The following is a 72089-nucleotide window of genomic DNA, read 5'->3' as shown; positions in this document are numbered from 1 at the left end:
CCATTATTCCTCCACCAAACTTTACAATTGGCACTATGGATTCGGGCAGGTAGCGTTCTCCTGGCATCCACCAAACCTAGATTTGTCTGTCGGGCTGCCAGATGGTGAAGCGTGATTCATCACTCCAGAGAATGCGTTTTTACCATCTCAAAGTCCAATGGTGGTGAGCTTTACACGACTCCAGCCGACGGTTGGCATTGCACATGGTGATCCTAGGCTTGTGCGGCTGCTCGGCCACAGAAATCCATTTCATGAAGCGCCCGACGAACAGTTATTGTGCTGACATTGCTTCCAGAGGCATTGTTGCTCCTAGACGTTTCCACTTCACAATAACAGCACTTACAGTTGACCGGGGCAGCTCTAGCATGGCAGAAATTTGATGAACTGACTTGTTGGAAAGGTGACATCCTATGATGGTGCCACGCTGAAAGTCACTGAGCTCTCCAGTAAGGCCATTCTACTGCCAATGTTTGTCTATGGAGATTGCAATACTGTGTTCTCGATTTTATACTCCTGTCAGCAACAGGTGTGGCTGAAATAGCTGAATCCATTAATTTGAAGGGGTGTCCACATACTTTTGTATATATAGTGTATTTGTGTGGATGATGCCGCAATCTCAAACAGAAGTAGAAAACGGAATTTGGAATTTGCCCCAATCCCTCTCTTGTAAGTTCTGGGCATACCTAACTATGATATTGATATTTGTTTGTGAAAGTGTTGTGGTGTTTTCAATTAGTTTTAACCCCCTATATCGAATCGATAGACGACCTCGAAGATGAGAGAAGGATTGATTGTGAGGCACATTGCTCAGGCCCTTTGATGGTTATTGCCACCATTTTACCTTGTTTTTTTCCCCTCCAGTCTTCATAACTATGGTAACCTAAGCTGTCCCCAGCCTGAACGTTTAATGTGGCCATTCCTGTTCCTGATTGCACTCTGAGGTTGAGCAGGATCTCAAGCCACTGGAAGCAGTTAAAATAATAGGAGCTGACCACATGTTTGAGGTTATGAGAAGGGGAAGGATGCCCGGGCCCCCAACATGGAAGGACCAAACAAGTGCTATGGTAAATTTTACAGAAGCTCCCAATTTATGAGAATCAAGACAATATTAAAAACCATTCATTATGACAGAGTTTTGTTAATGAAACAGTTGTTATATCAATTGATCTGGTTTGTGATCACTCCTGTCAGAATTAAAAGAGATTGGGTGTGTATTTTTAAATCCCCAGCAAAAAGGTAAAAAAAAAAAAAAGAGGTTACAGGACAGGTAATTTTAGTAGGCCACCTCTGTCCATCAAGGTACAGTTAGATTTTGAGATATCTGCAAACTTGGCTTATGTTAACCCTATAGTCATTACTGATAGAGATTGTAGGTTATCTGCCACATCTACTCACCAGTAGTGACAAGGCAGGCATTGTGTGTGTGCATAGTTAGGTCAGTCTGTTACATCTGGTACTTCCTGTTTACCTTCCCCTGTGGGGCTACCCCTCAGATCCAGCACATAATAAAAATACATTTCATTTGTATAGCACTTTTCATTATAGTGTTATCTTTAAGGTCCACTGCTCTCGTTTATATGTCCAGGACACTAATTAATGTTTAATATTAGATGTTGATGTGTACTCTGTGTATTAGCTGAGCAGTGGAGAACACCTGTTTTCAGTATTTATGTTTTTGTACTCATAATTGCCTATACGTAACATCAATAAATATCTCTTGAAATATTTATACTACACATTCTGTGCCCTCTGAATATTTTTTTTTTCTCTATGTCTGCTCCCTTCCTCCCTGATGATGGCCAATGTTGTTTTTTTGTCACTGTTAAATCTCAAGGTTTGGGGACACAAAGACCCCATGGCAGTGCACTGGGCTGGCTGACCCTCCCTGCAGATGGCCAGAGGATCAGAGGCTGTCTGTCTGTCAGCATGCTTAAACGAGCGAAGAGTCAGGGTTCCTTCCCTGCGGGGGAGGAGGGCGTCTGAATAGGGGCATTTCCACCAGCTTCTATAGCCTCCCACAGAGCATTTGTAAAATGATTTGCAGCAAATTTGTTTAATCAATATGGATGCGGGGGTTGGATTCCTCTTTTCCCCTCTTTTTTTTTTATCTCCCTCTGAGTCATCGGTCACTGGTGTGTGTTTGCATAAGGAGAATACATAGGCTAAGCTAAGGTGAGGAGTCATTGACCACACATAGAAGTGGAGAAACAAGCTTGGCAATTATTACAACAAGTCACACCAGTTTGAAGTACTCAATTAAGATGAGGAGCAGAATAATCTTTTTTTTCTCAGGCATTGTGAACTTATTGTCAACTGGAAAGAAGTTTAGCCTACTGTACAAATCCTTCACTGTGATGTCATGTAAAACACTACATCAGCCAGTGTGAGAGCTTTACAGGGTGCGTCCCCTCTCCAAAAGCTTCAGTCCTTGCTCTGTCATGTAGGACAGCAACAGGAGTCCCTCTGTCATTGAATGTGTGATGTCTTGGTGTAGGCTACAGGCAGGTGGTTTCACTCCCATTCTATCTTTCGCCAAGGACAATTGACATCTGTGGTTTCTTTCTCTTTCACAACTTGTACTTTCTTTCAAGCTCTACAACCCCCCCCCCCCCCCCCCCCCCCCCCGAGCTAAGGCTGAGGGACAAAGCTCGGACACTGGCTGATTTAACCATGGCATTATGTTAACTGTTCTTCTCTTTCTTAGAGATTAATGATAATTTCATACAACCTGCGTGTTGATTTACAGGTTAATAGCCACAGGTAGATCACTTGTTTTCTACCTTGTTGTTCAACAGGGAAACAATTCAAACTGATTTATACATATCCAGATGTATTTTAGCACGTGACAGGTTTTGAGTGAATTCCAGGTCACTTTGAATGCCCGTAAAACATGATATGATATGGAAAGGCTATGATAACATGATATGATACAGCATCCTTACCCAGTTACATGGACTTTACAGTTGTAGACCTCTGAGGTAAAACCTCTAGAATACATTAAGAAGTTAACTCTTCACACTCTGCAGGCCTATTCTCTGAATGGAAGCGAACAGCTAACCAGGGGGTGGCTGCTAACACAATTGCTTAGCGCCATAAATGTTTTACACAGAGTCATTTGGAGTGAGGATCATTTAGGCCAAGGTGACGGTAGCCATAATCTACTGCTGCATGTCTCATGGTTGCTAAGCTCTGGTGTCATCTATATACCTTATATGGTAAGGGATGGTCTAGGTTGGGGAACCTTGTCTAGGAAATAACACCACCAAATATCAACACTGTATGTAATTTGCCATGTATAATTTAAATTTTTGAGCAAAAATTATCAAAAATCTAACTGCTAACCTATTTGCACTTCTTCACACAGATGGTGACAGAATTCCTAATTTCATTCAAATTTCTTCAGCCTGTAATTTTTCAAATGGGAAGCAGGATATAAAATAATCAGCAGAACATCCCATAGCTTTGAATGGAGAGCAGCAGATGTGGATGTGAATAACAAGAAAAGGACTATTAGACCTCCCCACGTCTAACCATTGTTCACCTCCGCCAAGGAGGCCATTTATAGGGTTGCTATGACAACAATAAGACACTTTTATCCATTTCCCCATGCAGTGCGCATGCAAATGTCAGATCAGAACATAGCTGGTATTGTTGACAGAGGACGGAAACCAAACACAAACAATGCCAATGTAAGCCTAGTAAAGACGTTTGCATATATCCTACTATGCAATGGCAGAATGGCTAGATATTTATAGATATTAACAATTTATCATAACTATTCTAACATTTCAGAGAATGTAGCCTTTGTACTATTGGATAAAGATTCCATGAAATATTAAACCTAAAAAATAATAATAATAATAAAATGGTTTACTAGCTTCAAAAGAGTGTGCTTTTATAAAATGACACCATGATAAAACAAAGGTTAAATGAATATGCCACACAATACAATTTTTTTTTAATTGTGTGGCAGTTGCCCACATTTGATTTCTATTGAATCCTTTCAGGAAGTTGTAGCCCTAAATCCGACTGTGATTGGGAGTCCCATAGAACGGCGCACAGTTGGCCCAGCGTCGTCCAGGTTTGGCCGGGGTAGGCGTTATTGTAAATAAGAATTTGATCTTAACTTAATTGCCTAGTTAAATAAAGGTTAAATAAATAAAAAGCGTGAGGGGTGTCTGTCTGCTTTTAGGACTGTTCTAAATACTCAGTGAATAGCCCAGAAAAACCCACAGCTCTACTACCAGCTCCTCCCACTCGAGCCCATCCACCAGGGATAGTTCCCCACCAGCTGTCCTGTCCAGACCACCCTACCCTTGCCAGCTCACCATCCCATCCTCTCTCCTGCTAGCCCATCCAGGTCTCTCCGTCACCAGTTTGCTACCACCACTAGTGTCTGAGGCTTTTGAACACAAGGATAATGGACACACATTGTCAAGTGCCTTATGTTGTGTTTTTGATTCAAGTCGCTTAAACTGCGAAGGCCACCTTGGAGTTTGTAGTCTTACGTCTGTGTGTAAGCTAATTTAAGTGTATTGGAATAAGTAACCGTTAGTTATGACTGAAATTTTATGACTGAAAGTTTATATATGTGTTGATCTTCCATGAATTGTAATTTGTGTTATTCTGGTTTGGCCAGTAACCGAAAGGTTCCTGGTTCAAATACCGGAGCCGACAAGGTGGCAAAATGTTGCTGTCGCTTAACTCTAATTGCTCCAGGGGCGCTGGACAATGGCGACCCTGGCCGTGAGACCACTCCCTGCGGGTGTCTCAGGGGGAGTTGGGATATGCACCAAAAAAGAAAATCTATAATAAGTTTAACAGGACAAATATAAACACCCTCCAAATTATTATTAGAAGTGAGAGGATGGAAACATCACTAAATACAACTACAGTGCCCTCTACTAATATTGGCACCCTTGGTAAATATGAGCAAAACGGTCTGTGAAAAAAAGTCTTTGCTGTTTATCCTCTTGGTCTTTCATTCAAAAGATTCACAAAAATCGAGCCTTTAAGTAAAATGATTGTGAAATGTAAACTCAGCAAAAAAAGATATGTCCTCTCACTGTCAACTGTGTTTATTTTCAGCAAACTTAACATGTGTAAACAACAACTCAACAACTGAGACAAACTGAAGAAGTTCCACAGACATGTGACTAACAGAAATGGAATAATGTGTCCCTGAACAAAGGGAGGGTCAAAATCAAAAGTAACAGTCAGTATCTGGTGTGTCCACCAGCTGCATTAAGTTTCTGCAATGCATCTCCTCCTCATAAACTGCACCAGATTTGCCAGTTCTTGCTGTGAGATGTTACCCCGCTCTTCCACCAAGGCACCTGCAAGTTCCCGGACATTTCTGGGGGGAATGGCCCTAGCCCTCACCCTCCGATCCAACAGGTCCCAGACATGCTCAATGGGATTGAGATCAGGGCTCTTCGCTGGCCATGGCAGAACACTGACATTCCTGTCTTGCAGGAAATCACGCACAGAGCAAGCAGTATGGCTGGTGGCATTGTCATGCTGGAAGGTCATGTCAGGATGAGCCTGCAGGAAGGGTACCACATGAGGGAGGATGATGTATTCCCTGTAACACACAGCGTTGAGATTGCCTGCAATGACAACAAGCTCAGTCCGATGATGCTGTGACACACCGCCACAGACCATGACGGACCCTCCACCTCCAAATCGATCCCGCTCCAGAGTACAGGCCTTGGTGTAACGCTCATTCCTTCGACGATAAACGCGAATCCGACCATCACCCCTGGTGAGACAAAACCGCGACTCGTCAGTGAAGAGCACTTTTTGCCAGTCCTTTCTGGTCCAGCGACGGTGGGTTTGTGCCCATAGGCGACGTTGTTGCCAGTGATGTCTGGTGGGGACCTGCCTTACAACAGGCCTACAAACCCTCTGTCCGCAATAGGCTGAGAGAGGCTGGACTGTCTGAGCACTGATGGAGGGATTGTGCGTTCCCAGTGTAACTCGGGCAGTTGTTGTTGCCATCCTGTGCCTGTCCCGCAGGTGTGATGTTTGGATGTACCGAGCCTGTGCAGGTGTTGTTACACGTGGTCTGCCACTGCGAGGACGATCAGCTGTCCGTCCTGTCTCCCTGTAGCGTTGTCTTAGGCGTCTCACAGTACGGACATGTCAATTTATTGCCCTGGCCACATCTGCAGTCCTCATGCCTCCTTCACGTTCACGCAGATGAGCAGGGACCCTGAGCTTCTTTCTTTTGGTGTTTTTCAGAGTCAGTAGAGAGGCCTCTTTAGTGTCCTAAGTTTTCAGAACTGTGACCTTAATTGCCTACCGTCTATAAGCTGTTAGTGTCTTAACGACCGTTCCACAGGTGCATGTTCATTAATTGTTTATGGTTCATTGAACAAGCATGGGAAACAGTGTTTAAACCCTTTACAATGAAGATCTGTGAAGTTATTTGGATATTTACGAATTATCTTTGAAAGACAGGGTCCTGAAAAAGGGACGTTTGTGAAATAAATATTTTTCTCTGAAACGTGTGCCACAATTATTGGCACCCCTAGAAATTATGAGTAAATTCTAACTGAAGTATATTCCCATCATATTTTACGTTAAGTTCACCTGAGTGATTAAGTGGTAAGCCATGACTTCTTGTTTGACTGGGGTATAAATAAGAGGTGACATACAGGCCAAGTTCCCATAGTCATCCATCACTATGGGAAAGACCTGATAATACAGTAATGATGTGCGACAAAAGGTTGTTGAGCTGCACAAATCAGGAAATATCTATAAGAAAATAGCTCAATAGTTGAAAATGCCCATTTCCACTATCAGGGCAATAATTAAGAAGTTTCAAGCAACTGGAGATGTTAACAATTGGCCTAAAAGAGGACGTGTGTCTATATTGACCCTATGCACAGTGGCCAAAATATCTCCAAGGTTCACAGCTGAAGAATTACAGACGATAGTTCGATCTTGGGGTCAGAAAGTCTCCAGCTATGACCAGACGCCACATACATAACCACAAGTTGTTTGGGAGGGTTGCCATAAAAAGCCTTCGCTGTCATCATACAACAAACTCAAGCGCCTACAGTTTGCCAAACATTACTGGAACGGGTTCTATGGTCGGATGAGACCAAAATAGATCAAATTAATAAAGTACAGTATTTCTCACATGTGGGTATTTTGAGTTTGGCTATAATTATATTGTTTATATTTTTTTAAGTATTGTTTGTGCATTGCCAGTCAGGGGTGCCTGTAATTTTGAAGCCCACTGTATGAGAGAAGCACAAGTGGATTTGGGGTTAGTCCCAATCAATTTGGGCAATGGACCATTCCTTTTCACAATGGAATTTGGTGCCTTTTGGTGCTGTAGCATAATGCTGTTAGAATGATTGGTTAGGAATTATAAATTATTATTGTTATAAAGGCCTATCAGTCTGATTCTGAAATTCGCTGGGATACAGTGCCTTCGGAAAAGTATTCAGACCCCTTGAATTTTACAACATTTTGTTATGTTGCAGCATAATTCTAAAATGCAATCTACACACAATGTCCCATAATGAAAAAGTGAAAACAGGTTTAGAAATGTGCTAATTTATTTACATAAGTATTCAGACCCTTTGCTATGAGACTCGAAATTGAGCTCCGGTGCATCCTGTTTCCATTGATCATCCTTGAGATGTTTCTACAACTTGATTGGAGTTCACCGGTGGTAAATTCAATTGATTGGACATGATTTGAAAAGGCACACACCTGTCTATATAAGGTCCCACAGTTGATAGTGCATGTCAGAGCAAAAACCAACCATGAGGTCGAAGGAATTGTCCGCAGAGCTCCGTGACAGGCACAGATCTTGGGACGGGTACCAAAAAAATTCTATAGCATTGAAGATTCCCAAGAAACCAGTGGCCTCCATCATTCTTAAATTAAAAATGTTTGGAACCACCAAGACTCTTCCTAGAGCTGGCCGCCCAGCCAAACTGAGCAAATCAGGGGAGAAGGGCCATGGTCAGGGAGGTGACCAAGAACCTGATGGTCACTCTGACAGAGCTCTAGAGTTCCTCTGTGGAGATGGGAGAACCTTCCAGAATGACAACCATCTCTGCAGCACTCCACCAATCAGGCCTTTATGGTAGAGTGGCCAGATGGAAGCCACTCCTCAGTAAAATGCACATGACAGCCCGCTTGAAGTGTGCCAAAAGGCACTTAAATTCTCAGACCATGAGCATCAAGATTCTCTGGTCTGATGAAACCAAGATTGAACTCCTTAGCCTGAATGCCAAGCGTCATATCTAGAGGAATCCTGGCACAATCCCTACGGTGAAGCATGGTGGTGGCAGCATCATGCTGTGGGGATGTTTTTCAGCGGCAGGGACTGGGAGACTAGTCAGGATCGAGGCAAAGATGAACGGTGCAAAGTACAGAGAGATCCTTGATGAAAACCTTCTCCAGAGCGCTCAGGACCTCAGACTGGGGTGGAGGTTCACCTTTCAACAGGACAATGACCCTAAGCACACAGCCAAAACAACGCAGGAGTGACTTCAGGACAAGTCTCTGAATGTCTTTGAGTGGCCCAGCCAGAGCCCGGACTTGAACCCGATCGAACATCTCTGGAGAGACCTGAAAATAGCTGTGCAGCAACGCTCCCCATCTAACCTGACAGAGCTTGAGAGGATCTGCAGAGAAGAATAGGGGAAACTCCCCAAATACAGGTGTACCAAGCTTGTAGCATCATACCCAAGAAGACTCGAGGCTGTAATCACTGCCAAACGTGCTTCAACAACGTACTGCGCAAAGGGTCTGAATACTTATTTAAATGTGATATTTCAATTTTGGTTTATAAATTAGCAAACATTTAGGCTTTGTCATTATGGGGTGTTGTGAGTTGATTGAGGGAAAAAAATAAATGTAATACATTTTGGAATAAGGCTGTCATGTTGTCTGAATACCTTCCAAAGGCACTATGTCTACTAACCTACTAAAATGGTAATTTCAAACCAAACAAGCATGATATTTCCCCTCTATCAGTAACCTTGCAACTGAAAGACACAAACGGAGTCACCGCATGTTGCGTGCTCAAAAGTGAAGTAAAATACATGGAGGTATAATGTAATAACCATATTTATTTACATACTCTATTTTAAAAATGAGAAATGTGCTGCATGGCTGGAAAACAGATGAGAGACGATAGTTTTGTAACTTGTAGCCTGTTTACCTCATAATAAATTTTTGCCACTAAAAAGGAATATTCCCAATTTGTTTGGAAGGACTCTACTGAATAATGTTGACAGGTTGATTGTATTTTTCGGGGATTGTGCATGTAAATCATTGAATCCTGCTATGAATGTGGTCCACAAGTAATCTAGTTCTTCTATGAACAGCTGACATTTAAATAACACTTTAAAAGTCCTATTTTTTATTTGCCTGATGTTAGGAAACCACCAAAGTTGACAGACACCATGTAAATAAGTATGTAAATTTCAGGGGTTGGTTCTGTAGCAACAGATGAAGGAGAGGTTTGCCTGTGCTGTAAACAATATCTGTGGTACCAAACAGTGCATCCATATTTCATCACCACACTTTCCAAAACATTGTGTGTGCGTGCCTTACAATCATTCAATGTTTAGTCAGCATAACACTTTACCAGAAACTAGTCACTTTACCATCTGGCTGCAATTTCTACATATTAGCTAATCAATCAATGTGAGTGCATATACCATGTGGGAGCACTTGTGCTCATATGATTCACCTCTTATGCACCTACCAGGAAAGGCATACAAATCCATCCTCTCTAAGAACTAACTAGGAGATGCTTGATATGCTACTTTACTGATAGACTATCATGGCCATCAGACCTGGGTTCAAGTAGTATTTGTTTTCTCTCAAATGCATTGAGCGTTAGATTGAGCCTACCTGGGAGTTACATATGGACGGGGTTTGCACGTTTGGGACTATTCCATTGTGGCAGGCAATCTCAATCTAGCACAGCTCAAGTATTTGAAAGAAAACCAATACTATTTGAACACCATAGGCTAACTAAAGAAGGGACTCATCTCCTGCAGCCCCTCTCCCTACCCAGCAGCACCTCCCACCCAGTAAACGTTTATAGCTCTCAGGCCCCAGATTGCATCTCAGATTTGAAGGATTGGCCCCCTGTTGACTCACAGCTTGATGGTGACTGCCTGGCCCTGTGTGTTTGCTGTGTCTCAATTTCTCTAGCACTTTTTTTTCTCTCAGTATCTGACACCACATCAACCAATGCCAAGGTAGCTACTTAGTGACACAGCAAAGGACACTGGCTGCATTTCAGTGATCACTATATCAGTGATACATTTCCAAGAGCAATTAATATGTACTCTATTCTGTTTTCAAGCCGAATTAAATCAGTATGCTGTTTTCAATTTCTGAATGGAAAAATGGAAAATGGATCCCATGCAGCCAGTCCATTCATGTTTTACTATTGGCTTGCAAATATAGACTCATAAATAATCTGGTCAATGATCGACTGGTGGTGAGAAGTGGGCACAGCAGGGTCCTTCCATACATACAGTGACTCCTTGTTCCTTCAACACTTTATTGTTTGTTGATAGAAGCAGTTGTCATAGTCGTGCAATAACAAAAGCCTGACTATTAGTGTGTTTACCTCTGGACAGGAACCCGGTGGGCAATTCTCCATTAAATTACAGCCATGTGTGGGATCCTGAGCTGATCAACCACTAAGAGAATGAATATGTATTGGGTCGTTCCACTAAAAGAGTGCCTTTTCTTCATTCAAATTTTAAAAGCCTGTTTTATTAAATGAATTGCCTTTTAATATAGACCACATGGAGAATTAAATAAATCTGATTTAAAAAAATATAAATAAAGACTTTATAATGTTCCTCCGTGCATTCCTTGTGGCTTCAAGGAATATTTTACCCCACTTAACCCAAAATTAAGTTAAGTTTTCACCATCATTGTAAAGCCCTAGTTATTTTGTTGCTTTGACAAAGTCATTTCTGAATATTATTATTTATTTCATGTGATTAGTGATTAAATTTACGTCTGTCCCTCATTTTAAGGTCAACTCTGTTACATGAACTGAACTCTCATTTTAATATGGTGAAACTAATTCCTTAAAAAAATAAAAATCTAAAAAGGAACATTGAAGATCTATTAGTGAAAACAGTGTAAAAGCAGGTGAGCTGGTTCTACTCTTTCGCCACTTTCTAGTGTTGTGTGGTGGAAAACTGAGCAGGTCAAGCCTAACACGTCAACCCTGTTAACCCTAGATAGACAGGCTAGAAATATTTAAACAAATGTTTTTGTGAAGCTGGCATTCAACTGCCACTCCCTATTGCACACAACAAGCTTCCATTCCCCATGTCACAAGGGGATTCATGGCTAATTTTAAATGAAATCATCAACCCTGTTATGGTCAACCCTGTTACTTTATTTGGCACTTAATAGGTACTTACTATATTCCTCTTTTTATTTAACCTCTTGAGATGGGAAAATGTGTTTTTATGAAGTGGCAGGCCCTTTGAAGTTGAACATGTGCTCTTTATGAAAGAATGTAAAAAATAGGTGAAATCGAAGTTACACTTCACAAAAGGCACTGAATTGGTGGAGTGACCCTACAGTCAATTATGTCATAAAATGTGTAGTTTTGCACTGTCCACACCTACTTACAATACTCAGACAGACGACTGAAAAGACAGAAGCCCAAGAGGTTACTGCTGAGTTGTTTGTGGAATTCCGTGGCACATAATTTCCTCCTGCAGCCCAACCCCCACCTCCCATTCAGTGGTGTGAGACAAATAAGAAGTAATCTTGTTATCTTTGAAGACTCACATCTCTATCTGAAGGCTTGTGTAAATTCCACTTCCTGTGTGGGACTCAGTTCACGTCATGTTTCACCCAGGTGTTACAACCATTTCTGCATCTATTAAGCACTTAGCTCTCTGAAACTATCCTTCCTGAGAGATGGAATGCACTTCATGTAAATGTAGAACTTATAGAGATTAGTCATCGATAGTTTGAAGAAAAATACTCTTCCACTGAGAAATATTGTGGTTCTATACAACAAATTCAAACTTGAAACAATTTGGAAATAATTGATGGTCACCATTGTGACAAAGCACTGGTTGTTCAAACAATACATCAACTCTGAGCTTCAACTTGTGAAACCCTCTCAAACGCCTTTACGCCTCAATGCTCTCAATCTCTATTCTAGTCCAACAAAAGAAGTTAATACATGTGTTCATGAAAAGGGAAATATTTCAAATGGTGTTTTCCGATCGATATTGAAAACCACCTAACACTATAGATCGGTCGATGAAAGCCTTTGGATTGGCTGGTTGGCACTGCGTGTATAGATGGTTGCACAATCATAGAGAACAAAAGCAAATAACCAAACGGAAATTAAAGCTATGGTGCTTTAGAAAATAACAACGTTGATGTTATAGCCTCCACTACTCAAAGTTCCACACTTCCTGTCATGGTAAAACCTTCATCTGACCACTGTATATAAAATAAAACATAATTTAGAAGACTATCATAAAAGAAGTGCCACCAAACTGTTTTCTTTTTTGCTCTCATTCATTCTTCAACATTGCTCATTTATTTATATTTTTATTTAACCTTTATTTAACTAGGCAAGTCAGTTAAGAACAAATTCTTATTTAAAATGACGGCCAAGGAACAGTGGGTTAACTGCCTTGTTCAGGGGCAGAAAGACCGATTTTTACCTTGTCAGCTCGGGGATTTGATCTAGCAACTTTTCGGTTACTGGCCCAATGCTCTAACCACTAGGCTACCTCATCAGTTTTATTGGAAATCAATTATTGCATGTAAACTGTTGCTCTCCTTTGTGTGGACTTAATGGTGTTATTTATGGTTTCTAGTGGGGATGAAGCATTTCAGAGACAGCCAAAGAAAAGACAAAAAGAGAGGAGAAAATAATACAAATTAGATCTGGGGACACACAGAAAATCTGAAGTCGGTGATTGAGTACCTGAGTAACCGTTAAAAGCTCCCAAGGAAGACTGCCTGTGTAGTTTCCGGCTCAGCTCAAGGAATAAAATAACTCTTGTGAAATGGTCAGAGGACCCTGGTAACTATGGATGTCTTAGTATTTCACACAAGGTCAGTCCTCAAGAGGATGCCCTTTTCTTCATGTTTCTGCACAATAATATGTTGCCATTTGGCTGGTGACTTTCTGCAATCAATCACTCATCAAAGTATGTGATTGGAGTGCAGGAACTATGGACACAAAGAGACAACTCATTTAAAGCAACTCATAAAGCAGGCTCCTAGATGGACATTTTGATTATAAAGTGGGATTTCTGAAATACCACAGATACCACCATTCTTGTTAGAATTCCATGTCGTTTAAAAAGTATGGGCATAAGTATTGTGCTTCAAGTAAACACGTTTCATTGCAAAACAAAATGAAGATAAATTCCAAGCCATGCATTGTTTCTTAACATAAGGGAACTTAAGAGGACACATTATTTGCTTGGTTCACTTCTTAATGAAACAGTCATCCTCAATCATCTAGATATGATTCCTCTAGATCAAATATTGAGCTAAAGAGATCATTACTTTTCTCTTATGCTGTTGATTCTTCTGGTGCCTACAGTTGATTGATAAACAATTCAACACTATCATTAGAGAGAAATGTAAATGTCATTCCTCAGTGATGCATTGATATTGACAAGCTCATGCTGGCACAGATAAAATGTTAGATTTATTTTTTCCCTGCAGCATATGTATTCTTTCCGCTTGGCACATTAACCAGGGTTCAACAAAGCTTTTTACACCTACAGTATGATTACCACTAGGCTTTGAATAAAAAAATCCACCATAACAAAAATATATACATTAAAATGTAAAGTTATGCATCCTGTCTTTCCTTACTTTTCCTATAGGTCTACCCATATGGGAAGCTTGCATTCAATTGCTAACCATCTACCATCTGTTTTAACCAGAACAGCTTTCATCTGTTTTCCTCTTCATGTCTCTTCATCAGTCTATATGAGAGTTTAAGGTTGCCTTCATTAAAATGAAAGCCTACCCATCATCCTGGTTGTGGGAGTATCATGCTGATGTGAAATATCTCAACCGTTCCAGACTGCTCCACCGCCTTTCTTGTTTTACTGAGTCCTAAAAAAGTAATGTTCAATTTACAATTCCTTTCCAAGTGTTAGACTGTTATTGTTTGTCCACTATGAGCCAGTATAGCTGTTGCCATTGTCAATGGTTGCTTAGTTGCTGAATGCCTGGTTGAAAGTACAAGGATATTTTAGAAACCTCACAAATATCTCTCCATCGCTCACATGTAAGCAGAGTAGCATTCAAAGCTTTTGACTAATGTATGATAAAAATAAAAAAACATTTAGATAATGCTACCTGAAGTCAGTGTTATATGTTTTATATGACCCTTAGCAACATGTTTAAATATTAAAATGATCAGGATTTAGAAATGTGATGGAATGGCTACTTTTGCCACTTCACAGATGTTATACAGTGCCAACTCTTGACACTGTCTTTCAGAGTTGCCCTATGTCCAAACATGTACAATTGATAGATATTTGACCAGGTTAAGGTTTTCTATGCCACTGTCATCATGCTACCTTCTACACATTCTTTTAAGAAATAACACTGCTGACATTGGACAATTCAAATTTAACAATACAACAGCAAGCAACAATCTTCTTCTCGCAAAATGCAGGAAACGGCCAAGGGCTAATTTGTTCATGCAATACTGCCTTTTTAACACATGCCAAACCTAGATGTACTTTCTTTTCATTAACATATTGTGTGATAGCTCTTCATAAGGGATACGTTTTGCATTCAGTTAAAAGCTTGTGCGAATAGGCGTATATTGTAATATTCTAACGTAATTATTATATTCAGTTTCCTACTGTTCAGTCGTGTGGTCAGGTGCCACAAAGAGGGACTTGGGAAAATTGCAGTTGGCTCAGAACAGGGCAGCATGTCTGGCCCTTAAAAGTACACGGAGAGCTAACGTTAATGACATGCATGTCAATCTCTCATGGCTCAAAGTGGAAGAGAGATTTACAAAAACAAGTCATGAGGAAGTCAGAGGTGTTGATAAGCTGAAGGTACCGAGCTGTTTGTTTAAAATAGTAGCACACAGCTCAGACACCCATGTATACCCCACAAGACATGCCACCAGAGATCTCTTCACAGTCCCCAAGTCCAGAACAGACTATTCCACATCAGGTAACTGATGCAAGCAGTAGAATCAGATTTAAAAAGCAGGTAAGAAAACACCTTATGGGACAGCGGGGACTGTGAAGTAACACAAACGTAGACACGTGCATACACACACACACATGATAACATTCACACTATACACACACATACACATGGATTTTGCGTTGTAGATATGTGGCAGTGGAGTATGGGCCTGAGGGCACACAGTGTGTTGTGAATTCTGTAATTAACGTATTGTAATGCTTTTAAAAGGTATAACCACCTTAATTTTGCCAGACCCCAGGAAGAGTAGCCGCTGCCATGGCAGCAGGTAATGGGGATCCTTAATATATACAAATACAACATTTAATGGTGGAAATTGATAATTACGCTTGAAACGTTTGTCCCAGTTTCATGTACTTTCTAGGGTGTACAGTAGACTATAAAGCGATTTCAATGCTACCATTTGAGTCACCTCATACTAGTCATGACATCTGTCCATTTTCCAAAAGAAGGGACATCCTTTTGGTTCCCACCATTTCAGATTTATGACACACCAGCCTGCAGTTCGAATTGTTAGTTTGAACACAGCAGAAACACTGTGTTCAATTATAGTTTCTTATTGGGGCTATAAAGCGTCTAGACAACCCTCCCCTCTTTTTCACCTTCAGTCAGTCTCTAAGTAAAAAGCATTTGCTTTTCTGGATATATGGACTTTTCTTTGTCTCACAGCTATCAACCATTTTTTTCAACTCCCGTCTATTAGACAGTTGCTGTTAGAGCTGCAATATACTGGACGTACTGAATTTCAATGTCCCTCAAATTCCATCTGATTTACACTTTATTTACTGTAATTAAACATTACTATCTTTCAAGGGGAAATGCAGCTTTGAATGTGAAATTAACCTTTTTCTATCTCCTGTGACTTAAGCTTACCTTGGCTAAAATGTGTGTAGCCTTTCAGCTGCTTGATGTGATTGTCATCTCTATACAGAATGGAATGAATTCCACGTCCTCACTGCATGGAAAACTTGAACAGCTTCCACCACATGCACAGAACAACAGAGAGGCCAATGGGGTGGTATGTAATCTGGAGTTAGCCATGTCCTTACTTAGTTTTCCATTTTTGTTTTGAATGCCTACCCCCCCCCCCCCCCCCCATCCCTTTTTGTGAAGATGGCGGACAGTGGGTTGAGTAGGCAAAATAGATTGGCCTATCTTCTTCTTAGTGCAGTGGGAAATAAATTCTTCCTCACCTAACACATTTACCAAAACTCACATGGTCTAATGACAAATATGGGAGAAGCTTCAAACATATTGCTCTGACAATGTGTTTGAGTTCTTGAGAGAGAATTCTAGATCAAATGTAATCGTTCTTGAATGATTCTTTTTTTACAATCTGGATGTCCGCCTCATTGTATAGCGGATCTGTATGTTATACATAAAGTATATACAGCTTAAAGACATCCCCCACAAATACAGTATATTATAGCATTTAAATGATTATTACAGTATGGTTCACCACAAAGTTTCTACAGTTTCGGGACAGTAGGGCTCTTGACCCTGACTATTTTGCTGGTAAGTCAGAGTGATTGCACTTATAGGCCAAAGTTGTCTCTCTTGAGGAAGAGTCTTGTCTGTCTGTACTTCTCTTGCATGTGATTTAAACCAACCTTGAAATATACATGTGATATGTATTTTTTTTTAAACAATTTTAATAAGAATAATTATATTTTCAGTTAACAGAAACACCTTCACAGAAGTTATTGGTAACTAAATCAATGACAAAACGGATCATGTACAGTGCCTTCAGAAAGTATTCATACCCCTTGACTTATTCCACATTTTGTTGTGTTACAGCTTGAATTCAAAATGGATTAAGATTTTTTTTTTTTATCTACACACAATACCCAATCATGACAAAGTGGAAACATATCTAATTTACAAAAGTATTCACACCCGTAAGTCAATACATGTTAGAATCACCTTTGGTAGCGATTACAGCTGTGAGTCTGTCTGGGTAAGTCTCTAAGAGCTTTGCACACCTGGATTGTACAATATTTGCCCATTATTCTTTAAATTCTTCATGCTCTGTCAAGTTGGTTGTTGATCCTTGCTAGATAGCTATTTTCAGGTTTTGACATAGATGTTCAAGACAATTTAAGTCAAAACTGTGACTAAGCAACATTCAATGTCGTCTTGGTAAGAAATGTCAGTGTATATTTGGCCTTGTGTTTTAGGTTATTGTCCTGCTGAAAGGTGAATTTGTCTCCCAGTGTCTGTTGGAAAGGAGATCGAAACAGGTTTTCTTCTAGGATTTTGCCTGTGATTAGCTCCATTCCATTTCTAGTTATCCTGAAAAACTCCCCAGTCCTTAAGGATTACAAGCATAACCATAACATGATGCAGCTATGCTTGAAAAGCAGTATTACTGTACAGGCTTCCTTTTCTCTCTGTCAATATGTTAGTATTGTGGAGTAACTACAATGTTGTTGATCCATCCTCAGTTTTATCCTCATCACAGCCATTAGACTTACTGTTTTAAAGTTACCATTGGTCTCATGGTGAAATCCCTGAGCGGTTTCCTTCCTCTCCGGCAATTGAGTTAGGAAGGACGCCTGTATCTTTGTAGTGACTGGGTGTATTGATGCAGCCTCCAAAGTGTAATTGATAATGTCACCATGCTCAAAGGGATATTCAATGTCTGCTTTTTAAATGTTTACTCATCTACCAATAGACGGGTTAGTTGTTTAGCAACTATGGTGCAAAACAGACAGGGTTGGCTTAAATTGTTGACAACATGTTAACTATTTAGTCTCCAATGATTATTGAAAACATAAATACATTTGCACAATGAACACGTCTCTCAAATACATTTTTTTGCCATATTAGCATTGGCATGAAATCAGTCAAAACACCTCAAAGGAAGACATGGTATCAAGAACAAGATTAAATTAGCTGAAGTGAGTCACATACGATTCCCCATATGGCAGTTTCTTGTCATTGTTGGTAGCTATCTGGCCATCCAGAATCACAACTTTTTCGTGACATTGTCATCTAACCCATCTATTGGTGCCCTTCTTTGCGAGGCATTGAAAATCCTCCCTGGTCTTTGTGGTTGAATCTGTGTTTGAAATTCACTGCTCGACTGAGGGATTTTACAGATAATTGTATGTGTGGGGTACAGAGACGGTAGTCATTCAAAAATCATGTTAAACACTATTATTGCACACAGGCTTGCCATAACAAAGGGGTTGAATACTTATTGACTCGAGACATTTCAGCTTTGAATTTTTTATTAATTAGTAAAAATGTCTAAAAACATACTTCCACATGATGTGGTATTTTGTGTAGGCCAGTGACTCAATTTAATCAATTTTAAATTCAGGCTGTAACACAACAAAATGTGGAAAAAGTCAATGGGTGTGAATACTTTCTGAAGGCACTGTAAATCATTTGATGAATGATCTTAATGATATTTTTTTTTTTTTTACAATTTCACAATACTTTTTCATTCAGCTCACCTAGATCACAATGCAAAGGATAGAGTGCAGGGTTTATTGATCATAAACAACATATTTGACTGGACATTGGAAGAAAATGACAGATTAATATGAACTAAAATGTCTGCAAGGGATTATTAATTTCCCAAAGGTATTTCAAAATGTTCTACATGATGAAATACACTTTAATGTGTACCCTAAACAAACTAAGTTGAATGAAATGATTATCGAAGTTACAATATTTCCATATATACAGTATAGCAGATTTTGAAGTTCTGTAACTCCTTCACCTCCCTCCCCATCGTTGCCTATCCACTAGTATCGCATCTCCCGCCCCCTTCGCATTCTGCTTTTCTCATCAATGGGCCCTATTTGAATAAAGTGTAAGCACTTGGAGTGGAGCCAATCAGCTGTCAGAGGACCATGATACATCGCAATGCATTATTGATAATAATAATTCCTTTGACATGCGCATTTCTACTTCAGGGGCTAATTTTACAACCCGAAGAATTTGTAAAGAAGGGACGAAAATTGCGTTACTATTTGCTCCCGATGGTTGCACCATGTCGAGGCGCAAGCAAGCTAAGCCACAGCAAATCAATTCCGATGAGCCCGGTTCGTCAGAAAATGGTGAGTTTTTGGACTGTTAAACTACTTTTGGAAAGAGTCGCGCAGGGTTACAGTTATACAATGTTGCAAGGTAGCATTTGGAAAGTTATACATTGTTTCTCCTCGCACTTTGACCTGGCTGGATCATGACCCTTGGAACTGACCATGCCTTTTTTTTTATTTTTTATAAACCTGCGAGTTAAGTTACCAAAATACAGTTGACTTCTTTAAATTGTGTAAGCGAGTTACTTATTTGAAAGCCTTTTGCGTTTATTCGTGAATATTCGTATGAATAAAATACGGTTTAATCTGTTTGAACATCAATTGATCAATCGATTGCGGTTTGTTTGATAGAGCCAGAAAGCCCAAGTTTTTCGAAAATGTTACAACTGGAATATCTGGGTGACTACTAACGTTATTGATGTAGGCTATTTTAGAATGTTAATGATTGGCTGTGTTTTAGAAGATGATTTGTAATTGTAGACAAATCAGTTGGACGTCTTTTTGATATTTTCACATAGGCCTAATTGAAGAACTATCCATGTTGCGCATCAGAATGATTGCATGTGGTGTTTCTCCTGCTTTGGACTGAGTTTTATGTGCTCAAATACATGGCATAACGTTACATTTTTGTCCGTGTTTGATGTAGTGTATTTTGGGGGCAATTTTTATAAAAATTTTCAAACAGTGTGGTATGAAATGTGACTCAGAAGTAAGCTGATTTAAAGGGGGAAGAGGGGGGGTCGGTAGTTGTAGGCAAGCAAGGATTGGCGGTGCGGCTTGTTGCCATGCCATAGTAATTCACTTTATGAATGATTCTACTTACATGTAGGCTACGCTGCTTGATTGGGAGCGTGTATATGTTCGATAACTTCTTGTCGGTGTTTCTTTGATCTGGGAATAGTTACGTTCCATTTAGCACAGGCTATCAATGTATTCTCATTAAGTGGCATCCTTGTTTAGTTTCACCTCGTGCCATATTGAATTTTAGGTGATCTGATACAATTTATGCGCCACCAAGTGGTCATATGATTTATTTATTTTACTTGACACAAGTGGGAAAGTCAGTCTTGTTATTTAGAAATGATTTATTTTCTACTTGCTTTCCCTTAATTTTGCGGGTTCTTGATTAGTTTCGTCTCTGAAAATCGCCCACTTTTTTTGCATAGTGAGTCATAAGGTAACATTCTCCTCCCTCTGCGTTATGCACTGCAACAGCATTGCCAATTTGTTTGACAATGAACGGATTCGGAATACAATGCCATTTGCCATTTTTCCCCCCCGATTCCAGTTGCCTGGTGAGCGATTAACAAGGGCAGCAACAGTTTCGTTGGAAGAATGCAGACAGGTGGTCTACCCCACAGAGAGAGTACATTAGCTTTTGACAATGCGACTGGTTGTGAAATGGCCTCGGTCGGCAGACAAATAAAAATCATCGCTTATTTATTCCAGTTCCATTTTGCTAGAATTTACTTTTCATGTAAATGAGAAGTTGATATGCGAGACAATTGCCCCTGATCTTTTCTGGGTTTTAAAGGCAAATCGATGGATGTCTTTTATATAAAGCCACTGTTCTGACTGATTATTGTGAGCATAGGCACACAGTCGTTTTGTATTGAAATTGGTGTTATGTTAAATTCAAGTACAGGTCATATAGATCTTTGTTTATAGTTCACACCATAATTCGCAGACTTGAATTATTGTGGCAAATTCAGGCATATTACAGGCCCACGCGATGAATATTGGTTTACATGTGTCCTGATAATAAAGTATGCTTGTTGTCGGGAGTCATTTACGTTTCTAAAATGAAATGAGTGTCAGGAAAGACAGGCAGGTCTTATTTTCTTATCCTACATGAGACAGGAGCGGCAGGTAGCCTAGTGGTTAGAGCGTTGGGCTAGTAACAGAAGTTGCTGTTAATCCCCGAGCTGACAAGGTACAAATGTCGTTCTGCCCCTGAACAAGGCAGTTAACCCACTGTTCCCAGGGCGTCATTGTAAATAAGAATTTGTTCTTAACTGACTTGCCTTTTTAAAGTAAAGGTTAAATGACTAAAATAAATAAATAGTTGCTTGCCCCTGATGTTTTTGTCAGATGTTGCCCTCTGCTGGCAGTTGTCCACTGAGCCCAAATTGCACGAAACCAATGCATTGACTGGAAATGTGATTGAGAAAGGTTTTTCATGAATGTAAATGACTCATTCAAGTTTTGCCCACCAAGCAATATTAATTTATAATATAGATTAACCTCATTATTTATTGAAGTATTTGAATACCACCTTGAGTGTGTGTATATAGTACCAGTCAAAAGTTTGGACACCACCTCAATCCAGGATTTTTGTTTATTTTCACTATTTTCTACATTGTCGAATAATAGTGAAGACATCAAAACTATAAAAGAACACATATGGAATCATGTGGTAACCAAAAGTGTTATTTGAGATTCTTCAAAGAAGCCACACTTTGCCTTGATGACAGCTTGGCATTCTCTCAGCCAGCTTCATGAGGTAGTCACCTGGAATGCATTTCAAAAGGTGTGCCTTGTTAATTTTTAATTTGTGGCATTTCTTTCCTTAATGCATTTGAGCCAATCAGTTGTGTTGTGACAAGGTAGTGGTGGTATACAGAAAATAGCACTATTTGGTAAAAGAACAAGTCCATATTATGGCAAGAACAGCTCAAGTAAGCAAAGAGAAAAGACAGTCCATTATTACTTGAAGACATGAAGGTCAGTCAATCTGAAATATTTCAAGAACTTTGAGAGGTTCTTCAAGTGCAGTTGCAAAAACCATCAAACACTAAGATGAAACTGGCTCTCATGAGGACCGCCGCAGGAAAGGAAGACCCAGAGTTACCGCTGCTGCAGAGGATAAGTTCATTAGTTACCAGACTCTGCAGCCCAAATAATTGCAGCCCAAATAAATGCTTCACAGAATTCAAGTAACAGACACATCTCAACATCAACTGTTCAGAGGAGACTGCGTGAATCAGGCCTTCATGGTCGAATGGCTGTAAATAAACCACTACTAAAGGACACCAATAAGAAGACTTGCTTGGGCCAAGAACCACGAGCAATGGGCATTAGACTGGTGGAAATCTGTCCTTTGATCTGAGTCTAAATTTTAGATTTTTGGTTCTAACTACTGTGTATTTGTGAGACGCAGAGTAGGTGAATGGATGATCTCTGCATGTGTGGTTCCCACCGTGAAGCATGGAGGTATGGGGGTGCTTTGCTGGTGACAATGTCAGGGATTTTATTTAGAATTCAAGGCACACTTAACCAGCATTCTGCAGTGATACGCCATCCCATCTGGTTTGCGCTTAGTCCCAATATCATTTGTTTTTCAACAGGACAATGACCCAACACACATCCAGGCTGTGTAAGGGCTATTTGACCAAGAAGGAGAGTGACGGAGTGCTGCATCAGATGACCTGGCCTTCACAATCACCTGACCGCAACCCAATTTAGATGGTTTGGGATGAGTTGGACCGCAAAGTGAAGGAAAAGCAGCCAACAAGTACTCAGCATATATGGGAACTGCTTCAAGACTGTTGGAGAAGCATTCCAGGTGAAGCTGGTTGAGAGAATGCCAAGTGTGCAAAGCTGTCAAGGCAAAGGGTGGAGAATTTGGAGAATCTCAAATATAAAATATATTAACTTCTACGGGATCAGTATCCCCCACGGGACGTTTAACGTAGGCTAATGTGATTAGCATGAGGTTGTAAGTAACAAGAGAATTTCTCAGGACATAGACATGTTTTATATGGGCAGAAAGCTTAAATTATTGTTAATCTAACTGCACTGTCCAATTTACAGTGAAAGAATACCATGCTATTGTTTGAGTGTGCACAATTGTGAACTTGAAAGTATTAAACCTATTAGGCACATTTGGGCAGTCTTAATACACCATTTTGAACAGATACGCATTGGATCAGTCTAAAACTTTGCACATACACTGCTGCCATTTAGTGGCCAAAATCTAAATTGTGCCTGGGCTGGAATAATACATTATAGCCTTTCTCTTATATTTCAAAGATGATGGTACAAAAAAACACATGTTTTTTTCCCCTTTGTATTATCTTTTACGAGATATATGTTATATTCTCCTACATTCATTTTACATTTCCACAAACTCCAGAGTGTTTCCTTTCAAATGGTATCAAGAATATGCATATCCTTGCTTCAGGTCCTGAGCTACAAGCAGTTAGATTTGGGTATGTCATTTTAGGCGAAAATTGGGGGGGGGTACATGATTCCATATGTGTTATTTCATAGTTTTGATGTCTTCGCTATTTTTCTACAATGTAGAAAATAGTAAAATAAAGAAAAACCCTTGTAGGTGTTTCCAAACTTTTGTGTGTGTGTGTAAAAAAATATATACACACACACTTCCAATATATTGTTTGATTGAAAAAATAACTCTAAATGATAGAATTTAAATTCAACAGAGATGTACTTATACTGGCTATTTTAATTATATCCAGGCTGTAATTAATTTATGCTTGTTGGTTTATTGTTTTTAACCTGAGATTTCCCTATTATCATTACAGGTGTTCTACAAGACGGTCAAACTGAAGAGAATGGGAATGAGGTGAAGAAGTTTAGAATGGACGAGACGAAGGTCTGCAACAAACGCTGTGCTGAATTCATCGATGAGGCTGAGTTTTTCAAACATCAGAATAATTGCACTAAAAGTCATGAGATGGTAATCATGAAAGATGGAGAGGGGAGAGAAGTACCAGATGACTTCTCACAGAGTGACTTCCAGAAAGACCACAGTGACTGCCAGTCCAGCAGTAATACTCTATCAAAGTCCAATGCAGTGTCTATGGAAAGGATGGAGGAAGAACCTAAATCAAACAGTGAGGAACAACCATCCAAACAAGACCAGGTGGAGATGTCTGACAGTCCCAGGCCTGAGGTGAGTTGCCATCAGCACCAAGCCTCATCCAAACCCCAAGATTCAAATGTCACCTTGGAGTCCATGCCTGGCACCAAAGTGGCTGTCACTCAGCACTCATCGAACAGTGGTTTGAACAACTGCAAGTCTCCACAGGCCTCCCAGGAGGCCTTGCAAGCCATCCCTGTGATCCTGGAACAGCTAGTGGCCCTCCAGCAGCAGCAGCTCCAGCAGATTCAACTGACTGAGCAGATCCGTATCCAAGTGTCAATGATGGCTCCACAGAGCCTCCACTCGGCCCTAGGGGCAGCAGTCGACCCCCTCAAAGCCCTAGGAGTTCATCTCTCCCAGCAGCTCTCTGCTGCAGCAGCCCTGATCGGCAAGAGGACTGGCAACCAGAGCCTCTCGCTAGAGTCCCTCAAACAGGGTAAACTACCTCTGTCCAATGGCATTCCCACCTCACTGGCTCGAGGCATGGGGCCGATGCCCTCCAAAGCCGATATGTTGAAGGGGCTCCCAGACATGGCCAAACACCTACCAGCGATACTGCCTCATTCACCAGGCTCCATGGTCTACCAAAGTCCCTTCACTAGCCTCTCATCAGGGATAGATCCCTCTAAGAAAGTAAAGAGCAAGATCCCAAATATGCCTGAGTCTAAAAATGGGTCTGGTGGCGACAGCATGTACAAGCACAAGTGTAAGTACTGTGGGAAAACGTTTGGGAATGACAGCGCACTCCAGATCCATTTGCGCTCGCACACTGGAGAAAGACCATTTAAATGTAACATATGTGGAAACCGTTTCACAACCAAAGGAAACCTCAAAGTGCATTTCCAAAGACACAAGGAGAAGTACCCTTACATCAGGATGAACCCACATCCTGTGCCGGAACACCTTGACAACATTCCCACCAGCAGCGGCATCCCCTACGGCATGTCAATGCCCATTGAAGAATCCAACATGGTGGACATGAAGCCAATGCTCGGCCTCCCATCTCCAGGTTTCCACCCATCAGCACTGCAGGGGTTCAAGCCTTCGTTTGATTGTTTCAGGAGTGACCCGTTCTCCCAAAGAGCATCATCAGGAGGTGACTGCGTGTCAATTTCCTCAAACATGTTCAATCACGAAATGGGCTCTGATCAGGACCACCAGGTATCTAAAGAGCTAATGGGAGCACTGCATCACATGAATGGCAAAGGCCTTCCTGGTGACCACAACAGCTCTGAAACTGCCAAACTACAGCAGATGGTGGATGGACTGGAAAAGAGGACCAATGACCCAAACGAGTGCTACATCTGCCACCGGGTGCTCAGCTGCCAGAGCTCCTTGAAGATGCATTACCGTACGCATACGGGCGAGCGGCCCTACAAGTGTAAGATCTGCGGCCGTGCCTTCTCCACCAATGGCAACCTCAAAGCTCATTACGGTGTTCATCGGGCCAACACGCCCCTCAAGATGCAGCACTCTTGCCCCATCTGCCAGAAGAAGTTCACCAATGCGGTGGTTCTTCAGCAGCACATCCGCATGCACATGGGAGGCCAGATCCCTAACACCCCCATGCCAGAGACCCAGCTCGAGGCCTTGGAAGAAATTGACTCCTCTCTGCCTGACGAGAAGTCCATGGACACCAATGGCTTTGAGTGCATGGTAGACCAAGACGCAGAGCTTGACTCTCAAGAAAAGCCAAGCAACACCTCAGATTCTCTTGCACCATCTTCCTCTGAGGAACCGCACCAACCTAATCAGGCCCCTCCATCCTCTATGTTCTCCAGCATAGCTGCTCAGGAGAACCACATGAAGAACCTCACCTTGGCTCTCAACCTGCAACGCCAAAGCGGCACTGCCTCGGAGTGTGATGGAGTGCCCCCCAAAGAGTCCCCATCAGCCGCCGAGTGCATCCGGGAGCATGAGTACCGGAACGGCCGCAGCCCTGACATCTCAGACTCTGTCTCCTTCCACTCCTCATCACCAGTCAACAGACTGGCTGCTGCCTACTTGGCTAAGTCCCCCGAGTCAGCCATCCCTGAGGATTACACCCGGAATGGGCTTAGAACAGACTCTGACAGCAGCTCTCAGGATGCCGATGGAGCTCTGGACCTAACGGCACCCAGCTTTACCCAAAAAAACATGAAAGAAGAGCCTGGCCTACCCTTCACTAATAGAGAGTATGGTAAGTGTATAAGCCCCTTTGATTAGAATGTGCTTTATTGTAAATCAATCACATTCCCTGTAGGGTTTTAAAAATAGGTTGACTAGGAGTAATCTTGATTATTGTTTATTAACTGGATTTATTTTTCTTCTCTCAACAGCTCCCAGCCATTTGCCTCCTTTTATGAGGGTGCCTCCCAGTCTGGTCAAACTGGAGAGGCAGATTCCCCCAGAGAGCTCCATGGGCATGGGCTCTCTATTTGTCTCCCAGATGCCTCAGGGAGTGGGAGGGCAGCCACGGGATGGCTCCAGTGCTCACCGTAGATCCAGCAAGCAGCATCTGTGTAACTCCTGTGGCAAAAACTTCTCCTCTGCCAGCGCCCTGCAGATCCATGAGAGGACCCACACTGGCGAGAAGCCCTTTGGCTGCACCATCTGTGGCAGGGCCTTCACCACTAAAGGCAACCTCAAGGTAAGGCTTTTTTATAGAAATGAAATGTTATTAAAGCCTTTGTCTTTCATGGACTTTGGCCTGGTATGAAACAGCTAACGTTCTGCAATTCTAAACATTTTGCCATGGGGCAAAGAGTAAAATGTGCAGTTTTATAGCTAATCTCATGCTATTTTGCCATGAGGCTGAGATTTTGTTGCTGTGTTGACTGTAACAATTGCACTGGATTATGAGCTGGAGGCCTGATGAGCTGTCTTTGCTAAATAAACAAATTAAGTAGGTGTTGGCATGGTGCATATAGCCGTAGAAGCACAGTGACATATGCCTCAATGCAGTCATATTCATGGATTATTGGGGGTGTGGCTTTCAGTTATTTTTGTCCACCATCCCATCAGAGTGAATGTCATTCCAGTGCACTGCTTGGTATGAATTCTATCTGATGTTGTTTGCATTTTTAGGTAAAAAGACAAATGTCCGGTTTGGAACATGAGTGGAAAGCATCATTTTTGTTGTTGCTTTATCTGATTTGGTTGGCCTGGCTCGCCAGTGGCTGGGTCTTGGCCCACACGTGCCTACGTGGCTGGATTGTCCCAAGTAGATGTTAAGTAATTGTCAACATTTTGATTAACTAGCCCTAACCCTAAACTTAACCCTTACCTCAATCCTGGCCCTAACCTAAAACATTACCCTAACCTTAGCAAGTATTTGTTTATCAACAGATAGTCTAATAGTATGATATAATATATGGGACTATCCAAATAAGTGTGACCTCATTTTCTGTAGTAATATCTATTCCATGCTTGTTTTAGGTGCACGTTGGAACTCACATGTGGAACAGCTCTGCGAGGCGCGGCCAGCGCCTCTCTCTGGACAACCCCATGGCCCTGATGGCGATGAGCTCAGAGTCTGGCAACATGATGCCAGAGATGATGCCACCTCCCAAGGAACTAGGTCCTCCTCCGCCGATGAACTTCGACCAGTCTCTGTGGAACCAGTACACTGCTGCTTTCACCAATGGCTTGTCCATGAAGACTAACGAGATCTCTGTGATCCAAAATGGTGGAATGCCTGGTAGCCTAGCCGGTAGTCCTATGGTCTGCTCTACTGGAGGCCTGATGGAAATGGATGGGTCCCACTCTGGCCTGCCTGCCACCATGGCAGAGATGGAAAGGAATGGCTCAGAGTGTGTGGCTAGATCTCAGTTCCAACATTTCATGGAGGAAGGGAAAATTGCAGTGAACTAGTTGTAAAATGGAAGAACAAGGCAGTTTTATCTGTTTCTGTTTTGCTTATAGTTTTTGTCGATTGTGTACGGATTTTGAATGTTCATAGTAGCAATGTTAGCTAACATTGCCACTTGACTGGTACAATCAACACGTGCTATTCCAACACTTTCGAGAGATAGTCCATAACCCTTGCTGAACATATTGCTGGTTGGAACTCTCAGTGACTTAAATGATGCAGCTCTTCCCTTTTCATTTGAACAATTCACCCCTTAAGTGTTATTTTTAGTTGAAGTTGCTAAAACTACTGTAGGTGTATTTACGGTTATATTTTTCTCCATAATATATGCGGGTATTTCTGTGACACTTTTTAGTCTTGTATCCTGAAGTTGAATGTATGGCTTACTTGAAACCGCTTTGATTCAGAATGTCTCTCTCTTTGACGGAAGAACCTGTAGGATTTTGTCTAGCATTATGAAAGCTTCAGTGTATGACTGATTGTGGACACCCATTGTTTTAGTGCTGATAAACAAGTGGCTGTCCTGATTCCTCTACAGTACATAACTACTTGGCTCTCGACCTATTGTGTGCCATACATTTTATGAAATTTGTCTAGTTTCAAAATGGCCAACCGTCTTGCAACGATATTTCATAGGAAAGTGTTTGATATTTCAAGTTGTCTGGAGATGCTCTGAGGTGGTCTGCTGAGAGTTATCCGTCAGGTGTCATACTTTTGTTTGATCCAGGCAGGCCTACTGATTTGCTCAGTCGTCTGTTTTGGATGTAATTATGTTTCCAGGTAGTTTACACATGCTGAGACAATAGTTTCTTTGCCTTTCTCTCTAAAACTGAAAAACCTCATGCCAAGTGCCTAGCTTGAATTTGAATTGTTGCTATATTGTCTTTTTTTTTTTTAAGCACCACAAGATTGTAATGACAGTTATATTTGTCTGTGTGTTTTGACTGGTACTATATTTTTCCATATTGCATTGTTTCCGGAAATGTTTTCTTTTCACTAATTTACAAAGATGACTGTTTCCATATTTTTGCTCTCAATATTCCTTTTTGTTGAGCTTCTGGGTCTTTTGGTGGGTTGTGTTCTGAAGGCTATGGTTTGCGTCCCAAATGGTACCATATTCTCTACATACACGGGCCTTGGTCAAAAGTAGTGCACCGTACAGGGAAAATGATACCATTTGGGACACAACCCATAAAATGCTGAATGCTCTCAATCATGCCTGCACTTTATATTTCTTCAAACTTTTTTGTTAAGCTTGTCATTTTAATGGTTACGTGTCAAAACCCTCATTTACATTTACCTTGATCTTCATATAAGAGTGCACATCAGCGATTGTCATCTTTTCTTAGTTTGTTTGAGGACTTGGAAACATTGACTTCAGAATTTTACTCTATTTAACTCAATTTCCAGCCCTATTAAGTTTGATATACTTCAATAATTCTCTCCATTGACTGGGACTCTACATTATTTTATCAATTATGGAATCTTAAACTTTTTTGTTATTTATATTGTGTACGATTCCAGAGCTTTGGGGGCTACACTCTACCTCATTTAGATATTAGTTTATCCTCCACCTACCCTCAAAGTTAACGCAATGGGTACATTCACTCTCTGATACATTCTGAGTAAGCAATGATATGCAAGAATGAAAGCACAACCTACTGAGTTGTGTAAGTAATGAATGTATCACTGGACTCTTTGCTCAACTCAGAATGCACAGATTAACTCTATAATCCTGCTGTACATCCCCCCCCATTGAAATGCATTTACCAAATTGTGCCTTGTTTTAAAAGTAAAACCATGCATCAGAACTGCTTTGAGGTTGTCTATACAATTTAAAGAAATTGAGCCTGTGTAGGCTTGTTTACAATGTAAATGTCCTTTTCCTTATCCTTTTCCTTATCACCTAAATGTAACTTTCTGGTCTTTCTGAAAATAGAAATCAGGGTGACCTTTCCTACTTTGGTTTGCATTCCTTTGTCAGTTCCCAGCATGTCATGAATTACTCTAAAAATCGTGTTTTATTTAATTGTTTGTATGAATTTGATTTATTTAGTTCAGTCTATGGAAGAGTTAGCATTTCAGTTACAGGATTAACTCTGCTCTGTCTCCTCAGAGCATGGACTTTGGATGAATTACCTCATGGGTTTCTTCTTGCTACTTTTCTTTAATTTGCATTGTGCACATCCCTGATTTCCATCTTGTCTCCTTCAGATGACTTTCTTGGAGTTGTTGGTTTGGTTGTTGATCTCACATGTGTCCCAGAAATAAATGTTTCGTCCCAGATTTTGCATCAACTAAATTAATTTGCATCTCCAACTAGCCGTATGTTGTCTGTTCTCATTTTCTTCCCACAATCAAAGCTAACTATCTGTTTTGTAACCTCTGATCAAGGCCGAGAGCAGTCTTCAAATGGATAAGTAGCCTAATTAGTTTATCCAACCATAAAAATAAATCCCCATGGCCATCTGTTGTAGGTGTAGACCTATTCCAATTTGGGTCTCTTGACATGTGCAGGGTCAACTCAAGCATTGGCTATTGGGTTCAAGTTATCTGATTCAGTGCAGTCTCTCGACAAGCCTAGGACAATATTTGTGGACCTTGGAATGACAGTCACTTCCGTCCATAGCTGTACTCCATCTAGTCACAACCCGCAGAGACTGCTAGGTGGAGTTTGCCTGGCGTCACCGTCAACTGGGGCTGCAGGAATGACGGACAATATTCCTTTACAACCAGTAAGACACAAAAAAAGACACGACAATAAAAACAGGAATGGGTAAGAACAAAAAAAGACATTTACACTGTAAGTAGAAATGAGAACAACGATATTAGGAGGATGTTAGGCTGTTATTTAGCTCGTTGGCTAATAACAATGAATTGTTTACAAAACCGCGGACGAATATATTCGCTACATTGTAACCGTTCTAAACGTTCAAGATAAATGTCCTTTTTCATAAAAAAAATAACACAATGACGGGATTTGCCTTGGTTGGGGAAATGTGTAATCGAAATGAGTCTTTCATTGTAGCGAAAGGGATGACACAACCTTGTTCCGGTTGCTGTATGTTCTGTCGGTGCTAGTAGGCCTACACTATTAATCGTCTATTGTTTGTTTATCTTGACTAGATAGGCCTATAGGACGGCAAAACAACACCCTTGTCATTATGCCTAAAACACAAGTTGGGGTAAGGTAGCGTGGCTGACTGGCATTCTTTGTGTCATTGCGTTGAACCAGCCCCAGACAGGGCAGGCCTTATGAGAATTGGGAGACAGCCAGTGATTGACTTGGGCAGGAGCTCACCGGAGTGGATTACCGGAACCTAAGAATATTAGTTAAGTATTGTGGAGCTCCACCTAAATATAAACAGTGTACCTGCACATATTTCAGTCCAAGTAAAGCACCGGGCACAGCAAACCACCATGATTGACTATGGACACAATACGGATGATGATGCGACTTCTATGAAGTTTATGATATTTCCTGATATATGCAATGATAATATTGCGTCATAGAGTTGCACCAATTGTAAAGTAAAGCCTAACGTCTCATGTCCACCAGTTGCATCAAACTCTTTGTGTTCCGGCATAAGTTATTCATTGTCAATGGAGCATTCTGCAATGCTACGTTGGGGGTGCCGCACTAGGCTGTGGTGCGTTCTCTATTTTTGTGATGCGGTTCAAAATTTTCAACTCGTGCGTTGCTTTACCGTGCGATGGTACAAACGGAAGTACACACAGAATCCAACTAGGTTGCTTTTAGCTACTTGAAAAGCGAAGCACATGTGCTGCAAGTACTGAAAATGCGGGGTAGACACCCGGCAAAACAAAACGCGTATGCATCTGGTGGACATCTGGCAAAATACAGGCCACACAAGACTAGCCTGCACACCTGTCCGTGCATCCCCTTTGCACCTCATGTCCCCATCATCCGATCAGACAGGAAATAAATTGCAAACGAGTAGGTTTAAGATGTTCAACAAAATATATACAGCCAGGTCCCAAATTATTGGCACCCTTAAAAATGAGCAAAAAACACTGTATAAAATAATAAAAATACTGAGCTGTATATTGTATGTTCCAAAAAATGGGAAAATTCTATTTTATACTAATATAATTGCTCAGAGAAAGAGAATTTGTTAAACAATTTTTTTTTCTCAAGATAGGGGTCAAAATGATTGGCACCCCTGTTTTCAATACCTAACCTTGCGAGGATAACGGCACTGAGCCTTTGTCTGAAATGTTTTATGAGATTGGAGAACACATTGGGAGCGATCTTAGACCGTTCCTCCATACAAATGCTTGATATCCTTCGTCTGCACTTATAGACTGGCCTCTTCAATTCAAACCACCGGTTTTCAACGGGGTTCAAGTCCGGAGATTGAGATGGCCATTGCAAAATGTTGATTTTGTGGTCAATTAACCATTTTGATGTGTGCATGGGGTTATTGTCTCGCTGGAAGAAGTTTCAGCATCCTAGCAGAGGCATCCAGGTTTTTGGCTAAAATGTCCTTATACTGGTAAAGTTCCTTGTGACGTTGACTTTAACAACCACCCCAGGACCTGTGGAAGCAAAATAGCCCCATATCTTCAAAGATCCACCACCATATTTTACAGTAGGTATGGGGTTATTTTCTGCTCATGCATCCTTATACCGAAAAACCGGAATAAAATAAATATATTAATATTTTATTTTTTTGCAAAATATTTGTTGTGCACTGGGCCTTTACTAGTCCTCTATTAGTGGACCAATATAGCCATCTGTAGCGCGGGCCAAAAAAAATCATCATTACTCAAACTACTTCCCGCAGCTATGTCCACAGTCAAGGATTCATTATCCAGGTATTCAGTCTCTATGATATGTGTAGAATATGTGATCTGTAAAAATCATAGAACATTATGACACATGGCAGCCATAAGATTAGGTCACGTGCTGACTGCTTGCCTAGATGAAGTGGAATGCTTTGTTTGAGAAAGGTGTATGAAACTAAGACCTTGCTGCCTAACACATGAAGCCAATATTTACTGAGTCGGGGCCCACCTCTGTGGTCCTATTGACTGACTGAAGCCTTGCTCACCACCATAGAAAATAAAGATATTATTTGCATGTTTTTGTAGTGGCCTTTCAGTGAGAGGGAAACTCTAAAAGGGCCAGTTTCCCAGACACAGATTAGGCCTAGTTCTGGACTAAAAAAATACTGTTATGGCATTTCTTCATTGAGCATGCTTTTTAGTCCAGGGTCTGTGTTCAAAAGCGTCTCTGAGTATGATGGTGATTCAGGATCAGATCCCTCCCCAGTCCATATAATCATTATGATTTTAAATGCAAAACTGATCCTATATCAGCGCTGTTCTGAGACTTTTTGTGAATAGAGGTCCAGGAGCAGGCTTAAAGCTGATATAGGGGGCTGGAATAGGGTGCCATTAGACACACACCAGCTATTTAAATGTTCATGTTGAAAGACAATATCCCCATTACGGGACCAAAAAAGTGCATGTGCATTTAACTTTTTGGGCAACCTGACCAAATTCACATGGAAATGTCAGTTATATAGATCTGTCATTCTCATTGAAAGCCAGTCTAAGAAGCGGTAGATGTGTTCTATGTGCACTATTTCTATGCTTTCCATTCATATGTTTCGTTTTTGCATTTTTTACTTTCGGGTTTGTACACCAGCTGAAAAAATATATATGGTTATGGAAAATATATTTCACAGCGGTTTAGATTGTACAATGATTCTCTACACTACACTATACTTGCTTGTTTTGTCACATAAACAGAAATTAGGGGACTATTAGAATTTGAGCAACCAGGAAATGGTGGAGCGATTTCTGCATAGTGTATCTTTTAAGGGATAATTCGAGATTTTGACAATGAAGCCCTTTATCTGCTTCGCAAAAGTCAGATGAACTCATGGAAACAATTTGTATATCTCTGCATCCGGTATGAAGGAAGTTAGAGGTACTTTTGTGAGCCGATGCTAACTATCGTTAGTGCAATTAGTGGAAGTCTATGGTAACTACTTGCATGTTGAGAGTTACCAAAGACTTCCAATCATTGTGCTAACGCTAGTTAGCAATTAAGCTAACGCTAGTTAACTTCTTTCTAACTGCATGCAGAGACCTATAAATGGTATCCACGAGTTTGTCTGACTCTGGGGAAGTAGATGAAGGGCTTTATTGGCTAAATCCTGATGTATCCCTTTAACCTGGGTCAAGGAAACCAGCACTAATGATGTACTGCACTGGTGTTCCTCAGGTGCTGCCCGTGGTCGAGGTGCTGCGGGATGGGGGACTTCCGGCCGCGGACAGTGTGGCTGGGCCACCCAGAGAAGAGGGAGCAGAGGTACCCCCGGAATGTCATTAACAACCAGAAGTACAACTTCTTCACCTTCCTCCCAGGGGTGAGTGTCAGGGACTCAGGGTCAACCAAGCAACTGTAATTTGCTCCTCATTCACAACACAACAAGCCTAAAAGAGTTTAGTGCAAAGTGGAGTAAGTATTTAGTGAGCAGTAGGGCTGACCCCATAGATTCAGATATAACAAATATTAAAATCAAATGAGCAGTCTTGTTAGCCTGTGTTGTTTAGCCTATGTGCCTCTAGTTCACAGGAGGTTGGTGGTACCTTAATTGGGGAGGACGGGCTCGTGGTAATGGCTGGAGTGGAATAAATGTAATGGTATCGAGCACTTGGTTTCTATGTGTTTGATGCCTTTCCATTCACTTAGTTCCAGCCATTATTATGAGCCGTCCTCCCCTCAGCAGCCTCCACTGCTCTAGTTGCTTAGTCTTTTTTATTGTTTTGTCATTACAAGTGAAGCGAAACCACGGCAAAAATACTAAGGAGTGTTTTTGTTTCCCTTTCAGATTTTTCAAGCCTAATTTTACTATGAATTAGGTTTTCAGACATTTGCTAGTCTTAAAACATAGCCTTTTTTGGATATGAGGTCGGACATTAAAAGTAGTCCAGATTTGTTTGTAAAAACAAAAGCAAAGACCAGTCCTTTTTTGCATTGCAAATTATGATGATTTTTATTTACTTTAGATAATGTCAAGGAATTATTTTCGGGTCAAAGTCTCAAACACATTATTGTTGTTGTATGCTGTCACAGTAGCAATGAGAGAACACAAGATTTCCCTTTGTACTAATCTTGCATATTGGTGGTAATAAAATTCAGACAAGGTGTAGTGTGACTGTTAAATCTATACTTGACTGTGGGTGGCACTGGAATGAGGCTTACACTATTGTTGAGACATACACTATATATACAAAAGTACGTGGACACCCCTTCAAATTTGTGGATTCGGCTATTTCAGCCATAAAATCGAGCACACAGCCATGCAATCTCCATAGACAAACATTGGTAGTAGAATGGCCCATACTGAAGAGCTCAGTGACATAGGAGGCCACCTTTCCAACAAGTCATTTTGTCAAATTTTTGCCCTGCTAGAGCTTCCCCGGTCAACTGTAAGTGCTGTTATTGTGAAGTGGAAACATCTAGGAGCAACAACGGCTCAGCCACGAAGTGGTGGGCCACACAAGCTCACAGAATGAGACCACTGAGTGCTGAAGCGTGAAGCTCAGGAAAATCGTCTGTCCTTGGTTGCAACACTCACTACTGAGTTCCAAACGGCCTCTGGAAGCAACGTCAGCACAATAACTGTTTGTCGGGAGCTTCATGAAATGGATTTCCATGATCAAGCAGCCGCGCACAAGCCTAAGATCACCATGCGCAATGCCAAGTGTCGGCTGGAGTGGTGTAAAGCTCGCCACCATTGGCCCAATCAGTGGAAACTCGTTCTCTGGAGTGCTGAATCACGCTTCACCATCTGGCAGTCTGACGGACCAATCAGAGTTTGGCGGATGCCAGGAGAACGCTACCTGCCCGAATGTAAAGTTTGGTGGAGGAGGAATAATGGTCTGGGGCTGTTTTTTATGGGGTTTTTTATGGTTTGGCTAGGCCCCTTAGTTCCAGTGAAGGGAAATCTTAATGCTACAGCATACAATGACATTCTAGACGATTCTGTGCTTCCAACTTTGTGGCAACAGTTTGGGGAAGGCACTTTCCTGTTTCAGTATGACAATGCCCCGTGCACAAAGCGAGGTCCATACAGAAATGGTTTGTTGAGATCAGTGTGGAAGAACTTGACTGGCCTGCACAGAGCCCTGACCTCAACCCCATCAAACACCATTGGGATGAATTGGAACACCGACTGCGAGCCAGGCCTAATCACCCAACATCAGTACCCGACCTCACTAATGCTCTTGTGGCTGAATGGAAGCAAGTCCCCACAGCAATGTTCCAACATCTAGTGGAAAGCCTTCACAGAAGAGTGGAGGCTGTTATAGCAGCAAAGGGGGGGACCAACTCCATATTAATGCCCATTATTTTGGCATGAGATGTTCGACAAGCATGTGTCCACATACTGTGGTCATGTAGTGTATCATATAGAATGTATTTGTGTGTGGATTTCTGTGGAACCATATGGCAAGCAACAAAATAACAATTGCAATCTATAAGCTTATTTCCGTCTTCGGGTTTCAGGATGTTTTCTGTTTTTGTGCCTACTGAACATGACCCTGATTAACATCACAGGCATATATTACTATACCCCTATAGTGTAAAGACACATCGATGATTGGTTCTTGTGTTCATGTGAAATCATATTGTTCTGTTGTGTGTTTTCAGGTGCTGTTTAATCAGTTCAAGTACTTCTTCAACTTGTACTTTCTGCTCCTGGCATGCTCTCAGTTTGTCAATGAGCTCAGGCTAGGTGCTCTGTACACCTACTGGGTTCCTTTGGTAAGCAGCATTTTTTTTAAAGTAATGTAGCATTAAGTGTATACGTGATCCACTACTCACTTGCTAAGAATACAATAATGTTTAACTGTGTTTGTCTTATTTTTGATTTTCAGGGATTTGTTTTGATCATAACCATCGTGAGAGAAGCAGTTGAGGAGATCCGATGTTATTGTCGAGACAAAGAAGTGAATTCACAGATATACAGCAAGCTCTCAACAAGAGGTAAGGATTTATTTTCAGTCATTGCACACAATATGCCGACTGAACAATAACATAAATACCATCAAGAAAACATAACCACTCATACAAATCAAAAACCACCACATTTCCTGATGCAACCATTCAGATTAATATAAATGCCTAGTTGAATTTGAATAGTGGGTGTCTCCAGTTAACTGTATGAAGGTTGGTCGTGTCCTGTTTAAACTGGGAGGGGAGTGATGCCTAATTCAAAGCAGAGATGTAAAAGTGTACACATAAGAGGGCTTGGAATAAAATGCTACCAGCAATAAAATCCTAGAGACCTCTTGTGGTTTCCATCACTTTTCCCCTTTGATCTGGCAGCTTGTTTTACTCATAAACAAAATGAATGGTTGCTTCCATGATAGTGCCCCCAGTGACTTGCTGCATGGGTACTGGGGTATGAGAGCCAATTGCATGAGATCCCTGTAGATTGTTGTTCTGCTCTAACTGAGCAAGTACTTTGTCAAAGGCAAAAACAAACAGTTGTTTACCCAGGATTTTTGTCTAATCCTGTATACTTCGTTTAAAGTAGACCATTCTTAATTTATGTTTATTTCCTTGAAGGATTTTGATTTCAGACTGATTATTACTGAAATGTATTAGGAAGTTTTTTGTTTATTGATAAGCTCCCCTCCATCAGATGTTTGTAAAAAGCAAGCTAGACTACATTTTAATTATCTTTGTGAAACAGATCAGTTTTTAGAGTCCGATAAACCTAAATGCATAGCAATATTAATGTTCTTTAATGTCTTACATATGCAAAAGCCTGAGGTCACAGCAAAGGTCATGGGTCAGTGACCTCCTCTAACAATTTTTGCCTGTTCATTCCAAATGGAATGGAAGAAAAGGCTCAACTCCCCCCGCCCTTCCAACATTCTTTCAGGTCTAGGCCTACATGGAAAATTACTTTCCCCAAATTTAGTGAAAGGAAATCTATAACAACAGTTGTCCACATTTGCTAGGCAACCGGGAGGAGACAGTTGGACATAAACAGTCAAATGTAAAAGTGTTTCTGTATATAGGGCCATGGGAAGAGAAGTATGAAGAGCAGGGTTTTAACTGTGTCTTTGAATGACGTTAATGATACCAGGATGTCTCACTACCATAAATCCTGTTTGAGCTATGTGAACGTTTACATGGTCGTTTTAGATTGTTACTTGTTTGGGTCACTTTTCTCTAGTCTTCCCCTCCTAAGAGGAATGTAATGTCCATAAAACAACATACGCTCATATCTGTTCATCCTTTGTTTGGTCTAACCACAATATGATTATGATTATCAAAATGAATTTGGTCACCTCAACTCAACATTCTGCAATCTAAAAATGCTTATTGAATATTAATTTGACATGTGGTTTTGTTTCAGGCACTGTGAAGGTGAAAAGCAGTGGCATTCAAGTTGGAGACCTTATAATTGTGGAAAAGGTTTGTATCACTTCATAGATTTCACCTCAACTGCACCAAAAAATTGGAGGCCAAACTTGTAGGATATGGTCTTACCAGATAGTTGCACTTAAAAATACTTTAAGTTAATGTGTCATATCCATGTAGGAAAGTTAAAACAAGGCAATCAATTGGGGTTAGTATTGTTGTCATTTGTGAGGCTAATTTGAATGTCACAACACTGGTAGCATGCTGTTGCTGTTAAAAGTGTCTTAAGTAATTCTAACAGACTTTCCAATCTGTTTGGCCAGTTGCCTCTTGTCATCTTTTTTGCTAGCTATTGTAGAAAGAGTAGATTCTGGGAGTCTTTGTATGTGAAATATGAGAAGGGAGTCCTCAGTTACCAAATGGCCACTTCTTTCAGAAAGGTTCAGTTAAACACTGCTGAAGGATAGGTCACACATGTTGTTCTCTCTATACATTTGATCTATTTTATCCATGACTGAGAGACATTCAAAGTAAATCAAACTCTGAATTGTTACGATCTTCAGATATGAAATTTGTTAAAATATCTAAATATACAACATTCCAAATTTGTACTGCCACATGGATCTGAAGTGCCACAGTAAATCTTTATTTAAACCATCGACCACTTAAAATAGTCCATGCCCAGCTCAATGTTTTGAAGTCTGTCAACTTAAATAGCGTTGAGAATTAATCTTCCAATAACTCTGACCAGGACTCAGTCACAGTGAAGTCTGGGTCAAACAGAGTGTAAAGCCCAGTCAGGCTCCCAGTTAGGGTAAGTAAGGCTGGATGATTTGCTGCAGGGCTTATTATTATGACTAGCTGAATGCAGGTAATGTACATTAAAGGCAGAAGTCTGAACGTCTACAGTTAGAGGGAGGGGGGTTGTAACAGGATGCAAGTTGAAGTCATGTTTTTCTTCTCTGTCTTTGTAGAACCAGCGAGTTCCTGCTGACATGATCTTCTTAAGGACCTCTGAAAGAAACGGTAAACATCTGCTGGTCATTCATCCAAATCTCCAAAACAAGATAGTTGGGGAAATGGCATGTTTAAAAAGGGTGTTGAGGTGAAGGGATTACTCTAGATCCAGGACAGGAAGTGTAACAATGTCTAAAATTGTAATTCGGTCCATTTAAGTTGAATGTTGATGATGGGTTGTGGTAGAAGAAACATGGGCCATTTATTTTCCCTAAGATCTCGATTGACCATTTTTGTCTTTCAAATTACAAGTTGCATCCTAAGGAAAATCACCAAGATATGCAAAGTGTAGAATAGAAAGAACATATCAAATGCAAAGAGAAGATGGGGGAACCAAGGTACAAAGATGGAGCCTAATCTGAATAAACAAATGTGGAATTGGATGAGATTTGGAAGAGTGATGACAGAAACACAATGAATTACTCCCATGCAAAACAATGCTGTCTCCGACAGGCTTATTGTCTTGTACACAACAAAAACACCATCGCCCCCTCGATAACTAGCAGCGGTTGGGATCCATTGAAAATGTGCAATAAAACACCATAACCTTACACATTTATCATCTTGATTTGGAGTAACACAAACTATATGAAGCATGCTTGGTTGCGGTTGTGCTTTTCTATAGGGGGATGAAAAAAACATGTTTCTTTTACTGGAAAGAGTGTTTGGTTGGTTATCTCTATAACACATGGAGGCCATTAACTCAATAATGAAGAGCCTAACTATGCTCAGTGTTCTCTGCTACAGGCAGGCATGGATGCTTCTCCACTTGTTGATCCCCAGATTAATGTGCAGTTGGGCACAATTCATATTTGAACACTATTTTGTAATAAGATGACCTTTGTCATTCGGTAAGATATGTTTATGTTGAAAGATAGAGGGAACAAAGGATGCACCAAATAAAATAACGGCAGAAGTTGAAGCAAGTGACAAAATTAATAGGGTAAGACATATTTTAGTTTTTTAGATATACAGAAATAAGTTATTGGTACCACAGAGACCCTAAACCCTTATACCGTAGAGCCCCCTAGAGGTGTTTGTGACTCCATTCTAAATCATCAGTTCTCCTCCCTTATCCCAGGCTCCTGCTTCTTGCGTACTGACCAGCTGGATGGAGAGACGGACTGGAAACTACGCCTCCCAGTGGCCTGTACTCAGAGACTGCCCACTGCTGCTGTGAGTCACCACACCAAATGGCTGCTCCACTATATCTATAGTAGAGTGCAATGTTGGCACATCACTGACTGCAGACATCTTTAGTAAAGTAATGCCACATCTCGGGTTTTTTGGGGATGTCCTTAGAATTGTTGTCGGTTATCAAGTGACCATGTTGTGATTGCTCCTCCAGGACCTTCTCCAGATCAGATCCTATGTGTATGCGGAGGAACCAAACATTGACATCCACAACTTTATTGGCACTTTCACCAGGGTGAGTGTTTACCTGGACAATTCTATTTGACTTTTCTTGAATAAGACCTGCTAAAGACTCACAAAGATAATTGCCACCATATCTAGTCAACTTGGAAGAAAGGCTGCCTTCTGTTTTCGTAGAGTAATGCCCCTCACTCTGTGTTTTGTGTCCTATGTGCTGTGCTTTAGGAGGATGGAGACCCTCCAGTCAATGAGAGTCTCAGTATTGAGAATACCCTGTGGGCCAGCACTGTCATCGCCTCTGGTAAATACCAACTCCTCCAGTGGTGTGCTCTCTCTCTCTCTCTCCACTGAAGCAGCCAATAGCACAGAAGTAACTAGTGCCAGCCCGCCCGCCCTCCCGCCCGCCCTCCATCTCTCTGTCCCTCCATCCCTAGAGCTGTGATGAGGCGTTACTTCCTCCACGATTGATGTGCTGATGATTTGTCCTCCTACACACACACACACACACACACACACACACACACACACACACACACACACACACACACACACACACTGGCGCAATCAGACATTTGGTCACTTAGAAACAGTTCAGGGGTAGTTAACTATGAGACAACATTTTCCTAAAAGGGAGAAAACCCTACATAAAGATTCCAGAGTCTAACCTATATAACATATGGTAGTCATTTGGCAAATTGGCAGTCTGTCTCACGTATTCCTACTGTCGTTATACATTTCAAAACATCCTTTCACATCCAGGGAAGTCGCTGACATTGCTGCTATATGCTGTATTACATGTTATGGTTCATGATTCCAGACTTAAAGTCTTAGCCAATTACTATAATGTTCTTTCTCTGTAGGCACTGTGGTGGGAGTAGTTATCTATACAGGCAAGGAGCTCCGGAGTGTGATGAACACCTCAAACCCAAGGCACAAGGTATATTCGTGTTAGTCACAGTAAAACACCCTGCACATGACGCTTTTGTTTAGTAGACAAAGATATGTATCTTATCTGTAGGTTTATTAGGTTATCATTTTATCATGTCATTTCTTAGAAAATACCCATACTCAACGCTGTACCATAAAATAAAGTTCTACTAGTATTAGTATCATTTCTGCCAATTTTATTTTCTGTAATATTGTATTGAGACTGTTCTGAGAGTGTTTCAAAAGATTTGTACTGCCTGATGATATTCTCCTTGTGGTTCTTCTAGGTTGGCCTCTTTGACCTGGAAGTGAACTGTTTGACCAAGATTCTGTTTGGGGCTCTGGTGGTGGTGTCTCTGGTCATGGTGGCCCTCCAACACTTTGCCGGCCGTTGGTATCTGCAGATCTTCCGCTTCCTGCTGCTTTTCTCCAACATCGTCCCCATCAGGTAGAAGTTTTAACACACTTTCTATCTCCATTTCAATTAGATATTTTTAAAGCAATTAAAAGTAATATGTAACAATGTAGTTACACTTGTAATAACTGTGTTATTACACAGGTTTGAGAGCAAAGTAAGTGTTACCAAAAGGTGTTATTTTCAATTGGATCTTCATGTACATCAACATCTATCCTTGCTTATTTGTTTCTACATATGCTTATGAACATGTTTGATGGACAATCTAAAACCATTGATATCCAAAATGTGTATCTGGGAGTCTTGTTTTTAAATAAATAACATGTGAACCTTCTGTCCAGCTTGCGTGTGAACCTGGACATGGGCAAGATGGTGTTCAGCTGGATGATCAGAAGAGACTCTAAGATCCCAGGCACTGTGGTCCGGGCCAGCACTATACCTGAACAACTGGGACGCATCTCCTACCTGCTCACTGACAAAACAGGTGAGTCTGCTACTTTTGTGGTTTATAGACATAAATATGTCATTGCGGGCCGTTGGACTATCACGGCTATGTGGCTGTGGACTCTGTATTGATCTGAAGTGAGAGTGCTTCCATAAACTTCCATCAGCTTAGTCAATGTGTACGATTACATGCACACTAATAGTTCGATATTAAACTGATTATGGCAGAAGGCGGAGTATGGCATTAGTCATGTAAACATCTTACCCTGCTTATCTTAATAAGATCATAATCAAAGTAAGCATATTCCAGTTAAAACAACTGGTTTTCTGAGAAATCTTTCAAATGATTAGGACATGTAAATGGCTTAATCGGCTTTCCAGCTGTGTATTTGATCTACGCATGTGCCAGCGCTGATAGCGCAAGCCTGCCACTTATGCGTGAGTGAAGTGAGTTTGGAAAAACCGAAAGTATGCATCTTAGAAATAGTTTTCACATACAAACTTTATATGTTCAAACTCAGAATCAAATCGTCTTTGCCAGGGTTGGGGAGTAACGGATTACATAAACCTGTAACTCTAATCCGTTACGTTACATGCAAAAAATATTGTAATCAGATTACAAATACTTTTGAAAAACTAGATTTTTTGACATTCAGAAAGGATGTTTGCACAATTTTTGGGGGGAAACCTTTCTGTTTTCTCAATTATGTTCAAATAAACATTAAAAAAAGGCCCAATTTTAAGTTTGTTGTGCCTGAGCGAGTCTGACCACAAGTCAGAGAACACTATGCAGGCACACCAAATGTGTTTGATGGATAGTGGGAAAAGAACAGGAATAGGCTTTTGCAGGCTACAGTCCAACCTATGTCTTCCAATGGTGCGCCTGCTGTTGGCATCCAAAGATTATCTAACTTGTGTTATGAACCAGCTCGTAGCCCATAACAACGAGGAAGGCGACGCGGAGATGACCGCAGGTGTGTCCCATTTTGCTGACGACCCTCCCGGCTCCTCCCACCGACATCCTATTAAGGAAAACAAGAGCAAAGAGAAAGAATTCGGCAGACAGAGTGGGAGGGTTGTCACACTTAATTAAACGCTTGGAGGTAAGGACGACAGCAGTGGTGTAGCCTACGGGCAACACGGATATCTCTTAGGCCTATTATAGGCTACATAGCGCATTGATGTGAATCACACTGCTGCTCTCTCATTTAGCTATTTGTGCCTTATGGATTGTGGTTGTTGTGGATGGCTGTTCACAAATGTATATGTGTATTTTAATCCAATAATGGTTGAATTGAAGAAGTTTAAGCTGCCTATCAATCATTGTTTTTGAGACCAGAGGTGTATTCATTACGGAAACCGTTTACCGTTTAAGAACCAAACGGAAGCAAACAGCAAAGCAAGAGTTTCTATTTGACAAATTCTGGTAGGTCCCTCCCTGTTTTGTTCCATTTGCTTCCGTTTAAGAAACGTTGTGCAACAGAATCGGTGTAGTGAATAGAATTTATCCAATAGAAACTCTGATAATAATTTTTTCCCACAGGCCTAACGGACACATCCACTTTTGATAGACTTAAACAGCTGCAAATTATCCAGATATCAAAGTGCCACCAACAAAAACTTTGACAATAGGCCTATAACAAATGCAGCATATGAAGAAAAAAAAAATCACATGCAAATAGTACTTTTCGGTAGTGTTCAAAGCATGCCATTCCAAGACCAGCATTTATTTTTAAACTCAAAGCAAGGTTGATGTTTATTGGTCCTTGAGGCAGAACTGAGTGATTTCCGCTAGATGGGCCAGCTTCAAAGTCAAAATGCGCTATATTGTAAAAATGTATGAAAACAAAAATGTCTTAATTTAATATTAGGCATTAGGGTTAGCAGTGTGGTTAAGGTTAGGTTTAAAATCAGATTTTATGACTTTGTGGCTGTGCCAGCTACTAACCCAAAAGTAACTGAAAGTAATCAGATTACATTACTGAGTTTGGGAAATGTAAATGTTATGTTACTGATAATAATTTTGGACGAGCAACTAGTAACTGTAAGGAATTACATTTAGAATCTAAACTTACCCAACCCTGGTCTTCGCAAAAATAACATGGTCACTGTGGTAGAACATGTATTTTGATTGCCGATTTTTTGCATTTAACAAAAGGCCCATCAGTTGCCTGATTTCAGATGTGTCCATGAAAACAGGCTTATTAGGGAAGTCATTGCAAAGCACGTAAATATTTTAAACAAACTATCATATTAATCTGACTATCCACAATAATCATTGTTGTGTGCATGTAACTGCTCAATATCGCATCGGACGTAACTGGTATAAAACATGTAGTATTTAATGTTGGCATAAAACAGCTTAATGTTGTAGTGCACAGGAAGAGTAGAGTGGCTACATAATAAGAATGCATGTATCTTGCTTTAGTGGTCAGGAGAGGAAATCGACACAACGGACTGACATGTTGGATGTGAGATGATAGTGTTGAAGATGTGCTAAGGCTGTGTCCAGTATGACATTGCTAGGGCTGACCCATCCCTAGGGCTTTGGGCTGTGTGCGACTCTCAGAGACATGCTACTTATTGGAGCTTTAAATCAAAACGGGACTGAAGTCTGCTGTCTCTGCACACACACACCCTCAGGAACTGGCCTGTACCCCCTCTTAAATTTACGACCCTGACGGCCAATAAAATTATACTGGATTTTCCCACATAGTGATAAGGGTCAAAGGTCAGTCTAATGTATGTGCTGTAGGGGGCTCTCAGGTCATCCTGAAATACTACATACAGAGAGAGGGGCTTTTAAAGTGAGCGTGAGGACAACCAGGACACTGAAATCATGGAAATGGTTTCAGGAACAGCTACTTGATCATAGTGTGGACTGTTTAAAAATCACTCTTTAAATGATGATCATAATTGTAACACCAACATTACCATGTGGCTTCCAGCACTTCTGACACCAACGATTGTAACCCCATTTTCAGTAGAAATGTTACAAATAGTATACATTGTGCTTGTGTGTTTGATGCAGGAACTCTCACCCAGAATGAGATGGTATTCCGTCGCCTCCATCTTGGAACGGTGGCCTATGGAATGGACTCCATGGACGAGGTGCAGAGCCACGTGTTCAGTGCCTACACACAGGTAAAACAATAACCATCATCACCAACCATATAGAGTAGGGCTATCCCTGACAACAACAAAAAATTGGGCGACCGAAAGTCATCTGTTCTTTCGATTTGTGGATTTTTTTTAACGTGGATTTTTCAATATATAGACAGCCTATGTTTTAATAAAATCAAGTATATGCATTGAGCTTGTCTGATGCTTTAAGCTCACTGTTTTATGAAATAACACACAAATGACTCAAGAGGGAGCCAGAGATCTAGAGGAAGAAAAAAACTTGACCGACCATCCTCCTCCTACTGGCTTTCACAGATTCTGCCATTACTCTACTGAAGTTGCCAGTAATAGGCTACACGAGGAGTCGACAACCTTTCTCATGTATAATGCCAATTTATCTTAGCGTTTCTACAGATCTGCTTTCCAGTTATGGTTTTCATATGCACATTTTTGTGGAACTGTTTCAATTAAGTTCTAATAACGTCTTCATATCTGAAAATCATTGTCATGTGGTTAATCAAAATTCTATTCAAATGAAAATGATACAAAGCTAAAAAAGTAACTTCTATTGCCATTGCCAACTATGTAAAAATAGCCTAAATAAAGCCAACAAATAAAAACATTGCAGAAAATATCCTGATAAATTAAATAAATAAAACAACTATAAATCACAATGGCTATGCATGGCCTGTCTGCAACAAACTTGAAACACAGTATCGACTATTAACTTGGGTCCAGCCCAAATATTGCCCTAGCGACATTGTATAAAGTATTCTGGGCCAGTGAGCAAGGGACACAGCTGTAGGCTATTTGCGCAAGGGATAAGAAGCAGTGCTTGACTTGAGCAGGAGCTGAGTACCGGCACCTGTTTCTTTTAAAGAATGTTAACCTATTTCAGTCCAAGTCAAGCACTGATAGGAAGCAATAAGGTAGCCCTATTTCAGGATGTTTCCACTAGATCCGAGCATGACATTTTTCCCTTTCATGCTGAGTGGTTATCGAAAGGCAGACAGCTGGAAAGATTTTTCAAATAGCCTACATTGAGTAACTAATGTCATTCTCAATGGATATAAAAACAGACTTAATTTGCTTGCTGTTTTGAGGTGAAAAAAACCACTACTTTGAGAAGCTCCACAGATCATTAGTGGTGGCAGAAGTCAGGGCATTCATACTTGTTGTGCTTTGCGGAGCAGTGCAGAGCTGTTGTGAAGGAAGTTGTCAAGGAAGTGAGTTTGTGTTTATACAGGATGTACCGCCCCCACCTACCATCAACCAATCATGTCAATGCGGAGCTATACAGAGCCCTCCGCATTGTTACAACATTTTGGAGACGCATTGCGATTTGGTACGGAGCTTGATATGGCCTCTGCATGCCTCCGGAGGCTCCGGAATTGCGTCACATCATCCATATGGAGCCTCCGGCCACATTTTCAGATCAAGTATTGGCTTTTAGTCTAGGCCTACGCAATGGATTAGTTAATTGAGATGGGCGCAAATATATACACTACCGTTCAAAAGTTTGGGGACATGTTCTTGTTTTTGAAAGAAAAGCAGATTTATTGTCCATTAAAATAACATCAAATTGATCAGAAATACAGTGTAGACATTGTTCATGTTGTAAATGACTATTGTAGCTGGAAACGGCAGATTTTCTTTTTTTAAATGGAATATCTACATAGGTGTACAGAGGCCCATTATCAGCAACCATCACTCCTGTGTTCCAATGGCACGTTGTGTTAGCTAATCCAGGTTTATCATTTTAAAACACTAGTTGATCATTAGAAAACCCTTTTTCAATTATGTTAGCACAGCTGAAATCTGTTGTGCTGATTAAAGAAGCAATAAAACTGGCCTTCTTTAGACTAATTGAGTATCTGGAGCATCATCATTTGTGGGTTCGATTACAGGCTCAAAATGGCCAGAAACAAAGAACTTTCTTCTGAAACTCGTCAGTTTATTCTTGTTCTGAGAAATGAAGTCTATTCCATGCGAGAAATTGCCAAGAAACTGAAGATCTTGTACAAAGCTGTGTACTAGTCTCTTCACAGAACAGTGCAAACTGGCTCTAACCAGAATAGAAAGAGGAGTGGGAGTCCCCGGTGCACAACTGAGCAAGAGAACAAGTATATTAGAGTGTCTACTTTGAGAAACAGACGCCTCACAAGTCCTCACTGGCAGCTTCATTAAATAATACCCGCAAAACACCAGTCTCAACGTCAACAGTGAAGAGGCTACTCCGGGATGCTGGCCTTCTAGGCAGAGTTGCAAAGAAAAATACTGATCTCAGACTGGCCAATAAAAATTAAATATTAAGATGGGGGAAAAGAACACAGGCCAGCTGCATCAGATGAGCTGGCCTCTACATCAGATGAGCTGGCCTCTACAATCACTCGACCTCAACCCAATTGAGATGGTTTGGGATGGGTTGGACCGCAGATTGAAGAAAAAGCAGCCAACAAGTGCTCAGCACATGTGGGAACTCCTTCAAGACTGTTGGAAAAGCATTCCAGGTGAAGCTGGTTGAGAGAATGCGAAGAGTGTGCAAAGCTGTCATCAAGGCAAAGGGTGGCTATTTTGAAGAATCTCAAATATAAAATATATTTTGATTTGTTTAGCTCTTTTTTTGTTACTACATGATTCCATATGTGTTATTTCACAGTTTTGATGTCTTCACTATTATTCTACAATGTAGAAAATAGTAAAAGATAAAAAATAAAACTTGAATGAGTAGGTGTGTCCAAACATTTGACTGGTACTGTATATACATTTATATTTGCTGCTGCTCGACTAAAATAATCTTGGTCGACCAACAGCCTATCGACCAAACAATCAACCTGTCGAATAATTGGGGTCAGCCCTATAGAGATAGCTGTGGCGCACATAGAACATCATTGACAGAAACGGCAATGGCCAAACTCTCTATGTAGATCTATGGCTCTGCATCAGTCCATATGGGCTGTGTTCAACAAATGTATCACTAATCGGTGAGACAGTCAATGTTTGAAATTCTGTGTTAAAACAAGTAACAAAAACCTTGTCTTTGGGGCATATTGTTTTAGCAACATATCAGCTGTGTGATTATTGTTTGGCTTAATGCTTCCCGACCCATAATGACACGTTTTGTCCCTTTGACACCAGAGGTTAGTGGAGCAGGAAACCGGATTAGCCACTAGCCCCAGAGCCCACTAACACTGGCCGGCCCTAGTTTAATGGCGCCATCATTGACCCCTGTGGAAACACAACGCCTGGCCTAAAAATAACCGCAGCAAGATAGTAAAGCTGATTGTTCATTTTTCTTCTTTCTTCACACATCTGGTTGTGTTTACTTGCCGTGGGTCTCTTTGTGGATGGTAAGGAAGGGTTAAGCCTCCCGAGTGGCGCAGCGGTCTAAGGCACTGCATTGCTCTTTTAGAGGCGTCACTACAGACCCTGGTTCGTTCCCAGGCTGGATAAATACATTTGACCGTGATCGGGAGTCCTATAGGGTGGTGCACAATTGGGCCAGCATCGTCCCGGGTTAGGGGAGGGTTTGGCCGGGGGGTAGGCCGTCATTGTAAATAAGAATATGTTCTTAACTGACTTGCCTAGTTAAATAAAGTTTAAATAGTCAAATGGCTTTGTGTGGTAGTCATTTTAGAACTGAGTCAGTTCAGAGAAGTGTTATTTTTTTAGCACTACAAACAAAACACATATTTTATGTACTTTGACTAGGTTACCATAGTGATACGGCAGCTCACAGGTACAAGTAGATCCATGTTTTTCCCACAAATAATGTATTTATCTGATGACTGTATGCAGTGGTGTAAAGTACTTAAGTAAACATACGTTAAAGTTCTGCTTAAGTAGTTTTTTGGGGTTTCTGTACTTTATTATTTCTATTTTTGACAACTTGTACTTCATTCCACTACATTCCTAAAGAAAATAATGTACTTTTTACTCCAAACATTTTCCCTGACACCCAAAAGTACTCGTTACATTTCTTATGCTTAGCAGGATAGAAAAATTGTCCAATTCACACTTATCAAGAGAAAATCCCTGGTCATCGTGCTCAACGTGAGCAAGACAAAGGAGATAATCGTGGATTACAGGAAAAGAAGGGCCAAACACGCCACCATTCACATCGACGAGGCTGTAGTGGAGCGGGTAGAGAGTTTAAAGTTTCTTGGTGTCCACATCACCAACAAACTATCATGTTCCAAACACACCAAGAAAGTTGGGAACAGGGCAAGACAACGCCTTTTCCCATTCAGGAGAAAGTCACCCAAGTCATAGACTGTTCTCTCTGCTACCGTATGTCAAGTGGTACTGGAGTGCCAAGTCTAGGACCAAAAGGCTCCTTAACAGCTTCTACCCCCAAGCCATAAGACTGCTGAACAATTAATAAAATGGACATCCGGACTATTTGCATTGACCCCCCCCCTCCCTTTTTGTTTTTACACTGCTGATACTCACTGTTTATTATCTATGCATAGTCACTTTACCCCTACCTACATGTACAAATTACCTCGACTAACCTTTAACCCCACACACTGACTCGGTACCGGTACCCCCTTTATATGCAGATTTGGGAGTCATTAGCCCAACCTGTCTGATATTATAAGCCATTTATTCCTGCAAACTTGTATGTAGCTTTTTTTTTGTGTGGCTTTTTTAAGGGAACCAAAAAATACAATTTTTGGTATTGTATTGTGTTTTTTATTTTATTTTTTACTTCGTAAATATTTTCTTAATTCTATTTTCTTAAAACTACATTGTTGGTTAAGGGCTTGTAAGTAAGCATTTCACTGTAAGGTCTATCTATAACTGTTGTATTCGGTGGATGTGACAAATACAATTTGATTTGATCTCTACTGCCGCTGATCTGGCGCATTTACTAAACACAAAATGCTTTGTTTGTTAGTTATGTCTGAGTGTTGGAGTATGCCGCTAGCTGTCCGTAAATAAAATTAAAACATAAATCTTGCCATCTGGTTTGCTTAAAATAAGGAATGTGAAATGATTTTTTACTTTTGATACTTAAGTATATTTAAAACCAAATACTTTGAGACTTTTACTAAAGTTGTATTTTACTGGGTGACTTTCACTTTTACTTGAGTCATTTTCTTTTAAGGTACCTTTAACTCAATTGGGTACTTTTTCCACCACTGACTGTTTGTCAATCAATGAATAGCTGAGAAAAAAGTTAGGTTTAAAAACCCGCTCTACCAATCATTGAAAACCTTGCAGGTAGACCGATGCTTATAATCCAACTCAGTGGGCTAACTTTTCTTTTGTACACCTTCCTCCCCACAGCCCTCTCAAGACGTCCCAGCATCCAGAGCTCTGGCGGCCACTAAGGTTCGTAAGACCATCAGCAGCCGTGTGCATGAGGCGGTGAAGGCCATCGCCCTGGTGCACTGTGTGACGCCCGTGTACGAGGCCAACGGCGTGACGGACCAGGCCGAGGCAGAGCAGCACTATGAGGACACCTGTAGGGTTTACCAGGCCGCCAGCCCAGACGAGGTACACAATGGCTCACCCTCAATACTAGACATCGCTGTCCATAAACACAGCAACCGGAGGATGTTAGTATTTGCCTCTGCGCAGTTATAATATACTCCTTCGTTAACGATAGACCAATATATACCAAAATAGTCTGTGAGAAATGTGAGTTGCCTACTCAACAGCCTCAAAGGTTAAAAGGAATTGTCACTACGCCAGTTACAGTAGGTAGGGTGACAGTAGAAGAATGGAATCCAGATTAAAATATGGAGAGTCACTTCAAATGGTTTTGCAGTTTGAACCCTTATCAGTCCCTGCAGTGGACTACCTGCTGCCCTTGAAGGAAACCTTGAGGAGACAAATTACATTCCACATGTACCTAGCTGTGACCTGGATCACTGTGAATCGTTTGAACTCCAGGAAGAATGCTGAGGGGGAATTTAGCTTGATCCATTTCCTGCGGTGTAAATACGGATTTCCTTAATGTGCTCCCCAGTCCATTGGGCTTAGCCTATCCACCCTTTGAGTCTCCTACCTTCATAGTAGATACTTTGATATGGCCCACAGAAGTTTCTTTGTGGTGAGTTGTGGCCTAGTGTATGCTGAACTTCATGCAATACGAGCATTGTTTTCCAGAAAATTTATTGTGGGGTAACATTTCTCACAGATTACAATATCAGTCAATGTGTAGATATTTCCTTTCTTGATTGAATGTTTTTTGCTGTTGTTACTATAGGTATATTTTATCCGCTTGATATGATCTGGGCTCAAATTCAGTTTGCTTTCCAATGGCTTCTCAGGAAGTCCATAGAGAGATATAGTTTTGGCTGCTGGTTGTCGTGGTCACAATGCCAGTGACAGTTGGATGTGTGGTTTTTGGTAGGAATCCATTCACGAGCCATTTATCTAACTTGTTTTGTTCTGTTGGATGTGATACCTGTTTGGCAGACATAACTCGTTTTTGTTGTTAATACAATCTAAATGAAGAGTCCTAGTTGTAGTGTGGAGGAATTTTTCCACAGCTTATGCTATTACATCTGCTTATTTAGTATATCTTATATATATTATGTCTAAAATATTGAGCAGCATATCTACTCAAGAGAAGTGTGTTCCTATAACAAAAAGCCGGAAGAGTATATCAAGTATTTCTTGACGGTTCCACTTCCAAGCAGGACCATTAAGAACTTTCGCTTATGCCAAGCTGTGGTTTTGACTCCAACCATTTGCCAGTAGCAGACTCAGCTCAATTAAACTCTAGACATTCCCATTAACAAGTGGTGCTGTTGTGGTGGAGGCCGATTCACTGCATGCCTTCACAGTGAATGTAGCCTTACTAATGTTACCATGACTAAGTCAAGTTCTTCATTCTCCCCAACTTGTATGACCAACGCACGAAATAGTCAGAGCTGTGTTGAGCTTCATGGAGTTCAGCTCAGGGCTAACCTTAGCCAAGCATAGCCTCAGACCAAATATTAGCATGGAATAAGTATTATTTGTTAGCTGGGGGAGAGGAGTCATGGTTTGGGACTGGACTTTGGGTGTTTAGGGTCCAACCGATGCCTTCCTAATATTGAGTTGACCCCCCCCCCCCCCCCATTTTGCCTTCAGCTCTACAAGGTGCTGAAAGCGTTCCACAGCGATGCTGGCCCATGTTGACTCCGATGCTTGGCTAGGTGTCTTCTGGGTGGTAGACCATTCTTGATACACACAGGAAACTGTTGAGCGTGAAAAATCCAGCAGCATTGCAGTTCTTGACAGAAACCGGTGTGCATGGCACCTACTACCATACCCTGTTCAAAGGCACTTAAATATTTTGTCTTACCCATTCACCCTTTGAATGGTACACATACACAATCCATGTCTCAATTGTCTCAAGGCTTAAAAATTCTCCCCTTCATCTACACTGATTGGAAGTGGATTTAATAAGTGACATCAATAAGGGAGCATAGCTTTCACCTGGATTTACCTGGTCAGTCTATGTCATTAGAAGGAGCAGGTGTTCTTAATGTTTTGTACACTCAGTGTATATTAGAGAGCGGTTAGTGTAGGCATGAGGGATGAATTGTGTTTTTGATCTTGTGCTAATATCTGGAAGTTTTGGGACATTAATAACTTCTAACCCCCCGGAAATTATTACTTCAATGATTCCAAATGTCATTTGTACCATGTTTTTGTGCTGCTACCATGTTGTTGTCATGTTGTGTTGCTACCATGCTGTGTTGTCATGTGTTGCTGCCTTGTTATGTTGTTGTCTTATAGGTCTCTCTTTATGTAGTGTTGTGTCTCTCCTGTTGTGATGTGTGTTTTGTCCTATATTTATATTGTTTTTTTAATGTTTTATCCCAGGCCCCTGTCCCCGCAGGAGGCCTTTTTCCTTTTGGTAGGCCGTCATTGTAAATAAGAATTTGTTCTTAACTGACTAGTCAAATAAAAATAAAAAATCTGGCTTTATCCTCATGTGCCCTTCAAAAGAAACCAGAAAGAACATGCAGCATGCGTCTTTTAAAAGGATTATCTTCCTTGTTTGTTCAATCAATTTGTCAATCAATTTTCTTTGAGTGCAGAAATGCTTTTATTATTGATTTGCGCTGAAGTAGAACTGTGCTCTTTGTTCAGTTTGATATTTCCTGCTTATTGCTATTTCCTGTGAAAAGGTACATCATGTTAAAATGGTCCATTCTCCATTTACCTCACCAAACGGATCTATTTTGATAACCACCAATCACCAAACTGTCTCCTCTGCCTTGCCTTGCTAGGTGTCGCTGGTGCAGTGGACTGAGAGTGTTGGACTGACCCTGGTCGGACGGGACCACAACTCCATGCAGCTGAGGACTCCTAGTGGACAGATCCTGAACTTCACCATCCTGCAGATATTCCCCTTCACCTATGAGAGCAAGCGGATGGGAATCATAGTTCGAGTAAGTGCTGCTGACTGGGATATGAATCTGGTTTGAAAATGCAAATTCCAGTCATCCATTTACAATTGCCAGCGGTGTTTGCCTTCCGTAGCTGAACTAATGTATTGTGGAAGATGATTTGTATTTTGCTTGATTGCCCGCCAACTGTTAGTGTTTGGATGTAACTGCTCTTTTGAAAGATACATTCTATAGCTGACACCAGTGGGGCCAACTGCTCTTTTGAAATGATACGTTTTCTGGCTTTTGAACCTGGGCATTGGTCCAGTGATCCATCAAGACGAAGACTGATCTGAAAAAGACTTTACCCGGCTATGAACCCTATGACTAAGTCTCTGTGCTGTCTGCATGACTAACTATTGTTGTTGGCTTGGATAGACCTGGTATAACTCTACTTCAGGATGCCTGGGGTTGAACTTGGGTTCCTCAAGAAAATATTTTGAAGCATGTTTGAGACCAAACTTAAGTTTCCCTTTCTACGCAACCAACTGACAATAATAAACTCATATTTTTATGTGCCTCCCTACACAAGTGCTGAGAGTCAGGGGGAAACCCCGGAATGTACCTTATTGATTGATGTGAATGTTTTTCTTCTATTTTGTTTGTCAAGCATGGAGTTTAGGTAGTGACAGTGGTCTGTTTTACAGGATGAGTCTACAGGAGAGATTAGCTTCTACATGAAGGGTGCAGATGTGGTGATGGCTGGCATTGTCCAGTATAACGACTGGCTGGAAGAAGAGGTAGATTTTCCTTCCTCAAGTCTAGAACAAGTCATTTTAGTTTGAATAAAAGACCACCCTGATTTGAATATATCATGTTGAGGTCATCTTTAGAGGTTGATGTCAATTTAACCTTTTTTGGGGGGGGGGGGGGGTCAGAGTCGTTGTGTATGTTTGAACATTCTGTTCTGATATTAATATTTTAGTGTTACTTTTGCTCTTTCTTCCAGTGTGGAAATATGGCCAGGGAAGGTCTGAGGGTCTTGGTCGTTTCCAAGAAGTCTCTAACAGAGGAACAGTACCAAGACTTTGAGGTTAGTAGTGTTCCCGCTCTGTCTTTGAACGAGCTTAAATGTTTCTGTCATCACGTTGATCCATAGGGTACGGGACTTAGCGGTCGGGACTGTGCCATAACCAAAGCCAACAGGAGGAGGATGTTGTTTAATGGAGAATGAATTGACTGTGCTGAGTAACCAAGCCCGCCGTCGGTGACCTTGACATTTCAGTGTTTCATATCCATTTGGCAAATTCATTAGTGAGACTGAAGCCCAGGGTATCCATCTTGGTTTGAGTTGGCTTCTGCGAGCACATCCACATAGCAGGTCATAAAGACTCAGTAGGTTCATTCCTACATGGTGTTGGTTTTATTATGACTGTGTCGTAAAGAGAATGTGAATTCATTTTGATGTCTGAGAATGAAAGATGATACCGAGTGTGTTATAGCAGTTATAACAACATTAATTGTTCACTTTTACTAGTTGATGCACCTCCCTCTTCTTGTGTTGTTGTGCCCCAGTTAATCATTGTGTTGGTTACCACTCCTCACAATCCCAAGGAGATTTCAGTAAAATAATTTTTTTGTAGGATGACAATATACGAAACATTAGACTGGCCAGGTGAATCCAGATGAAACTATGATCCCTTATTGATGTCACTTGTTAAATCCACTTCAGTCAGTGTAGATGAAGGGGAGGATTTATAAGCCTTGAGACAGTTAAGACATGCCTTGTGTATATGTGCCATTCAGAGGGTGAAGGGGCAAGACAAAATATTTAAGTGCCTTCGAACGGGGTATGGCAGTAGATGCCAGGCGCACTGGTTTGAGTGTGTCAAGAACTGCAACGCTGTTGGGTTTTTCATGCTCAACAGTTTCCCGTGTGTGTCAAGAATGGTCCACCACCCAAAGGACATCCAGCCAGCTTGACACAACTGTGGGAAGCATTGGAGTCAACATGGGCCAGCATCCCTGTGAAACGCTTCAACACCTTGAAGAGTCCATGCCCCAACACATTCAGGCGGTTCTGAGGGCAAAAGGGGGTGCAACTCTATATTATGAAGTTGTTCCTAATGTTTTGTACACTCAATGTATAACTAATCTGTTTATATTCCTCAACATAGCACGCACTGTACAGGTTTTGGTATGTCCTGTATATCAACCTAGTACCTGCCAACAACAACAAATACAAAAACTAAATAGTTTCCACAGATACTTTCACCATTGTTCTTTAAATGTCAAAGCCTGTTGTTTGATGCTCAGATCACACACACACCCATTCTCAGGGCAAGCGAGGCAGGCAGTGTCTCCCCTGCAGCCCCAGCCCCATTGCTGGAGTGTATAATTTTGTGAGCTGGCTGGTGGGCGGTGGTGACTCACTAGCTTAGTGACTCACTCATAGAGTTTGTGTTCCTGAGTGAGTCACTCAGATAGTTTTTGCTTTATCTCACACTGAAAATTGCCCTCTGAGCTGGAAACTACTGGGTGTTTACTTGCTGATCGATGTTGTTATTCCTCTGACCATCCAGAACGTGTTACATTTGACGAATTTGTATGTCTGACAGTTGATAAATCAATCTAGTTCAACTCCAACATGCTATATTCCAATATTGTAGGCATCCAATTGAAATCTTTTCTTCATATTTTCTCCCCTGCTACTTTCTCCACCCACAGGCCCGATACATCCAGGCCAAGCTGAGTGTGCATGATCGGTCTCTGAAGGTTGCCACGGTGATCGAGAGCCTGGAGATGGAGATGGAGCTGCTGTGTCTGACGGGGGTAGAAGACCAGCTTCAGGCTGATGTACGGCCCACCCTGGAGATCCTACGCAATGCAGGCATCAAGGTCAGGGGAGGTCACCGGGGCAGATGGAGACTGCCGCATAGCAACAACACTTAGCAGTTCACTTCAATACACTTTATTTTTCCCTGGGCTTTGTGCCCTCTGTAACTGTTGTTATGTCATTGTTTGAATGTGGATAAGAAAAGTAAAAAATGTTAATCACACAGAAATGTCATTTAAAACTGTTATTACATGTGTAGGTGTGGATGTTAACTGGAGATAAGCTGGAAACAGCCACGTGCACGGCTAAGAATGCCCATCTGGTGACCCGCAACCAGGACATCCACATCTTTAGATCGGTGAGTGGAGAAGCAGTAGAGGACATTTTTCTGTTTTACCACTGCTATTTCAATATCATATTTATTGTGGATTAGAATAAATAGCTTTAGCATAAGGAGTCATTCCTAGTTCACAGGGGCATCCACAGTTTCCTGTCTGCCCTGACCTTATTGGGACATCCATCCTCTGTGTGGTGAAGGCCCATAGCGGTGGTTATGTAGTCCCCCAGCCCAGCCAAGATCCGCTGGATAGCTGGCAAGCCCAACAATAAATACCTCACACAGGAATTAGCATCCAAGCCAGTGTAAAACAGACCTGAGCTCTCAAAATCTGGTTTCAAATACTTTAGATGTGGTTGAGTGATCTTCCCTGTTGCAATATAAACAATAGATACGTCCCAAAAGTACAAACCCCGCCAACCCGACGCTCCAGGTAGGCTAAAGAAAACGCTCAAAGTATTTGAAAGATTTCAAATAGTTTTTGAACCCAGGTCTGGAAACAGGCTGGTAAGGACCAGCTGAACCACTCCCTTGGGGAACACAGTGACAGAGAACCTAACTTCCTAATTTTTTTTGCAGGCTTAGCTCTCAAACTGCACTACTGCTTTGATAGTCCTTTGAGTTCCCTTTTGGCCGATCTCCAGTTGCAGAAAGGGAGAGCTTGTTTGCCATAGGAATGTTAGGAGTTGTGTACAACAGTTGTTACTGGAAGAGGATAACAATGGCTGGCACAGCATGAAAGCAGTCCCCTTGCTTCTCCCAGCGGAGCAGGGCAGGGGCTGTGACTTTAGATTGGACCAATAGCCAGGGCATCTGCTATTGGCTTCCTGGTTCGACACAAATGGCACCTGGGTTGACGACTTGATGTATGAACAGGCAATAGGAGAGGAATATAGCCATACCAGTGCAGAACATTGGTTGACAGATTGATGTCTTGCGGTCATTTCCAGTTCCACATTTTTTTAAATTGAGTCCACATATGAGTTTGATAGAGTTGCAGAAACTATGGGATGTTTACAATCAACCTCCATATTTGGTAATAAATAGTAGTCTATAGAAACCCACAACATTATCCATGGTTGAGCTGGTCCTCCTTATGGTTTTATAACTTACTTTGGCATTTCAAATCACATGTTCTGGTTATGGTTTGCATGCTCCGTTGACAGTTGATCAGTTCACCCTGATGCTAATCTAGAGTGTGGATGACAGTTACAGTAAGGAGAGCAGCTACTCCTGTGGGTTAGATAGCTATCTGTATGTCTGTGACCGTGATGGTTAGCCCTGTACTGTCTGTGGTCCTAGGTGACGACGCGAGGAGAGGCCCACCTGGAGCTCAACGCTTTCCGGAGGAAACACGACTGTGCCCTGGTCATATCAGGGGACTCACTGGAGGTAAGCTGAGCACCGTCCTCCCTCTGAACACTTTACCTTATCTGTGTAAGACGAACCAAAGCACTGTTACTGAAGAGGCCTTTAGTGGTGGCTGTGGTATTGGTAAGAGTCAGTCTAACATGGGAAAAAGTCTAACTGAGACACTTGAGAACCCTCGGCTTGTTTTGAGTTTTATCCTATCACACTGCTGCATTGTTTTGGGTCTCAATTGACAACTTTCTAGATAAATGTAACAGACGTTGAGGAAGGAGTCTACATCATTGATAAAAATACAGACGTAAACCACAGTCGGTCGTTGGCCCCTGGCTTGTTGTTCAAGCCTCGTCTGTCATACTCTGCTTCTCCTGCAGGTGTGTCTGAAGTTCTATGAGTACGAGTTTATGGAGCTGGCATGTCAGTGTCCTGCCGTGGTGTGTTGCCGCTGCGCTCCGACCCAGAAGGCCCAGATAGTCCGGCTGCTGCAGGAGCGCACAGGCAAACTCACCTGCGCTGTAGGTGAGTCTTCCCAGTGTCAGCCCCCAAGCTTTTCTCTATTGGGACATTACAGTGTTAACAATTCAGCTCACTGAAACTCTCCAATGGCAATTCACTGCAGGGTTGCTGATCTGTATGTTAAAGATGTTGAATGGTATTGTTTTCATGATGTGGTCTTGATAAACAGTTTGCAGAGGTCAGATCAAGGGAGTTGCACACACACACACACACACACACACACACACACACACACAGCCCTCTCTCTTGTGAGTCACATTAACAGACGTATTTCTCCTGACACTTCCACTGATATCTGTTTGTTTTCTCTTAGGGGACGGAGGAAACGATGTCAGCATGATCCAGGAAGCCGACTGTGGCGTGGGAGTGGAGGGCAAAGTAAGAATCTCTCTGTCCCTGTCGCCTTGACACTCTGCTTTCACACAAACACACACACTCTCCATCGGTATGTGTTGTGTGTTTCCTGAGAGTTGGCTTCCATCTGGCCAGAGTGTCTTTTTAACATACATTTGTCACTTGTTTATGTCATATCATGCACAGATGATTCCTTTTTGACTGCATGTCATGGGTGTAGAGGAAATGAATGTGACAGAGTGGTATTGTCTTTCTGTTCTGATTGGGACTGCTTGAACTGTAGTGCTGACGGGTCAACCATGCAGAGTTCCTACCTCATTGACAGATTGCTCTTTCTGACCCATTCAGCAAATAAGGACAAGAGCTCCACATAAACTCAATAGTTGGTCATTATTGGCAGAAATGGGGAACTATACAGTATTTACTCAGTGGCAGTTTGGCCTTTCCAATTTTCAGTTGATCACTTAGTTTAAACTTTTCCTCTAAACTTTTGGACCTAGTATTCTTTATATACACTCGTAAAAAGTGTTTTTCTGGTTAAAGAAGACCTTTGCTAACCTTTTTGTAAATTTCTCTTATTTTCCACCACCACATTGTTTGTTGACAGGAAGGGAAGCAGGCATCGCTGGCTGCAGACTTCTCTGTGACTCAGTTCAAGCACTTGGGCCGACTCCTCATGGTCCACGGGCGGAACAGCTACAAAAGATCTGCCGGCCTCTCCCAGTTTGTCATCCACCGGAGCCTGTGCATCAGCACCATGCAGGTAGGCAGGACCAGGGTACCAAAGGGTGGAGCGGGGTGTGGAGTGAGTCAGGACAGGGAGTGCCAGAAGCTTCTTTGGGACCCTGCAGAACCAGCCCCAGAGCCCCAGTTCCAGTGGGTAGTGAGGGTACCTAGGGCCAGGCATAGTGAGTTGGAGCAGGGTGGGGAGTGAGTCAGAGCAAGGGACCCCAGGAGCTCTTCTGGGAGACCACAGCTTTCAGTGTCAACCCCAAGCCTCAGCCCTTGTGAGTATCACAGCCCATGCATCCAGCTCTTCAGCCTGCTAGTCTCCCAGACCAAGGAAAAAGGGAAAGCCATGTGAGTCACCAGGCCATAGACTCATTCGATTGGGAGGCCCCCATGTGTCTCGAATTAACGCTGCCCACAGCCACAGCTGTTAACTGTTTGGTATAGGGCATGAGCTGGCCCAGCTCTATGTCTGGCTGCTGCTCAAACCATGTAGAATCATACTAGTAGTCAGTGTTAGTCAGATTTCTAAACTACGTAGTAGAAGTAGTACCTCCCCAGAGTGATAATAATAGGTTTATTATTTATTTTATAATCTATTCTTAGAGCTATTACTTCAATCAATTGACTCATTTTTAGATGAAAGTAATGTGTAGATAGTTTTGGCAAATTGTGTCAATGGTGTTTTGTAGTTGTGTATTACAGTTGTTAATGCAAAGTTAAGCACACAAGTTCTACATACGGTAATGATGACTCATTTGTGATCTCTTCTTCATCACCCAGGCTGTGTTCTCCTCTGTCTTCTACTTTGCCTCTGTCCCCCTCTACCAAGGATTCCTCATTATTGGGTGAGCTGATCTTTTCTGAATAGTGGTGGCTTATCACAATGGCATTTCAGCTATGTGTTAGCTCCATGTTTTGTTGATAGTTAGATTGTGTTGACGTAGTGTTGCTAAGACACTACTATGAGATGACTTGAACCCTACTGACTCATCAAAACCCCCTCTCTCCAGCCTTAGAATGGAGGTCAGATCTGTACTGAAATCTGTGAGAATTAATATTAGTAGCCACATAACCATACGTGAAGCTTCAATCCGAAAGTAAAGTATTTTACATCCTACAGTTAATGTTCTCTGGCAGTTAATGTCTGGTAATGACGTGCCTGAGAAATTACGTGGTTTTTTTTTGTAAATAAAATAATAGTATTCTCTACTATCGTCTGCAATCTGCTAATTATTTTTGTGAATGTTCTTTGTTTTAGCTACTCCACCATCTACACCATGTTCCCTGTGTTCTCCCTTGTGTTGGATAAAGATGTGAAGTCAGAAGTAGCCATGCTCTATCCTGAGTTATATAAGGATCTCCTGAAGGTAATACATGTCTTTATTGGCTGTGTAATTTGCATTGTGTTATGACAGGGAAACACTGTTTTAATACATACTGCATAAACTTCTCTTCACCCTCGATAATACTTTACACACACATATTTGCACATATCTCAGTTTTCATTAAACGTTTAGTACTTATTGTGTGTGGATTCATTGTTAAAATCGTTCTGAATATTCCTCTTTTTCAGGGTCGACCTCTGTCCTTTAAGACGTTTCTGATATGGGTCCTAATAAGTATTTATCAAGGTAAGTCGGTTGTGGAATAATGATACATTCGGTAGCTTGAGTATCTATTGATATGCATTCCTATAGATAGGAATGTTATGTTTTGTTGTTAGAAAACAACTAATCCCTTCGGCCTCTCACACAGATAGTACTTTAGAAACTGCCCTGCCCTGTGGTGTAGGATCCATGATGCTCCCCACCAGCCCACACACTTTATTCTTAATTGCTAGTAGTAGAGTTTATTTATGTCTGTGCTTTGTAAATGTTAAATAACCTAAGGTGGTTTTACCACACGGCCCATTTGTGTTGCAAAGGCGTTGCCAGAAGCATCCAAACTACACCCCTAAACCTTTTGTCTACCGCTCAGTGCTCAACCCTTACCTCCCACCTTTCCCTCTCCAAATAGCTTGTTTAGCAGAATATTCCAGTTGATGGAAGATCCTTAGCCATGATCCTTTTTCCGCCTTCTTTGCTATTGAGTGGGCCTGGTTTCTGTGTTTAAGGCCGTTGGTGGGTTGTTTGGTATTTATTCCGTTACAGTTTTCCACGGAGGCAATGTTTTGTATGCTTTAAAAAATAATAATAATAATAATGAGAAGGTTACTTTATTGTCAAATGTATACGAATGTCTAACAGGAAAATGACTTCTGTCTGACCCTGACCCTTCCACAATTTTTGCTCAATGTGATGAGAATGCCGCTGTATTCAATACAGAACTATGATACATCCCATGTTAGATCTGTTGGTATTAATTACATTTTCAATCGCAGGAAGTGTGTTTTTACGTCCCTTTTTAGAGGTCACATTAACAATCAGAAAGGTTATGGAAGCGTTAAAAAAAAAAAGATGGAAAGTGAAAAAGTTCCTTTTCCTCTTCCTGACATGGGAAACTGTGAGAAATCTCGACATCGATTCCCTTCTTTTTTTAAATGCAAAATATATAGATCTGGTTGTACTGTGTTGAAAACTTTCTTAGTGGTATTTCAATTGTCCATTTTTCTTCATAATAGCAAAGTGTTGAATAACAGAATAAGCAGAGCCAAGGTTCAGGTTGAGCATTACAGTTACAGGTGTTGTCTTAATTTTGTCACTCTATTGTCACAGAGAGTTTCCCTGTGCCACATGAATTGAAATGACCCTTGTGATTTACAGAGCCAGCCAAAAGTTTGGACACACCTGCTCATTCAAGTTTTTTAACGTTTTTCTACATTGTAGAATAAGAGTGAAGACATCAAAACGATGAAATAACACATATGGAATCATGTTGTAACCAAAAAAGTGTTAAACAAATTATAAAAAAAGTTATAAACATTTTAGATTCTTCAAAGTAGCCACCCTTTGCCTTGATGACAGCTTTGCACACTCTTGGCATTCTCTCAAACCAGCTTCACGAGGCATGCTTTTCCAATAGTCTTGAAGGAGTTCCCACATATGCTGAGCACTTGGCTGCTTTTCTTTCGCTCTGTGGTCCAACTCATCCCAAACGGGTGATTGTGGAGGCCAGGTCATCTGATGCAGCACTCATCACTCTCCTTCGTCAAATAACCCTTACACAGCCTGGAGGTGTGTTTTGGGTAATTGTCCTGTTGAAAAACGAATGATAGTCCCATTAAGCGCAAACCAGATGGGATATCGCTGCAGAATGCTGTGGTAGCCATGCTTTTTAATATATATATATATATATATATATATATATATATTTTTTTTTGCCTTTATATAACTAGGCAAGTCAGTTAAGAACAAATGTTTAGTTACAATGACGGCCTACCCCGGCCAAACCCTAACCCGGACGATGCTGGGCCAATTGTATGCTGCCCTATGGGATTCCCAATGACGTCCGGTTGTGATACAGCCTGGAATCGAACCAGGGTCTGTAGTGACGCCTCTAGCACTGAGATGAAGTGCCTTAGACTGCTGCGCCACTCGGGAGCCCAATGTGTGCCTTGAATTTTAAATAAATCACAGACAGTGTCACCAGCAAAGCACCCCCACACCATCACACCTCCATGCTTCACGGTGGGAACCACACATGCGGAGATCATCCGCTCACCTACTCTACGTCTCACAAAGACACGGCGGTTGGAACCAAAAAATCGCAAAGTACAGATTTCCACCTATCTAATGTCTATTGCTCGTGTTTCTTGGCCGAAGCAAGTCTCTTCTTATTATTGGTGTCCTTTAGTAGTGTTTTCTTTGCAGCAATTTGACCATGAAAGCCTGATTCACGCAGTCTCTGAACAGTTGATGTTGAGATGTCTGTTACTTGAACTCTGAAGCTTTTATTTGGGCTGCAGTCTGAGGTGCAGTTAACTCTAATGAACTTATCCTCTGCAGCAGAGGTAACTCTGGGTCTTCCTTTCCTGTGGCGGTCCTCATGAGAGCCAGTTTCATCATAGTGCTTGATGGTTTTTGCGACTGCACTTGAAGAAACTTTCAAAGTTTTGGACATTTTCTGAAATGACTGACCTTCATATCTTAAAGTAATGATGGACTGTCGTTTCTCTTTGCTTATTTGAGCTGTTCTTGCCATAATATGGACTTTTAACAAATAGTGCTATCTTCTGTATACCGCCCCTACCATGTCACAACACAACTGATGTGTCAAATGCATTAAGAAGGAAATAAACTTTTTCCAAGGCACACCCGTTAATTGAAATGCATTCCAAGTGACTACCTCGTGAAGCTGGTTGAGAGAATGCCAAGAGTGTGCAAAGCTGTCAAGGTGAAGTGTGGTTACTTTGGAGAATCTCAAATGTAAAATATATTTCGATTTGTTTAACACTTTTTTTGGTTACTACATGATTCCATATGTGTTATTTCATAGTTTTGATGTCTTCACTATTATTCTACAATGTAGAAAATAGTTTTAAAAAATAAAGAAAAACCCTGGAATGAGTAGATGTGTCCAAAATTTTGGCTGGTTCTGTACATATAATTTTTCGCAAAGTATTCAGACCCCTTGACTTTTTCCACATTTTGTTACGTTAATGCCTTATTCTAAAATGTATTCAATAGTTTTTTCCCCTCATCAATCTACACACAATACCCCATAATGACAAAGCAAAATGTATTTACAAAAAAAAAAATGGAAATATCACATTTACATAACTATTCAGACCATTTACTCAGTACTTTGTTTAAGCACCTTTGGCAGTGATTACAGCCTTGAGTCTTCTTGGGTAGGACGCTACAAGCTTGGCACACCTATATTTGGGGATCTTCTCCCATTCTTCTCTGCAGATCCTCTCAAGCTCTGTCAGGTTGGATGGGGAGTGTCGCTGCACAGCTATTTTCAGGTGTCTCTAGAGATGTTCGATCGGGCTCAAGTCTAGGCTCTTGCGGGGCCCCTCAAGGACATTCAGAGACTTGTCCCAAAGCCACTCCTGCATTGTTTTGCTGTGTGCTTAGGGTCATTGTCCTGTTGGAAGGTGAACCTTCTCCCAAGTCTGAGGTCCTGAGTGCTCTGGAGCAGGATCTCATCAAGGATCTCTCTGTACTTTGCACCGTTCATCTTTCTCTTGATCCTGACTAGTCTCCCAGTCCCTGCCGCTGAAAACATCCCCACGGCATGATGCTGCCGCCACCATGCTTCACAGTAGGGATGGTGCCAGGTTTCCTCCAAACGTGACGCTTGGCATTCAGGCCAAAGAGTTCAATCTTGGTTTCATCAGACCAGAGAATCTTGTTTCTCATGGTCAGAGTCCTTTAGGTGCCTTTTGACAAACTTCAAGCGGGCTGTCGTGCCTTTTACAGAGGAGTGGCTTCCGTCTGGCCACTCTACCATAAACGTCTGATTGGTGGTTCCAAATTTCTAACATTTAAGACTGATGGAGGCCACTGTGTTCTTGGGGACCTTCAATGCTGCAGAAATGTTTTTGTACCTTTCCCCAGATCTGTGCCTCAGATCTGTCTCGGAGCTCTACAGATAATTCCTTCGACCTCATGGCTTGGTTGCAAAAAATTCAAAAAATCCTGTTTCACTTTGTCATTATGGGGTATTGTGTGTAGATTCATGATTTTTTAAAATCAATTTTAGAATAAGGTTGTAATGTAAGAAAAAGTCAAGGGGTCTGAATACTTTCTGAAGGCACTGTATGTAGCCACTCAATCATGCTTTTAAATGGCACCAAAGTGTCGGCCGGTTGTTTGATTCATTTACTGATTAATTGATTGATTATTTTTTGGGTATAATTAACACAAAAAAACATACACAGCTACACGCCAATGCAATGGCAGTGCTCTTGACGTTGTGCTGCCTGTTCTCTGTGCTCCTTAGGCAGTATCATTATGTATGGGGCGTTGCTGCTGTTTGAGTCAGAGTTTGTCCACATCGTGGCCATCTCCTTCACCTCACTGATCCTCACTGAGCTGCTGATGGTGGCGCTCACCATCCAGACATGGCACTGGCTCATGATCGTAGCCGAGCTGCTCAGTCTGGCCTGCTACATCGCCTCGCTCGTCTTCCTGCACGAGTTCATAGGTGCGTAAACATGCATACTGTACTCAAACACACATGCAGACACGCGCTCACACACAGATTTCTCAGCCTAGCCAGTAACATTCATAGGTTCATAGGTGTGTAAACACACATACATACACCCCCACACTTTTAATGGCCAAATAATTCCTGATGAAGCAAAATAATGCAGCTACAATTTTATTTACAAGTACACAGTGATAGATTTGATTGTAATTTCCCATTTTTACTGCCGTTGGATTTGTACGTCAGTATTCAGTGATGACAGGCTCTTATCCATTCATACAGCCTCTGGTGTCCAGTTAGCCCTGGGCTGGCTGAGACCTGGAATGTACTGCCTGTAGGAAGTCCTACTAAAAGGTGAATAAAGTAACAAATAGTACCAGAGGAGTGCAGCCAGCCACCGGCATGCTAGCCTCATGTTAGTTTCCTGCTCCAGCTACCACACACAGAGACACACACTGGCCATGGTCTTTGTGTTAATGACTAAACAGAGGCTGTAACTCAAAAACTACTGTATCACATGTCGAATATCACATTTAATTTTTTTTATAGAAAGTGGTTTGTCACTTAAAAAGCGTAAGGCTTCGTTTACACAGGCAGCTTAATACATTATTATTATTTGATAACTTTCTGATATTTTCCCTAATGTGTGAACAGTGAAAAACCACATGGAATCTGATATTTTGACTTCCTATTTACACCACCTCCATATGTGGATCTGAATTCTGATACAAACTCGATCCTCCATATGTGACCTCTGACGGAACCATCAGATAAGATTTTTTTGATCAAATGTTTATTTTTTGGGGCATGACCTTTACCATGACAACCGCCCCAAAATGTAAAGGAACAGTGACAGGAAATTTGGGTGCTACTTCAGAGGCTACATCTGTGTGAATGAGCAAATCTGATATGGGTCACATGTAAAATTGTGGACAGTCAGAAAAGATTATTTGTAAATACAGTTGAAGTCGGATGTTTACAAACACCTTAGCCAAATACATTTAAAGTTTTTCACAATTCCTGACATTTAATCCTAGTAAACATTCCCTGTCTTAGGTCAGTTAGGATCACCACTTTATTTTAAGAATGTGAAATGTCAGAATAATAGTATAGAGAATTATTTATTTCAGCTTTTAATTCTTTCATCACATTCCCAGTGGGTCAGAAGTTTACATACTAAATTAGTATTTGGTAGCATTGCCTTTAAATTGTTTAACTTGGGTCAAATGTTTCGGGTAGCCTTCCACAAGCTTCCCACAATAAGTTGGTTGAAGTTTGGCCCATTCCTCCTGACAGAGCTGGTGTAACTGAGTCAGGTTTGTATGCCTCCTTGCTCGCACACAATTCTGCCCACAAATTTTCTATAGGATTGAGGTCAGGGCTTTGTGATGGCCACTCCAATACCTTGACTTTGTTGTCCTTAAGCCATTTTCCCACAACTTTGGAAGTATGCTTGGGGTTATTGACCATTTGGAAGACCCATTTGCAACCAAGCTTTAACTTCCTGACTGATGTCTTGAGATGTTGCTTCAATATATCCTCATAAGTTTCCTTCCTCATGATGCCATCTAGTTGGTGAAGTGCACCAGTCCCTCCTGCAGCAAAGCACCCCCACATCATGATGCTGCCACCCCCATGCTTCACGTTTGAGATGGTGTTCTTCGGCTTGCAAGCATCCCTCTTTTACCTCCAAACATAACGATGGTCATTATGGCCAAACAGTTATATTTTTGTTTCATGAGACCAGAGGACATTTCTCCAAAAAGTACAATCTTTGTTACCATGTGCAGTTGCAAACCGTAGTCTGGCTTTTTTATGGCGGTTTTGGAGCAGTGGCATCTTCCTTGCTGAGCGGCCTTTCAGGTTATGTTGATATAGGACTCGTTTTACTGTGGATATAGATACTTTTGTACCTGTTTCCTCAAGCATCTTCACAAGGTCCTTTGCTGTTGTTCTGGGATTGATTTGCACTTTTCAATTGATTTGCACCAAAGTACGTTCATCTCTAGGAGACAGAACGCGTATGATGGCTGCGTAGTCCCATGGTGATTATACTTGAGTACTATTGTTTGTACAGATGAACATGGTACCTTCAGGAGTTTGGAAATTGCTCCCAAGGATGAACCAGACTTGTGGAGATCTACAATTTCTTTTCTGAGGTCTTGGCTGATTTCTTTTGATTTCCCCATGATGTCAAGCAAAGTTTGAAGGTAGGCCTTGAAATGCATCCACAGGTACACCTCCAATTGACTCAAATGATGTCAATTAGCCTATCAGAAGCTTCTAAAGCCATGACAATTTTCTGGAATTTTCCAAGCTGTTTAAAGGCACAGTCAACTTAGTGTATGTAAACTTCTGACCCACTGGAATTGTGATGCTGTGAATTATAGGTGAAATAATCTGTAAACAATTGTTGGAAAAATTACTTGTCATGCACAAAGTAGATGTCCTAACCGACTTGCCAAAACTATTTTGTTAACAAGAAATTTGTGGAGTGGTTGAAAAATGATTTTTAATGACTCCAACCTAAGCGAATGTAAACTTCCGACTTCAACTGTAGAAAGAAAATCAGATTTCGTTTCTTAGGCTGGCTGTGTACAAATGCAGTAGTTGTATAGATTCTGATCATTTACTCCATAGTATCTATTTGCTTTTTCCAAATGCTACTTTAAGCATTTATGTGGGGTGTGAAGGTCAGTTTTAGACCACTGAGCATTATGACTTGAACATGGTCAAAAGTGCCCTTCTCGTCTTCCTCTTTTGTAAAAGAGAGGCAATTTTAACTTTTTAAAGTCACAAGTGACACCAAAGGTACATCATTTCCCTGAATGGAACAGCTTGAATATACGTCAATTACATGGCAAGCCATTTCCCTCATCTGCCATATATTTAGTTGCTAGGTCTCCCTGCTAGGTCTCCCCCCTAGTCACTAAATTAACTGAGTAGTGGCAACTGAAATACAAACAGTAGTCATACTAACCTGATTACATTAAGTCATACTTACTCAATTCCTCATATATAAAACATATTTGTTTAAATGACCCACCATCCTGCCCTCTGTTTCCTTGGCTGTTTCTAGATGTATATTTCATCGCCACGCTGTCGTTCCTGTGGAAGGTGACGGTCATCACCCTGGTGAGCTGTCTGCCCCTCTACATCCTCAAGTACCTGCGCAGACGCTTCTCACCGCCCAACTACTCAAAGCTCACCTCCTAGAGAGCCCTGCTTCTGTGCATAGGGAGAGATCTCTGCTCGCACATCTCCCTACCTTCATCTAACAGAGCCTGCGCTTTATAAGAACCTAAAGGGTTCCCTTCCCCTTTCATTTATTCTTAAATGTTCATGTGCAATTGGAAGAGATGGTGTGAGAAGAAAAACACGTTTCATTTGAGAAGAGAGAAAGTTGTTGTGTAAGTCTACAATATTTCCCCTGTTTAGATGTAAAGACTGACAAGTATGACTGAGTATGTTTCCAGACTGGATTGGATTGGTGGTTACCGTAACCGGAATTCTGTGTTTTATCATGGTCACAGGTCTAAAATGTGTGAAAACCATCAGGAAGTATGTGCCATAATGAACTAACAGAGGGCTGTGTACTTCTTAATCATGGACTCATTAACAATATAGATCAGGTTTGGTATCTAAACATCGGGCCTAGAGAACTAACAAGGAACACTTGATTGGATTTGACTAACATACAGTACTTGCATAAAAAAACAACACAAGCTTGTCAGTCTGAAATGCATTGAATTGGTAATTATGTTTAAATTGTACATTATAAGAGTAATCATTGTAGTTCCATTGGAAATATAGTGTGAAATACACTGGAATTAAATGTTTTAATATCCACTTTTTTTTTTACAACAACATATTAGTTGTATTTCAAATTCAAGTGTTTTTTATGGCACATTCTGTTAATGGAGAACACTGGTATTGAAGGAGCGTTTCTCAAGGACTTTTTTTCTCAAGGATTTTATGTTAACAGTTCTGGGGCTTAGAGATGAACCTCTGATCAAATTCTGTTTGTGTATGTGTTTGTGCGTCACCCAACGACTATAACCCAGCCAAATGGAGGTGGCTTGGTTCTTTAATATAGCATGATGACCCACTGTCTCAGATGTCAAAAGCTGTGTCTTTGTCATTTTGTACGTTTGGTAAAATAGATTGTGTCTAAACTGAAGAGCATGGTCAATATTCAGCCACTAACTGGATGCTATTTGTAGCCAAGCCATATGTTCCACATTGGCCGTCAGACTAGCCGTGTGTCCGCTAGGCCAGGGAGTCTGTAGGCTACCCTGTCACGTGGTCACTGCCCACTCCTGACGCCAGTTCTTGCCACACTGTATCATTGCATGATTCACTTTAGTTGTGACATGAAGCCAATTCAAGCCATAGCTGAAAATACTCTGACCACTGTCCGTCTGCCCTCTCCCCTCACCCAGAGCTGAGCCCCCACAATTCCCATTTCTTCTCTTCTCACAGACATGTCTGGAATAGAAGATAACAATTTTCACCTGCACAGAGTGAATGGCCCAGTAGAATGTGTTGATTTTCAATAGGTATTACTGCACATTTTAAAGAAAAATATGTAATGAATTCCTCACATACTATTCCTCGGGAAGAGGAGGAGAGAGGGAAGAGGAGGAGAGAGGAAAGATGAGGAGAGAGGAAAGAGAGACGACTGGTACAAAAAAGTGTAAATAATTACATTGTGTTGTAGGCTAATGTCCTCATTTTTATATTATTTTCGCTAATGTACTATAAAGATGTAGACTAATACCATGACGGGGTTACTGTTAGGATTAGTGAATCATTTGTGTCAGAGTACATACAGGGTGTCATAACTACTAATTCACTGTTTTTCTTGTTCAGCTGGAATTACAGGCATTTTGTATTTTGTGACCTACTCTTCATCTTTCCTTATTTTAGTTGACGTTTCAAACATTATTCAAACCCTTTGAATTTGTCATGCTTTTTTTGCAAGGAAATTTTGTTAAAACTGACAGCTGTACTTTTTTCTTATGTGGACTTTGGAGGTTTCATACCATCAATTGTGGTAGAATGACACTACATTATTTGACTGTTTTGAAGTTTTGTTTTTTTAAGTATTGTGTCTTGCATAATTGTAAATAACCTGTTTAATTTATTAACCTTGATCATTTTGTGTTGGTACAATTGCACTCTAGTTAGCAGAACAAAAAGGGAGGATCGTGTTGAATTGTGAATATTGGTGGTGATAAAATAAATCTCATGTTTTCCTTTCTAGTTACTGAACTGTTGTCATTTCTCTAAAAAAAAAAATTGTAGTATTTTTTTCTGATATGTTTAGCTTTGTGTGAGTTAATTTAAGTGCTTGGTTTTGGTACAGAAGAACAACAATTCCTCCAGTAAAACTAGGCCTATAGTATACTCAGACTGGACTGAGGCTGTACTGTGTTAGATCGTTGGGCCAGTAACCGAAAGGTTGCTGGATCGAATCCCCGAGCTGACATGGTAAAAATCAGTCGTTCTGCCCCTGAGCAAGGCAGTTAACGCACTGTTCCCCGGGCGCCGAAGACGTGGATGTCGATTATGGCAGCCCCCCGCACCTCTCTGATTCAGAGGGGTTGGGTTAAATGCAGAAGACACATTTCAGTTGAAGGCATTCAGTTGTACAACTGACTAGGTATCCCCCTTTCCCTTTGCTTTCTTTTATTGTAGAGGAAATCAGTGTGTGTCTCATTTTCACCAGAGGAGGGAGTCCCTGACACTCAATAAAAGCTGCTCTCCTCAT

The 72089-nt window shown here is 41.2% G+C and overlaps 2 protein-coding genes across 4 annotated transcripts; both read left to right on the top strand.

Annotated features, from left to right (window-relative positions):
- The first annotated feature begins 19058 nt into the window (after nt 1-19058).
- LOC139542322 (sal-like protein 4) lies at nt 19059-30316 on the top strand. Of its 2 annotated transcripts, XM_071347599.1 has the most exons (5): nt 19177-19310; nt 22640-22857; nt 23840-26359; nt 26499-26809; nt 27598-30316. In XM_071347599.1, the coding sequence occupies exons 2-5, from the start codon at nt 22758-22760 to the stop codon at nt 28030-28032; spliced, it is 3366 nt and encodes a 1121-aa protein (XP_071203700.1). In that variant the 5' UTR covers nt 19177-19310; nt 22640-22757; the 3' UTR covers nt 28033-30316. The 2 variants fall into 2 exon arrangements, with proteins under 2 accessions (XP_071203699.1, XP_071203700.1); XM_071347598.1 differs by lacking the exon at nt 22640-22857 and having other exon boundaries at nt 19059-19310.
- A 333-nt stretch (nt 30317-30649) lies between these two features.
- Nucleotides 30650-71581, top strand: LOC139542323 (probable phospholipid-transporting ATPase IIA). 2 transcript variants are annotated; one of them, XM_071347601.1, is made up of 28 exons: nt 30650-30806; nt 34287-34431; nt 36720-36833; nt 36947-37055; nt 38440-38498; nt 39419-39470; nt 40543-40637; nt 40810-40890; nt 41061-41136; nt 41696-41772; nt 42050-42210; nt 42519-42661; nt 45653-45765; nt 51037-51246; nt 53982-54143; nt 54788-54880; nt 55090-55173; nt 56808-56978; nt 57176-57274; nt 58556-58645; nt 58996-59140; nt 59451-59515; nt 60099-60254; nt 61004-61068; nt 61482-61590; nt 61797-61854; nt 66110-66313; nt 69396-71581. In XM_071347601.1, the coding sequence occupies exons 1-28, from the start codon at nt 30739-30741 to the stop codon at nt 69530-69532; spliced, it is 3141 nt and encodes a 1046-aa protein (XP_071203702.1). In that variant the 5' UTR covers nt 30650-30738; the 3' UTR covers nt 69533-71581. The 2 variants fall into 2 exon arrangements, with proteins under 2 accessions (XP_071203702.1, XP_071203701.1); XM_071347600.1 differs by having other exon boundaries at nt 30698-30833.
- Nucleotides 71582-72089: the final 508 nt, after the last annotated feature.

This window comes from Salvelinus alpinus, chromosome 17 (assembly GCF_045679555.1).
Source record: "Salvelinus alpinus chromosome 17, SLU_Salpinus.1, whole genome shotgun sequence".
NCBI lineage: Eukaryota > Metazoa > Chordata > Actinopteri > Salmoniformes > Salmonidae > Salvelinus > Salvelinus alpinus.
This window is presented reverse-complemented; position numbering and strand designations above follow the sequence as displayed.

What these genes read in the sequence shown, in the direction of transcription:
- LOC139542322 (XM_071347598.1), top strand. Translation starts at nt 19,148, where the DNA reads ATGCGCATTTCTACTTCAGGGGCTAATTTTACAACCCGAAGAATTTGT. An exon ending in CTTCACTAATAGAGAGTATG is followed by an intron (nt 26,360 to 26,498) that starts GTAAGTGTATAA and finishes TTCTCTCAACAG; the next exon opens with CTCCCAGCCATTTGCCTCCT. An exon ending in CCACTAAAGGCAACCTCAAG is followed by an intron (nt 26,810 to 27,597) that starts GTAAGGCTTTTT and finishes TGCTTGTTTTAG; the next exon opens with GTGCACGTTGGAACTCACAT.
- LOC139542323 (XM_071347601.1), top strand. Translation starts at nt 30,739, where the DNA reads ATGACGGACAATATTCCTTTACAACCAGTAAGACACAAAAAAAGACAC. An exon ending in CCTGCTCACTGACAAAACAG is followed by an intron (nt 42,662 to 45,652) that starts GTGAGTCTGCTA and finishes TGTTTGATGCAG; the next exon opens with GAACTCTCACCCAGAATGAG. An exon ending in TGTTCAGTGCCTACACACAG is followed by an intron (nt 45,766 to 51,036) that starts GTAAAACAATAA and finishes TCCTCCCCACAG; the next exon opens with CCCTCTCAAGACGTCCCAGC.